Raw genomic sequence first — 51,810 nt, 5'->3', positions numbered from 1 at the left:
TATTTTTATATAGTACCAACCTTCAAATGATTCGTGTCAAAATTTGACGTCTGTAAGTAAATTAGTTTGTGAGATAGAGCGTCTTTTGTGAAGCAACTTTTGTTATTGTGAAAAAAAATGGAAAAAAGGAATTTCGTGCTTTGATAAAATACTGCTTTCTGAAGGGAAAAAATACGGTGGAAGCAAAAACTTGGCTTGATAATGAGTTTCCGGACTCTGTCGCAGGGAAATCAACAATAATTGATTGGTATGCAAAATTCACATATGGTGAAATGAGCACGGAACGCAGTGGACGCCCGAAAGAGGTGGTTACCGAAGAAAACATCAAAAAAATCCACAAAATGATTTTGAATGACCGTAAAATGAAGTTGATCGAGATAGCAGAGGCCTTAATATAATACTATAATATACACTGCACCACTTTGTAGATCTACATTTTCGATACTATATCAAATCCGTCCAATGTGTTGGGTGCTATATATAAAGGTTTATGTTCCCATATATATATAAAACTGACCCGATCTGGACAAACTTTTTTAGAGTTCTACAAAATTTAAGTCGGCTAATGCCCTACAATGTTGGTAGAACATATATGGGAAACATTTATATCTCAACCAATTTGGAGCTAACTTCGATTTATCGGTCGATATATATGTATTAGAAGACGTAGTAGTGGAGATTTTACAAGGAAAATGTGGGTATTTTGGTCATTTTTGCCCAAATCGGAAAAAAACATATGTATGGAAGCTATATCTAAATCTGAACCGATTTCAACAAAAATTGGCACGTATATCCAGAACGTTAATTCTACTCCCTGTGGAATGTTTCAAGTTAATCGGAGTAAAACTTTGGCCTCTGTGGTCATATTAGTGCAAATCGGGCGAAAGATACTTATGGGAGCTACGAGCTATGGAAACTTCTTAGCCTAGCACAAAAAGCGCGGTATAAACAGAAAAATGTTAAGTGTTTTGGAAACTTCCATCTCTGTTATGAACACATGTTAAATTTTGTTTCGATCTGGCAACTCCTTTGTCAAAATGATATTTCTATAGAAAATTTTCTTAAAATTTTATTTCTATAGAAAATTTTGTCAAAATTTTAATTCTATGGAAAAACTTTGTCAAAATTGGAGTAGTCGACGTAGGTCACTAGTAAAAACCGATTTCACAACTTGTCTCTAACATCATCTGTCACTATCTCCTGCGACTCTGTAATTGATATTCATAGTTGCACTTCACATCCGTAGCGAAATGTTGAAGGATTGGAAAGTACCATGTACTTGACAATGTTTTACTGCAGTAATTTTTCTAATTTTGATTTTTGTTTTACTTCTCCATCTGTTATGTATTTGTTCAACACTAATATGAGATTTATTGAACACTTTTTTGTTTGGGGGGGTTTTTAATTAATTCTGTGATTGATACTATCATTTTCGTGATTGAAGAAGTTTCAATTAAACAAGTATATACTGCCGTAAGTTCGGCCAGGCCGAATCTTATGTACCCTCCACCATGGATTGCGCAGAAACTTCTACGAAAGACTGTCATCCACAATCGAATTACTTGGGTTGTGGTATCTTAAATCTTCTTAACATCGTTTTCTAAATTGTGAGTTAGTCCATACGTGGTATATATATGAGACAAAAAAGTTATGTATAGGTAAGTCTACAAATAATTACGAATCGATATGGAATTTTTGCACGGTACGTAGAGAGCCAGAATTGAAATATAGGGGTCGCTTATATCGGGGCTATATAAAATTATGAACTTGATATGGACCAATTTTTGTGTGATTGGGGATCGATTTATCTGAGGGCCATATATAACTATAGACCGATATGGACCTAGTTAGGCATGCTTGCTAACGACCATATGTACCAAATTTCAACTGACTCGGATGAAATTTGCTCCTCCAAGGGGCTCCAAAACCAAATCTCGGGATCGGTTTATATGGGGGCTATATATGATTATGGACTGATATGGACCAGTTTTGGCATGGTTATTAAATATCATATACTACCACCACGTACCAAATTTCAACTAGATCGGATGAATTTTTGCTTCTCCAAAAGGCACCAGAGGTCAAATCTGGAGATCGGTTTATATAGGGGCTATATATAATTATGGACTGCTATGAACCAATTCCTGCATGGTTGTTGGATACCATATACTAACACCACGTACCAAATTTCAACTGAATCAGATGAATTTTGGTCTTCCAAGAGGCTCCGGAGTTCAAATCTGGTGATCGGTTTATATGGGGGCTATATATATATATATATATATATATATATATATATATATATATATATATATATATATATATATATATATATATATATATATATATATATATATATATATATATATATATATATATATATATATATATATATATATATATATATATATATATATATATATATATATATATATATATATATATATATATATATATATATGGTGTTAGTATATGGTCTCTAATTACCATGCAAAAATTTATCCACATTAGTTCCTAATAATTATATATACACAGTCTCACATAAGTTTACATACCCTTGAGGTTTTTACCTTATAACTAAACATGTTTCTTGTTGTTGTTTATAATCCAGACTAAAAACATCTTCTTGAAAATGGACAAATACTTTGTGTTTTTCAAATTAATTTACAAAATCTAAAGCGTATATATGCATATTTTATTAGATTTTAATAATTAAAGAAAATACAATTTCTTAAACCGTATGTAAACTTGTGTAAGACTGTGTATATATATATATATATATATATATATATATATATATATATATATATATATATATATATATATATATATATATATATATATATATATATATATATATATATATATATATATATATATATATATATATATATATATATATATAAATATATATATATATATATATATATAAAGGGTGATTTGTTAAGAGCTTGATAACTTTTTTAAAAAAAAAAACGCATAAAATTTGCAAAATCTCATCGGTTCTTTATTTGAAACGTTAGATTGGTCCATGACATTTACTTTTTGAAGATAATTTCATTTAAATGTTGACCGCGGCTGCGTCTTAGGTGGTCCATTCGGAAAGTCCAATTTTGGGCAACTTTTTCGAGCATTTCGGCCGGAATAGCCCGAATTTCTTCGGAAATGTTGTCTTCCAAAGCTGGAATAGTTGCTGGCTTATTTTTGTAGACTTTAGACTTGACGTAGCCCCACAAAAAATAGTCTAAAGGCGTCAAATCGCATGATCTTGGTGGCCAACTTACCGGTCCATTTCTTGAGATGAATTGTTCTCCGAAGTTTTCCCTCAAAATGGCCATAGAATCGCGAGCTGTGTGGCATGTAGCGCCATCTTGTTGAAACCACATGTCAACCAAGTTCAGTTCTTCCATTTTTGGCAACAAAAAGTTTGTTAGCATCGAACGATAGCGATCGCCATTCACCGTAACGTTGCGTCCAACAGCATCTTTGAAAAAATACGGTCCAATGATTCCACCAGCGTACAAACCACACCAAACAGTGCATTTTTCGGGATGCATGGGCAGTTCTTGAACGGCTTCTGGTTGCTCTTCACTCCAAATGCGGCAATTTTGCTTATTTACGTAGCCATTCAACCAGAAATGAGCCTCATCGCTGAACAAAATTTGTCGATAAAAAAGCGGATTTTCTGCCAACTTTTCTAGGGCCCATTCACTGAAAATTCGACGTTGTGGCTCGTTAGTAAGTCTATTCATGATGAAATGTCAAAGCATACTGAGCATCTTTCTCTTTGACACCATGTCTGAAATCCCACGTGATCTGTCAAATACTAATGCATGAAAATCCTAACCTCAAAAGAATCACCCTATATATATATATATATATATATATATATATATATATATATATATATATATATATATATATATATATATATATATAATTAGGAACTAATGTGGATAAATTTTTGCATGGTAATTAGAGACCATATACTAACACCATGTACCAAACTTCAGCCGGAACGGATGACATTTGCTTCTCTTAAAGGCTCCGCAAGCCAAATCGGGGGATCGGTTTATATGGGGGCTATATATAATTATGGACCGATGTGGACCAATTTTTGCATGGTTGTTAGAGACCATATACTAACACCATTTACCAAATTTCCTTCTCTTAGAGCAATCGCAAGCCAAATTTGGGGGTCCGTTTATATGGGGGCTATACGTAAAAGTGGACCGATATGGCCCATTTGAAATACCATCCGACCTACATCAATAACAACTACTTGTGCCAAGTTTCAAGTCGATAGCTTGTTTCGTTCGGAAGTTAGCGTGATTTCAACAGACGGACGGCCGGACGGACATGCTCAGATCGACACAGAATTTCACCACGAACCAGAATATATAATAATTATGGGGTCTCAGAGCAATATTTCGATGTGTTACAAACGGAATGACAAAGTTAATATACCCTCATCCTAGGTGGAGGGTATAAAAAACTGATTAAGTCCACTAAAGTCATGATTGAATCAGAAAAAAATTATAATTTAAAAAAAAAAATCCAAATCAATAAAAGCAAACAGCATTGATTCAAATCCACGCTAGATTATACATTTTAAATTTTCATTATTTTTCCATTATTTTATTGACTTTCAAATGCTTTACCCATGCAAATAACACCAAAAATTTTCAATTAAAATTCTAATTGAGTCCTAAAAATATTCAATTAAAATCTTTAATTGATTTAATTAATTTTGTAGCTTAAACAAAAACCAATTACAAAAATTAATTTTTGTCAAATAAATAATTTTTAAGTTTTTTTTTTGTGCAATTTTTCTAAAATGTTTTGCAAGTTTTCCGACAAAATTTGAATAACTAGTACAATTTGATTATTTATCACTCTGTTTTTAACCTATTTGAAACAAAAAAAGTTGAAATCGCCCATTAAAAATATGAAAAAGCGAATTATAAAAAAATTAATTAAAAGACCTTCCTGTGCAGTTAAAATAAAGAACATCTTTGGAAGGAGATTTTTAGAAGTTCTTGTGCGTTAGGACGAACTTCCAATTTTTTGCTGGGTCTCAAAAAGAACACTTTATAAGAACGGGGAATTTCGTTTGTCTAAACTTTCGTTCCGGAAGAAAGTATTTTTTCTTTGCGTGTAGATGATCGCAAAAGTTGAAAGTCGACTTTACTACAATTTAAAAAAGACGAAAAATCGAATTACCCAAATCTACTTTTTTCAAACTTGGAAAGCGTCGAAAAATCGATTCCGCAAAATTTTTAAAAAGTCAGAAAGTCGAAATGTCCATTTTATACACGCCATGTGCATTGATATGCTTCAATATCACCATCAATATTCATCAGTTCAGGTTTTTGCTACGGCAAATTTTGGCTTGCCGTTAGCTCGGAAGCCACGACTGCGATGAATAAAAAATTGTGTGCATCACATTACAAAATTCTCAATATTTGTTTCTCTGTGCCATATATTTTAAAATCTATACTAAATAGGATACATATACGATGGATATGAAAGTGTAAAATTATTCGGTTTTATCCGCAGATAAAACACTTTAAAAAGTCGACTTTTCAAAATTTTGAAAAATCGAAAAGTTGACTTTTTGATTCTGATTACAATCCTAAGAAGAGAAACTTTATATAGTTGAAGCGATGTTAGGCCGAAACTGTGACGTAAATACGCCCACTTCTTTTACACTTCGCCGAAACTGAAGAATGGTGTATTGAGATCCAGTGGACAGAACAAAACCATGGTCCTGGACGCTCATTCATGGTCCCCATATAACTAGAAGTAACATTATGCTCTTGAACTATATTTCATGTGATCATATTTCCTCTCTTGACATTCAATAGGTTAGTTCCTTTCAAATCAGTGTGCAGGTGCCTACTTCTTTTAAGCAGCCATTGAAAGGGAGAGAAGCTATCAAGTTGAGTATGTTAAATCAGAAAAAAATCCCATTTTATAAATAAGATAAGTGTTAATTAACATCTTCAATTTCAGAGAGACACAAAGAGATAGAGAGAAATGTGAAACTCAAATCTCAAATTAAAGTCAATCAGTTCAAAAACAAAGGCTGTTGCGATCGGTAATAATCGGAAGTTTATTAAATTCATTCATTTATTGTCATCATTATAACCAAAGCAGTGAATCCCCTTTGTTTACTTTATTGGCAAGATTACCTTCGAGATTAACTATGATTTTCCTTAAAATGTGCTAATGTGTTAATTAATAAGTCACGATCATCAAGTCAACTAGAGAATAATTAATCGGATAATTAAATACAACAAAATAAAAAAAAACCGACCCTAAACAACGTTAATTAGTGCTACGTGGAAAATAAAGGAAAGCCAAACGTTGACAAAAAAAATATGACAAAATATTTGATATCTGTGTTACTTACGCTTGTGACGTATATAAATGAAGCTACAGCACAATTTCACACTGTACCCCCGACTATCTGTCCTCAATATTTTAAATATTTTCACGATGGATCTGGATACTATGCTATACTCACCATGCCTTACGTTTCAAGTAGAATGGAATTGGGAGTAAATCTAAGTCAACGGGAACCATTGCATCAGGTAACTGAAACGAACTATAAGACCGAATACAAAAGTCCTAAGGTTCAAATACTAGATAAATTATAAAAAAAAATCCGTGTTAAAAATATATCTCATTCAAATATTGTGTATACAAGTATGAATAACATTACCGTTATCGTCTAAATACTTGTTTTTGAAAACTGGTATAGAGGCAAAAATTTTGCTTAAGTAATCAAAAAAAAAAAAAATTTACTTTAAAAATGTTAGATTATTGACCCGGTACAATTTCCTTCAAATCTTGGTATATTAGAAAATAAAGTATTTTATATAAGTAATAAAATATTTGACACTTGCATCTACACAAATAAAATTTATACCCACCGAATAAAATAAATCATAAATAAAACATATGTGATTTTTGATATAAATGATTGCACACACGAATATGTTTAGCATTATCTGAAAGCCTAACAAAGAAAGAGAAATATGACTATATTGTCGTATTAAAATCAATTTGTTTAGTGATTGAGGAAAGTCTATATTGAGAAAAATTTTCGAAAAATACATTAATTTTGAGAAAATTACATTGCGCACATGGATATTATTTTCATGGCAGTAAATTCAAAAGATGTTTATGTTTTTGTAACGATATCCCATTATTAATTCCTCTATTCCTTCAGGAATGCTTAGTTAATGGTAAAGTAATATTATTTGACAAATTATAATACAATAATTCCTAAATATAACATATAAAATTTTGTTTAAGTTTTTAAAAAATTTAACTTAAATTGTACTCTATTAACCCAGTAAAATTTCCTACAAATAGTGTTATATTAGGGAATAATGTATTCCTTATATAAGCAATATACACAGAAAAAATTTATATACAAAAAATAAAACAAATGATAAATTAAACATACGAGAAATATAATTGCACACACGAATATGTTTAGCATTGTCGGAAAGCCTAATGAATGGAGAACTATATGCCTTTATTATGTTATGAAAATCAATTCGTTTTTTGATTCAGGAAAGGCTGTCGTGAAACACGAGCAAATTGGAGAAATTTTTTTGAAAAGGACAGAAATTTAGAGAAAATTACATTGCACACATATGCTAGATATTATGTTCATGGCATAACAGTAAATTCGAAAGATGTTTGTGTCTCTGTAATGATATCCCAGCAAAAACAAGTATATACGGCCGCAAGTTCGGCCAGGCCGAATCTTATGTACCCTCCACCATGGATTGCGTAGAAACTTCTACGAAAGACTGTCATCCACAATCGAATTTCTTGGATTGTGGTATCTTAAAACTCCTTAACATCGTTTTCTAAATTGTGAGTTAGTCCATACGTGGTATATATTAGACAAACAAGTTATGTATAGGTAAGTCTACAAATAATTGAAATATGGGGGTCGCTTATATAGGGGCTATATAGAATTATGAACTTGATATGGACCAATTTTTGTGTGATTGGTGATCGATTTATCTGAGGACTATATATAACTATAGACAGATATGGAATTTGTTAGGCATGATTGTTAACGGGCATATGCTAGCACAATGTACCAAATTTCAACTGACTCGGATGAAATTTGCTCCTCCAAGAGGCTCCAAAACCAAATCTCGTGATCGGTTTATATGGTTGCTATATATGATTGGACCACTTTTGGCATGGTTGTTAAATATCATATACTACCACCACGTACCAATTTTCAACCAGATCGGATGAATTTTGCTTCTCCAAAAGGCACCGGAGGTAAATCTGGGGATCGGTTTATATGGGGGTTATATATAATCATGGACTGATATGAACTAATTCCTGCATGGTTGGGGGATACCATATACTAACATCACGTACCATTTTAGTTCAACCGAATCGGATGAATTTTGCTCTTCCAAGGGGCTTCGGAGGTCAAATCTGGCGATCGGTTTATATGGGGCCTATATATAATTATTGACCGATTTCGACCAATTTTTGCGTGGGTGTTTGAGGCCATATATTATTATCACGTACCAAATTCCAACTGAATCAGATGAATTTTGGTCTTCCAAGATGCTCCGGAGGTCAACTCTGGTGATCGGTTTATATGGGGGCTATATATAATTATGGACCGATGTAGACCAATTTTGGCATGGTCATTAGAGACCACATACTAACACCATGTACCAAATTTCAGCCGGATCGGAAATTTGCTTCTCTTATAGGCTCCGCAAACCAAATCGGGGGATCGGTTTATATGGGGGCTATCTGTAATTATGGACCGATGTAGACCACTTTTTGCATGGTTCTTAGAGACCATATACTAACACCATGTACCAAATTTCAGCCGGATCGGATGAAATTTGCTTCTCTTAGAGCAATCGCAAGCCAAATTTGGGGGTCCGTTTATATGGGGGCTATACCTAAAAGTGGACCGATATGGCCCATTTGCAAAACCATCCGACCTACATCAATAACAACTACTTATGCCAAGTTTCAAGTCGAAAGCTTCTTTCGTTCGGAAGTTAGCGTGATTTCAACAGACGGACGGACATGCTCAGATCGATTCAGAATTTCACCACGACCCAGAATATATATACTTTATGGGGTCTCAGAGTAATATTTTGATGTGTTACAAGCGGAATGACAAAGTTAATATACCCCCATCCTATGGTGGAGGGTATAAAAAATCGTAAGTTCTTCCAAAAGCACAACTTTAAGAGCACTTCCAGAAGATGTACTCCCAATGATTTTCTTTATTTTAACTACACAGGAAGTCCTTTTCATTCAATTTTTATACCCTTCACCACTACTGTGGTACAGGGTATAATAAGTTTGTGCATTTGTATGTAACGCCAAGAAGGAGTAATCATAGACCAACCTTTTAGTATACGGATCGGCTTAGAATTAAATTCTGAGTCGATTTAGCGATGTCCGTCTGTCTGTCTGTCCGTCTGTCCGTCTGTCTGTCCGTCTGTCTGTCCGTCTGTCTGTCTGTCTGTCTGTCTGTTGATGTATTTTTGTGTGCAAAGTACAGCTCGCAGTTTTAGTCCGATTGTCCTAAAATTTGGTATAGGGTCCTGTTTCAGCTCAAAGACGATCCCTATTGATTTTGGAAAAAATCGGTTCAGATTTAGATATAGCTGCCATATATATTTTTCACCGATCTGGTCATAATTGGCGTGTATATCAACCGATCTTCCTCAAATTCCGTACATCCGAATATTTTATGAGTCTCGATAAACTTGCAAAATATCAGCAAATCGGTTCAGATTTAGATATAGCTCCCATATATAGCTTTCGCCAGATTTACTCATTTGCCCACAGAGGCCAATTTTTTGCTCCGATTTAGTAACTATGCGTGCCAAATTTGGTTGAAATCGGTTCAGATTTGGATATATCTCCCATATATAGCTTTCGCCCGATTTACACTCATATGACCACAGAGGCCAATTTTTAACTCCGATTTAGTTGAAATTTTGCACAGGGAGTAGAATTAGCATTGTAACTATACGCGCCAAATTTGTTTGAAATCGGTTCAGATTTGGATATATCTCCCATATATAGCTTTTGCCCGATTTACACTCATATGACCATAGAGGCCAATGTTTTTTTACTAACATTGTGTTCCACCCTAGCGCATTAGCCGACTTAAATTTTGAGTCTATAGATTTTGTTGAAGTCTATCAAATTCTTCCAGATCGAATGATATTTAAATGTATGTATTTGGGACAAACCTTTATGTATATATATATATATATATATATATATATATATATATATATATATATATATATATATATATATATATATATATATATATATATATATATATATATATATATATATATATATATATATATATATATATATATATATATATATATATATATATATATATATATATATATATATATATATATATATATATATATATATATATATATATATATATATATATATATATATATATATATATAGCCCCCAACACATTTGACGGATGTGATATGGTATCGAAAATTTAGATCTACAAAGTGGTGCAGGGTATAATATAGTCGGCCCCGCCCGACTTTAGACTTTCCTTACTGGTTTATAACAAGCTTTTTTCATATTTTTTTTTGGTATACATTTCGATGGCATTGTTGCTATTACGAGGGTTGCCTTTTATATTTCGATTAGAGTACAAAAACAAATATTAATTATCGAAAAATGCGTTATTGTTTTTCAAAATTTCCTCCTATTAAGATCTATACATTTTTACATGCATTATGAACGCATCTACCGGATCTTTACGTACCAAAAACGGGTCAACGTTTTTATTTTTTTACAGTTTATTTTTTATGTATGGGAATAAAAATAAGTCATTCATTGCCAAGTCAGGACTATAGGGCTCATGCTATTTAATTTGGGACTAATACGCGTAAATACACGATTCAAGTCGTCACAGACGTGTTTCGAAAAACCGCGATCGCAGTTTAGGAGCAATTGAGCACTTTGACAAATTGTGTGGGATGCAACCACGGTTGTCACAGTTAGTAAAATTCTACCAAGAATGGTAGATTTTTTACTGTTTTGTAGATTAGTAGAATTCTTGATGTTTTGGTAGATTTTACCAAATACACCTCTACAACTAAGAGGTACTTCTTCTTTAAAAATAAAATTTTGAAAAAATTTCCTATAAAAAATAAAATTTTGACAAAAGTTTCTGTTGAAATAAAATTTTGACGAAATTTTCTATAGAAATAAAATTTTTGACAAACTTTTCTATAGAAATACAATTTTGAGAAAACTTTCTATAGAAATAAAATTTTGACAAAATTTATCTATATAAATACAATTTTGTCAAAATTTTCTATAGAAATAAAATCTTGTCAAAATTTTCCATAGAAATAAAATTTTGACAAATGTTTCTATAGAAATAAAATTTTGACAAAACTTTCTATAAATATAAATATTGTTTAAAGTAATAAATCTGTGAGAACATTTTCTACAGAAGTAACATTTTGAGAAAATTTTGTAAAGAAATAAAATGTTGACAAAATTTTTTAAAGAAATAAAATTTTGACAAAATGTTCTATAGAAATAAAATTTTGACAAAATGTTCTATAGAAATAAAATTTTGACAAAATGTTCTATAGAAATAAAACTTTGACAAAATTTTCTACAGAAATAAAATTTTGTATAGAAATAAAATTTTCACAAAATGTTCTATAGAAATAAAATTGTGAGAAAATTGTCTTTATAACTAAAGTGTTGATAAAATTTTCTATAGAAATAACATTTTGACAAAATTTTCCATAGAAATAACATTTTGACAAAATTTTCTATTGAAATAAAATGTTGTTAAAATTTTTTCCAATAGAAAAACCATTCTAACAAAATTTTCTATAGAAATAAAACTTTGACAAAATTTTCTATAGAAATAAAATTTTGAGAATATTTTCTATAGAAATAAAATGTTGACAAAATTTTCTATAGAAATACAATTTTGAGAAAATTTTCTATATAAATACAATTTTGACAAAATTTTCTATAGAAATAAAATTTTAACAAAATTTTCTATAGAAATAAAATTTTGACAACATTTACTATATAAAATAAAATTTGGCAACATTTTCTATAGAAATACAATTCTGATAAAATTTTCTAAAGAAATACAATTTTGAGAAAATTTTCTATAGAAATAAAATGCTGATAAAATTTTCTATAGATATAAAATTTTGACACAATTTTCTATGGAAATAAAATGTTGACAAAATTTTCTATAGAAATAAAATTTTGACAAAATTTTCTATAGCAATAAAATGTTGATAAAATTTTCTATAGAAAACAATTTTAAGAAATTTTTCTATAGAAATACAATTTTGACAAAATTTACTATAGAAATTCAATTTTAAGAAAATTTTATAGATATTTATAGATATAGATATAAAATTTTGAGAAAATTTTCTATAGAAAAACAATTTTGATAAAATTTTCTATAGAAATAAAATGTTGATAAAAGTTTCAATAGAAATAAAACTAACAAATTTTCTGCAGTAATAAAATTTTAACAAAATTTTCTGCAGAAATAAATTGTTGACCATATTTTTTACAGAAATAAAATTTTGCCAAAATTTATGCAGAAATAAAATTTTGAAAAAATTTTCTGCAGAAATAAAATTTTGATAAAATTTTCTATATAAATAACATTTTTAAAAAAATATCTGTAGAAATAAAATGTTGACAAAATTTTCTATAAAAATAAAATTTTTAAAAAATTTTCGATAGAAATAAAATTTTCTGAAGAAATACAATTTTGGCAAAATTTCCTATAGAAATAAAAATTTGATAAAATTTTTTATAGATATAACATTTTGAGAAAATTTTATATAGGAAAACGATTTTGAGAAAATTTCTATACACGCAAAGAAAAAAAACGTTTGGAAAACGTGTACCGAAAACGTTTTTCTTTTGTTAGAGTTTTTTGAATTGCTTCGAAAATTTTAAACTTTTATCACCAAAAAAAAAATCGTATGTTACAAAATTTTTATTTTTTCAATAAAAAAAGCTATTTTTGAAACCACAACGCAGTCCATTTCGTTTATATCAAACAGTGTTCTTTTCTGACTTTAGGTCTTTAATAAGACACATTTTACAGTTCAACATTTAAACATTTAAATTTTCTAAAATTTTCCTTCCTGTGTGATCACTGTCATAGTCACATTTTATTGTTTGATATGCTAGTGGCTGGTTGATATTTAATTAATTAATATTTGAACGAGGATGTCCTATAGTACAGTTTCCGTCTGGCCGAACTTACTTTTTACTTTTTCTTTATTAATTTCCCACCATTCTTCTTAAAATTTAAAATCAAGCCTTTGATTTCTCTAATAGTTGTATTCTTGGAAATTTGTTTTCGTTTAATATTTTTGTTGTTAATATTTTTCGTTAGTATTTTTCGTTGATATGAGTTGTTTTAAATTTGCATATGAGTAATATTTAATGATTTTCTAAATATTTGCTTTTTTATTAACAACTATGAGTGTAATTTATGGCGGGTAGTATTATTTAATCGGACTTTTCCCTCATATTTTACGATCTACACTTCTTATCGACTATTTGTTTTTCATATGACTTTAAAATAACCGGTTTTAGAGACGCATCTGCCTATTGCGGTAATTCTGTAGTGATTCATGAATAATGCTGGCATTTCTTTGCTGTGGTAATAACATGACAAAACGTGCTGTAGTATGCTTCCCAGTCTAAGAGGGATTTTTATAAGCCAGTGGATTTTTGTCTTTCGAGGTAATGGGTTACTGTTCACTTTATTATGAATAACGAAAGACATCTTTATTGGCAATTATAAAATGGTTAAACAATGTGATCGTAACCTAAGAAGTTTTAAGAACTGATCAATAATTTAAGAATTTTTTTTTATCAATAAAGTAAAATTTTTAATACAAAAACACTAAAAATTGTGATATCTATACTACAACAACTGTTTCTTGAATATTAGAAAAAAAAAAAAAAAAAACAAAAAATAAAATTTTGTATACCGTAAAATTTGAATAAAATTCGCAAAAATATGTCAAGGAGTGGCAAATTAACCATTCTGTTATATACAACAGCTGAATTTTCGTATAACAAAAAAAAAAAAAAAAAAGACAAAAGGCAACCGGGGATTTTTGTAAACATTACTCTTACTTATATACAAATAATGAACAACAAAAAATCCCCTTTACCATTACTTTGTTCCCATAGAAATGCTTATTAATTCTTCAAAAGTTTCAAGAGCCCATAAAGAAAGGTAAAGTGCTTTGGTGTGAATGCGATCCGATGTTTAAACATGAATTTCAATACATATATCACACAAACAAAAAAAAGTTAAAATAAATGTTAACACTTTTTATGGTTGGGAGTTGTTGTGGTTAAATTTAAATGAGATAATCTTTATAAACGATGACAGGAATTTTATGCGGTTTGCAATATTTTAATAGACACTGTCTATAACAATAAATAAATTATAAAGAAATATAAAATATATACAATTTTTTGTTTAAGAATTAATTACCAAATCATGAATATTAAATGTGAGCATATGCTATTGTTCTAGAATATGTGTCAATCAATCAACAAAAATGTACCCAAATAAAGTAAAGACAAAAAGTACAATATTTGGGTATATCCCCACAATATTAAAAAAAAAAAACAAGGAAGGAAAGTCTAAAGTCGGGCGGGGCCGACTATATTATACCCTGCACCACTTTGTAGATCTAAATTTTCGATACCATATCACATCCGTCAAATGTGTTGGGGGCTACAAAATCTTTAGACTCAAAATTTAAGTCGGCTAATGCACTAGGGTGGAACACAATGTTAGTACACAAATATGGGAAACATTTAAATCTGAAGCAATTTTAAGGAAACTTCGCAAAAGTTTATTTATGATTTATCGCTCGATATATATGTATTAGAAGTTTAGGAAAATTAGAGTCATTTTTACAACTTTTCGACTAAGCACTGGCGATTTTACAACGAAAATGTTGATATTTTGACCATTTTTGTCGAACTCAGAAAAACATATATATGGGAGCTATATCTAAATACGCACCGATTTCAACCAAATTTGGCACGCATAGCTACAATGCTAATTCTACTCCCTGTGCAAAATTTCAACTAAAAATTGGCTTCTGTGGTCATATGAGTGTAAATCGGGCGAAAGCTATATATGGGAGCTATATATAAATCTGAACCGATTTCAATCAAATTTGGCACGCATAGGAACAATGCTAAATCTGTGCAAAATTTCAACCAAATTGGGACAAAACTCTGGCTATTAGAACCATATTAGTCCATATCGGGCGAAAGATATATATGGGAGCTATATCTAACTCTGAATCGATTTCAACCAAATTTGGCACGCATGGCTATAATGCTAATTCTACTCCCTGTGCAAAATTTCAATTAAATCGGAGTAAAACTCTGGCTTTTAGGACCATATCAGTCCATATCGGGCGAAAGATATATATGGGAGCTATATCTAACTCTGAATCGATTTCAACCAAATTTGCTACAATGCTAAATCTACTCCCTGTGCAAAATTTCAACTAAATTGGGCCAAAACTCTAGCTTTTAGGACCATATCAGTCCATATCGGGCGAAAGATATATATGGGAGCTATATCTAAATCTGAACCGATTTCAATCAAATTTTGCACGCTTGACTATACTACTAATTGTACTCCTAGTGCAAAATTTCAACCAAATTCGGCCAAAAATATGGCTTCTGGGGCCATATAAGTCCATATCGGGCGATATATATATATATATATATATATATATATATATATATATATATATATATATATATATATATGGGAGCTATATCTAAATCTGAACCGATTTCAATCAAATTTTGCACACTTGACTATATGTTATGTTTTTGTTATGTTTGTACAAAATTTCAAGCAAATCGGTATAAAACTCTGGCTGCTGGGTCCATATTAGTGCATATCGGGCGAAAGATATATATGGGAGCTATATCTAACTCTGAATCGATTTCAACCAAATTTGGCACGCATAGCTACAATGCTAAATCTACTCCCTGTGCAAAATTTCAAATAAATTGGGCCAAAACTCTAGCTTTTAGGACCATATCAGTCCAAATCGGGCGAAAGATATATATGGGAGCTATATCTAAATCTGAACCGATTTCAATCAAATTTTGCACGCTTGACTATACTACTAATTGTACTCCTAGTGCAAAATTTCAACCAAATTCGGCCAAAAATATGGCTTCTGGGGCCATATAAGTCCATATCGGGCGAAAGATATATATATATATGGGAGCTATATCTAAATCTGAACCGATTTCAATCAAATTTTGCACACTTGACTATATGTTATGTTTTTGTTATGTTTGTACAAAATTTCAAACAAATCGGTATAAAACTCTGGCTGCTGGGTCCATATTAGTGCATATCGGGCGAAAGATATATATGGAAGCTATATCTAAATCTGAACCGTTTTCTTCCAAATTCAATAGGGTTCTATTCTGATCTAAATTAGGAACATGTGCCAAATTTGAAGGCGATTGGACTTAAATTGCGACCTAGACTTTGATCACAAAAATGTGTTCACAGACAGACGGACGGACGGACATGGTTATATCGACTCAGGGACCCACCCTGAGCATTATAGCCAAAGACACCATGTGTCTATCTCGTCTCCTTCTGGGTGTTACAAACATATGCACTAACTTATAATACCCTGTTCCACAGTGTGGCGCAGGGTATAAAAATAGATGCTTAACTTTAAGATGTCTTTCACTTAAATTCGTGACACCATACAAGGCCAACTAAATTCTCAATTTGTTGGTAGCTTCAATTTACATGAAGAAACGATCCAATACGAATTTAAGCTGAATTGTAGTCATAAAAATTGTAATGATAATAGTTTTGAAATTTATGTTTATTTATTTTAGTAAAACTTAATTTAAATTAAATCGAATAGAAATATGTTGAAAAGTGTAAATAAACTGAATTCAATTAAAATAATAATAATAATGCATACGCATTATAATTATAAATCAAGTCGTCTGAAACTAGAATTCAAATTTCCCAAATGTACTTCTCTTTTTCGTTCGAGTAATGTGGCTAAAAATCTTCAGAATTTTTATCTCAAATCGCTTTGAGGAGAAAGTAATATTCCTAGGGAACTCTATCCAAAATAAATCTAGTACATCCAGAATTTGATGTAGACTCAATACTAAAAAACTTTTAACTACGGGAATCATAATTCAACTATGGAAACTATACTTGACCCCCCCAAAAAGAAGATTTTCGATAGTTGACTTTCGGCGATCACCTCTTCATTGCAGCCAAATTTTTTCCCTGGGAGCATCCTTTTGAGGCCTGAGAACAAGAAAAAGTCGCTGGGGGCCAGATTTGGAGAATACGGTGGGTGGGGAAGCAATTCGAAGCCCAATTCATGAATTTTTGCCATCGTTCTCAATGACTTGTGGCACGGTGCGTTGTCTTGGTGGTACAACACTTTTTATACCCTCCACCATAGGATGGGGGTATATTAATTTTGTCATTCCGTTTGTAACACATCGAAATATTGCTCTAAGACCCCATGAAGTATATATATTCTGGGTCATCCGATCCGGCTGAAATTTGGTACATGCAAAAATTGGTCCCCATCGGCCCATAATTATATATAGCCCCCATATAAACCGATCCCCAGATTTGACCTCCGGAGCCTCTTAGAGGAGCAAAAGTCATCCGATCCGACTGAAATTTGGTACGTGGTGTTAGTATATTGTCTCTAACAACCATGCGAAAAGTGGTCCATATCGGTTCATAATTATATATAGCCCCCATATAAGCCGATCCCCAGATTTGACCTCCGGAGCTTCTTAGAGGAGCAAAAGTCATCCGATTCGACTGAAATTTGGTACGTGGTGTTAGTATATTGTCTCTAATAACCATGCGAAAAGTGGTTCATATCGATCCATAATTATATATAGCCCCCATATAAACCGATCCCCAGATTTGACCTCCGGAGCCTCTTAGAGGAGCAAAAGTCATCCGATCCGGCTGAAATTTGGTACATAGTTTTAGTATATGGTCTCTAACAACCATGCAAAAATTGGTCCACATCGGCCCATAATTATATAGAGCCCCATATAAACCGATCCCCAGATTTGACCTCCGGAGCCTCTTACACTGAAAAAAATATTGTCGTGAGGTCAAAGATTTCATGTCTTTAAAATACGAATACAAATTTTGCTTAGCATCGAAGACGCATTTCTCTAAAATAAAGTTATTTTCCTTGTCCAAAAGTCGATAAACTTTTCAATGAAGTCGTATTGTCCTTATAATTAAGTGATTTGACTTAAAAATGGGTATCTTAACATGAAAGAAAAAATTTATAGGCTAAGGTCAACTTGACTTTAATAATTCAGAAAAATTCTTTAAATTTAATGAAATTGTCTTTAAATTTGTTGTCTTTTTGCATCTTGACTACAAAGCAAAAAATCGTTCAAAAATAGGACATGTTTTTCAAAATTTATTTTAAAGAAGATTTTTACTTCAAATACAGCATAATTTCTACTGGAAGTCGAGTCCTAATTTGGAAAATAAAGTTGCCGTTAACTCGTTTTTAAAGGACTTTGATAGCATATGAAGAAAAAAAGCTGAGAAAGCGAAAAATTAAAATTTGCAAGTACACAAAACCTAAATTTAAAAGAGAATTGTGTCTTAAAAGTATCCTTACTTGTATTCTCCGCTTCTTTGGCTCGGAATCAATACCAAATTTTTTAAAGTAAAGACAAAATCTTTGGAACCGAGTGTGCTTTTTTTCAGTGTAGGGGAGCAAAAGTCATCCGATTCGACTGAAATTTGGTACGTGGTGTTAGTATATTGTCTCTAACATCCAGGCGAAAAGTGGTCCATATCGATCCATAATTATATATAGCCCCCATATAAACCGATCCCCAGATTTCACCTCCGGAGCCTCTTAAGGGGGCAAAAGTCATCCGATCCAGCTGAAATTTGGTACATAGTTTTAGTATATGGTCTCTAACAACCATGCAAAAATTGGTCCACATCGGTCCATAATTACATATAGCCCCCCATATAAACCGTTCCCCAGATTGATCTCCGGAGCCTCTTGGAGGAGCAAAATTCATCCGATCCGGTTGAAATTTGTAACGTGGTGTTAGTATAAGGCCGATTATAACCATCCATAATTGGTCCATATCGGTCCATAATCATGGTTGCCACTCGAGCCAAAAATAATCTACCAAAATTTTATTTTTATAGAAAACATTGTCAAAATGTTATTTCTATAGAAAAATTTCTCAAAATTTTTTTTCTATAGAAAAATTTCTCAAAATTTTATTTCTATAGAAAATTTTGTCAAAATTTTATTTTTATAGAAATTTTTTTTCAAATTTTATTTCTATAGAATATTTTTTCCAAATTTTACTTCTATAGGAAAAGTAGTAAAAATTTTATTTTGCCAAAATTTTATTTCTATAGAAACTTTAAACTTAATTATATACGTATTTAATCGGCCTTTTTTAGTTTAATATATACCACGTATGGACTATGTGGTATATATTACGGTGTTAGGAAGTTTTAAGATACCTTGCCGTCGGCAAGTGTTACCGCAACCCAAGTAATTCGATTGTGGATGACAGTCTTCAGTAGAAGTTTCTACGCAATCCATGGTGGAGGGTACATAAGCTTCGGCCTGGCCGAACTTACGGCTGTATATACTTGTTTTTGTTCAATTTGTTTTAATCATAAAAAAATAAAATAAAGGAACTGACTAAACAGACAACGAAAAAACTTCAAAAGTTTAGATTTAATTTCGATTTTTTAAATTACATTTTTTGCACATGAATACCTTGTTTAATATATCGTAAAAAACAAGAATAAAACTTTATGTATTCGATATTTATTCAAAAGGTTGAATAGCACGGAGGTTATTCTAATGATTAGATTTACCTATTTTTTGTATAAGACAGTTTTAAACATAATTCAATTTCAATTTTCAGAATTATTATGGCAAAATAAGTTTGGCAGAAGATCGAATAACTACAGAAAATAAAATACAAAATGGACAACCTGTCTTGTATCGTATTGACTTCCCATCTAACGAGGCGCCAAAGTTGACAAGGATAACCATTAATGGTCAGGACGTTTGCATTGACAATGAATGTGAGTTTATTACAAAAGTGGAATAAATAACAATGACTCAGGCAATTTGTGATATTAATTTGCCTTCAAAAATTGTATGAATCACACCTGAAGTTAAAATCAATTTATTCAATTTATTTATTTATTGTTTGCATTTCTTAAATTTTTTTTTATAATATAAATAAAAATTCTCCACACATTTCAGATCCCCGGCCCAGTACAAGTTTATTTTTGCAACATAGCCTTCTCAGCACCAGACAAACATATACTGTACCCTACAATATCCGGAGACCAGAAGATAATACCATATCATTTCGCCAGGATAATAATCAAATATTTGCAACAGTACAACCAACCAGAACTAATCAAATTTCCACACAGTCAACAAGACAACCGAGTAGACCAACAACTGTGGTAACTACTGGACCAAGACTGAATGCTGGACAAAGTTTCCAATGTGGTCAAGAATCTGGAGTTAGCGCTTTTATCTATGGCGGATCACAGATAACACGAGGCCAATATCCTTGGTTAACAGCTATTTATGTAAAATCAGCCGGTTTACGTTTCCTATGCGGTGGATCTCTTTTGTCCACTAGAACTGTTCTTTCAGCAGCCCATTGTTTTAAAACGACCAGTTTGACGGCAGATCGTTTGGTAGTAAATGTGGGTCGTTACAATTTAGAAGATTATCGTGAGACAAATTTCCAAACACGAGAAGTTCAAAATATTGTCATACATCCGGATTTCAGTACGAATGTATTTCCCGATGCAGATTTGGCTGTATTGCATTTGGATCAACCGGTGCAGTAAGTTATTTGATATAAATAAGTTATGAAGATAATTTTTCGTTAATTGGAATTTCATTTGTATAGGCCGTATATTCAGCCGAACCTAAGTTTCTTTTGAAAACCCCTTGTCGTAGCACGTTACTTGAAAACACAAAGAATTTAATGAAACGTTCTAACTCAAGAAGATCGTACGCTTCCCGAAGTAAATTTAAATTTTCTACAAATGAAGACAACATCCGATTCTAGGTTCATAGGAAGCATTTTTGTTTGAGTTTAAGCATAGTTTTAGGTTAGGTCTAAGTGACAGCTCGCGTTGTGATTATGGAGTATGTTATGATATTCGGAATCGCAAATCGCAAAATTTTCATTTGGCGATATTTTCTTAACCCTAAAACATACAAATTTAAATTGAATTTAAGTCCGATAGTAACTCAATTTTTTTCATTATAAGAAAAATAAATTCTTGCGTTTTGTTATTCCGAATATCGGAACTGCGGATATTTTTATACCCTAAACCACATAGTGGTCAGTATAATAATAAGTGTGATCGGCCAAAAAATGTGTCTACCAGAAATATTGATTTTAGACCCCATATTGATTATATACCGATCGACTCAGAATCACCTCCTGAGTCGATCTAGCGCTTGGTGTCCGTCCGTCTGTCCATGTATTTGTTGTTCACAGGATTCCGGTCGCAATTATTAACCGATTTGGATGATATTTGGTACAAGGTGTTTTTTGGGCACAAGGACGAACGCTATTAAATTTGGAAGAAATCGGATCAAATTTAGATATAGCTCCCATATATATATATATATATATATATGCATCGCCCGATTTCGACAAATGGAGTCACGTTGCGCTTTTTTACAAACCGATCGTCATCAAATTTTGTCTGCAAAATTTCATCGAAATCGGTTCAGATTTAGATATAGCTCCCTTATATATGTATCGCCCGATTTTCCAAAATTTGGCCATAAAAACCATATTTATTAAGCCATCTTACTCAAACTTGGCTTACTCTAATCTTTTATGGTACTGACAATATGTGTCAAAAATAATCGAAGTCGGTTCAGATTTAGATATAGCTCCCATATATATGTATCGCCCGATTTGATCAAATTTGGCCGTAAAACCCTTATTTATGAACCGATCTTACTCAAAGTTGGATAAATGTAATCTTCTATAGCTCTAACTGTATAGCTCCCATATATATGTATCGCCCGATTTTGAAAAATGTGCCCCTAATAACCTTATTTTTGACCATATGGGCCTCATTTATTAACTGATCGTACTCAAATTGTACACAAAGTGACCTTCTGTGGTATCAATCATACCTACAAAATATTATACAAATTGGTTCAGATTTAGATATAGGTACCATATATATGCATCGCTCGATTTTGTCATATTTGGTCATAATACTCTTATTTATTAACCTATGTTATTCAAATTTCAAATTTTGATGTACTAGCTAATCGTATTTAGACTTACATGTACCTCTTACATAAATCTATTGCCCTATTTGCAGAAATTTGGATTTATTACCCACAACTAATTGACCGATTTCCTCTTTTTATACCCTGCTCCACACTGTGGAAAAGGGTATTATAAGTTAGTGCATATGTTTGCAACACCCAGAAGGAGACGAGATAGACACATGGTGTCTTTGGCAAAAATGCTCAGGGTGGGCTCCTGAGTCGATATAGCGACGTCCGTCTGTCCGTCTGTCCGTGAACACATTTTTGTAATCAAAGTCTAGGTCGCAGTTTTAGTCCAATCGACTTCAAATTTGGCACAAGTATGTGTTTTGGCTCAGAATAGATCCCTATTGATTTTGGAAGAAATCGGTTCAGATTTAGATATAGCTCCCATATATATATTTCGCCCGATATGGACTTATATGGCCCCAGAAGCCAGAGTCTTATCCTAATTTGCTTAAAATTTTGCACAAGAAGAACAATTAGTACTATAGTCAAGTGTGCCAAATTTTATTGAAATCGGTTCAGATTTAGATATAGCTCTCATATATATCTTTCGACCGATTTGGACTAATACTGTCCCAGAAGCCAGAGTTTTACCCCAATTTGGTTGAAATTTTGCACAGGGAGTAGAATTAGCATTGTAGCTATGCGTGCCAAATTTGGTTGAAATCGGTTCAGATTTAGATATAGCTCCCATATATTTGTTTTTCAACATTTTCCTTGTAAAATCGCCACTGCTTAGTCGAAAAGTTGTAAAAATTACTCTAATTTTCCTAAACTTCTAATACATATATATCGAGCGATAAATCATAAATAAACTTTTTCGAAGTTTCCTTAAAATTGCTTCAGATTTAAACGTTTCCCATATTTATACCCTTCACCACTACTGTGGTACAGGGTATAATAAGTTTGTGCATTTGTATATAACGCCAAGAAGGAAAAGTCTGAGACCCATCGTTTAGTATACCGATCGTCTTAGAATTAAATTCTGAGTCGATTTAGCCGATTTTTGTGCGCAAAGTACAGGTCGCAGTTTAAGTCCGATCGTCCTCAACTTTGGCATAGGGTCGTTTTTTGGAACAAAGACAATCGCTGTTGATTTTAGAAAAAATCGGTTCAGATTTAGATATAGCTGCCATATATATTTATCCCCGATCTGGTCATAATTGGCGTGTTTATCAACCGATGTTCTTCAAATTCAGCACATCCGAATACTTTATGAGTCTCTAAAAACTTGCAAAATATCAGCTAAATCGGTTCAAATTTAGATATAGCTCCCATATATATCTTTCGTCCGATTTAGACTCATATGACCAAAGTTTACTACCGATTTTCGTGAAATTTTGCACAAAGAGTAGAATTGACATTCTACCAATGTTTGGTAAATTTGATTGAAATCGGTTCAGATTTAGATATAGCTCCCATATATATCTTTCGCCCGATATGGACTAATACGGTCCCAGAAGCCAAAGTATTACCCCAATTTGGTTGAAATTTTTCACTAAGAGTACAATTAGTAGTGTAGTCAAGTGAACCAAATTTCATTGAAATCGGTTCAGATTTAGATATAGCTCCCATATATATCGTTCGCCCGATTTACACTCATATGACCACAGAGGCCAATCTTTTACTCCGATTTAATTGAAATTTTGCACAGGGAGTAGAATTAGCATTGTAGCTATGTTTGCCAAATTTGGTTGAAATCGGTTCAGATTTAGATATAGCTCCCATATAGAGCTTTCGCCCGATTTACACTCATATGACCACAGAGGCGAATTTTTTGCTCCGAATTAGTTGAAATTTTGCACAGGGAGTAGCATTAGCATTGTAGCTATACGTGCCAAATTTGGTTGAAATCGGTTCAGATTTAGATATATCTCCCATATATAGCTTTCGCCCGATTTACACGCATATGACCACAGAGGCCAATTTTTAACTCCTATTTAGTTGAAATTTTGCACAGGGAGTAGAAATAGCATTGTAGCTACATGCAGAGAAGAAACATGATTGTCACAATCATATTCGAAGAGCAAAATAATATGATAGGAGCTATTTTTGCGGCGACCATGTAACATTTTAACCTGCAACCATGTTGGATCAGTGAACATGGTTCTAAGAAAAATATAATTGTCCTCATCTAAAATGTTATTATATTGATAAAAAGAATTTTGTTTGGATGAAAAGACAATGGTCACGATTTAAAACGTTATTGTATTCATTCAAAATGTTTTTCTTCTAGTTAAAAGAACATGGTCACAACCTAAAATGTTTTGATCTTTATGAAAAAACTTTTTTCATCGTCGAAAAAAGGACGCCACTTGAGAAAAGAAAACACAAAATTAACTTTATTTATTTGTTTTTATTTATTTATAAACTAATTCATTGTTTGTTTGTATTTATAATGTCAAACATCACATACTTTTACACACACTATTTTATTTCAATTTCGACAATAAGTAATCATTCCATATTTACATCGTGTGTCCATCAAATGTACAAACGCAGACATCATGTAACTGCAAATAAAAATAAATGATTCATATAGCAAAATGCAGAACAAAAAACAGGTATATTTTCCAATTACACTTTCCTTTTTTGTGTTCACATAAAACCACGTTCCACTTATAAATAAATAAATTAACACAGTAAATCCGTATTCTCCGTCCATTCCAAGAAACAATCAACACACGACTGACGCGCAAAATAAAAATTGTATACATGCTCAATGTTTTTATAAAATTCTTTTCGCTGCAAAAAAGTTAAAAAATTAAATGGTCACGAAAAAAATGTAAATGGTCTTTATGGCCATGTAATGGTTCTAGACATATCTATACGTAACCTATAAAAATACTTTTTTCCCTGTAAAAAAGTAAAAAAAAAAATTGAATGGTCAGGTACATGATTTTCCCGACCATTTAATAGTCTCAAATTCTATCATTTAAATGATAGAACATGTTTGCGGTATTTGATAACCATTCAAATGCTCATTGCCACCATACATTTTTCTCCGCTCGAAAACTATTTTTACAAAGACAAAATACATGGTTTTCGCGGCAATTACATGTTCTAGATAAGCATTAAATGGATGCGGCAACCATGGTTTTTCTGTGCGTGTATGCGTGCCAAATTTGGTTGAAATCGGTTCAGATTTAGATATAGCTCCCATATATATGTTTTTCTGATTTCGACACAAATGGTCAAAATACCAACATTTTCCTTGTAAAATCGCCACTGCTTAGTCGAAAAGTTGTAAAAATGACTCTAATTTTCCTAAGCTTCTAATACATATATATCGAGCGATAAATCATAAATAAACTTTTGCGAAGTCTCCTTAAAATTGCTTCAGATTTAAATGTTTCCCATATTTTTTTTTACTTAAATTGTGTTCCACCCTAGTGCATTAGCCAACTTAAATTTTGAGTCTATAGATTTTATAGAAGTCTATCAAATTCTGTCCAGATCGAGTGATATTTAAATGTATGTATTTGGGACAAACCTTTATATATTTATAGCCCCCAACACATTTAACGGATGTGATATGGTATCGAAAATTTAGATGTACAAAGTGGTGCAGGGTATAATATAGTCGGCCCCGCCCGATTTTAGACTTTCCTTACTTGTTTAATAATGGACTCAATATTAGTGGCATACTAACTCTTTTGGTACAAAATAAACTATAGCTCCTAATATTGGACATTTCTGCTCAGATTGTGACAAGACATCCATAAACATGTACCCCTCTTTATGTTCTCCAAAACCTATACCAATGATACCCCACATATGCTTATGGTTACTAACTCAGTAGTGGTGGTTTGGGGTATGATATAGTCGGCCCCGCCCGACTTTCTACTTTACTCACTTGTTTTTTATGTCGTTGCAAATCGTGCAATGCTCAAAATCCTCTGGAACATGTAAGGGTGTTTTTAGTCTAGCTATTTCGCTATATCAGCTATCTCGTTGTGAGCTTTGCGGCAATCTATGACCATTTTTGAGTTAAGGAACAGAGAGATGAAGAACTTTATTGTAGGTATACCAAAACATGCACATCTATTTGTATACCTAAAATATCTCCTGATTTTATATTTCAAGCAAATCGGGTAAAAATTGCGGTGCCAAGAAATCAAATCAAGTGGTCAGGTAACTAAAATTGGACCGATACAATTCATATTCGGCGCATATATTTTTTGTTTCTAAGTCCTTGATTTTTATACCTCTACCCCACGCCACACAATGGAACAGGGTATTATAACAGGTTGGCTCATAAGTCCCGGTCTGACACATAGATGGCGTCGCTAGTATTAAATGCATATTATTTTATATAGTAGCAACCTTCAAATGATTCGTCTGTTAGTCAATTTGTTTGTGAGATAAATAGAGCGTCTTTTGTGAAGCAACTTTTGTTATTGTGAAAAAAATGGAAAAAAAGGAATTTCGTGTTTTGATAAAATACTGTTTTCTGAAGGGAAAGAAAACGATGGAAGCAAAAACTTGGCTTGATAATGAGTTTCCGGACTCTGCCCCAGGGAAATCAACAATAATTGATTGGTATGCAAAATTCAAGCGTGGTGAAATGAGCACGGAGGACGGTGAACGCAGTGGACGCCCGAAAGAGGTGGTTACCGACGAAAACATCAAAAAAATCCACAAAATGATTTTGAATGACCGTAAAATGAAGTTGATCGAAATAGCAGAGGCCTTAAAGATATCAAAGGAACGTGTTGGTCATATCATTCATAAATATTTGGATATGCGGAAGCTCTGTGCAAAATGGGTGCCGCGCGAGCTCACATTTGACCAAAAACAACAACGTGTTGATGATTCTGAGCGGTGTTTGCAGCTGTTAATGGATGGAAATGGATGAATGGAGGGCTCCATCCCTACACTCCTGAGTCCAATCGACACTCGGCTGAGTGGACAACGACCGGTGAACCCTCTCCGAAGCGTGGAAAGACTCAAAAGTCCGCTGGCAAAGTAATGGCCTCTGTTTTTTGGGATGCGCATGGAATATTTTTTATCGATTATCTTGAGAAGGGAACAACCATCAACAGTGACTATTATATGGCGTTATTGGAGCGTTGAAGGTCAAAATCGCGGCAAAACGGCCCCATATGAAGAAGAAAAAAGTGTTGTTCCACCAAGACAACGCACCGTGCCACAAGTCATTGAGAACGATGGCAAAAATTCATGAATTGGGCTTCGAATTGCTTTCCCACCCTCCGTATTCTCCAGATCTGGCCCCCAGCGACTTTTTTTTTTGTTCTCAGACCTCAAAAGGATGCTCGCAGGGAAAAAATTTGGCTGCAATGAAGAGGTGATCGTCGAAACTGAGGCCTATTTTGAGGAAAAACCGAAGGAATACTACCAAAATGGTATCAAAAAATTGGAAGGTCGTTATAATCGTTGTATCGCTCTTGAAGGGAACTTTGAATAATAAAAACTAATTTTGTGTGTTTTTCTTTGTTAGACCGGGGACTTATCAGCCAACCTGTTAAGTTAGTGCATGTGTTGCAAACACTCAGAAGGAGACGAGATAGACACATAGTGTCTTTGGCAATTATACTCAGGGCCGGCCCCTGGGCCGATAAAGCCATGTCCGTCTGTCTATGTGCTCCGCCCAAAGGCATTATCTGATTTAAATTTTAAGCCTATTTATTTATTTGGCGATATGGACCAATTTTTGTTTGATTGACGATCGGCTATATATAACCATACACCGATAAGCATCAATTGTTGCATGGCTGTTAGCGGCAATATACTAGCGCTATATACCAAATTTCAACCGAATGGGATGAATTTTGCTCCCCCAAGAGGTTCCAGAGGTCAAAACTGGGGATCGGTTTATATGGGGGCTATATATAATTATGAACCGATATGGACCAATTTTTGCATGGTTGTTAGAGACCATACACAACACCACGTATCAAATTTCAACCGGATCGGATGAAGTTTGCTCCTCTCAGTCGCTCCGGAGGTAAAATCTGGGGATCGGTTTATATGAGGACTATATATAATTATGAACCGATATGGACCAATTTTTGCATGGTTGTTAGAGACCATATAATAACACCACGTACCAAATTTATCGGATCGGATGAATTTTGCTCCTCCACCAGGCTCCGGAGGTCAAACCTGGGGATCGTTTTATATGGGGGCTATATATAATTATGAACCGATATGGACCAATTTTTGCATGGTTGTTAGAGACCATATACTAACATGTACATGTACAAAATTTCAGCAAGATCGGATGAAATATGCTTCTCTTAGAGGCTGCGCAAGCCAAATGTTTGGGTCCCTTGTTAATGGGGGCTATACGTAAAAGTGGTCCGATATGGCCCATTTGCAATACCATCCAACCTACATCAATAACAACTACTTATGCCAAGTTTCAAGTCGATAGCTTGTTTCGTTCGGAAGTTAGCGTGATTTCAACAGACGGACGGACGGACGGACGGACATGCTTAGATCGACTCAGAATTTCACCACGACCCAGAATATATATACTTTATGGGGTCTTATACCCTCCACCCTATGGTGGAGGGTATAAAAAGTCTCTGCGGTATTTTGGCCCATTCTCGGCTATGTGCCGTCTTGAGATGATGGACACTTTTGTAGTTTTTAGTGTCAACTTTAGTCTGCAAAATGCCTCATGTGCAAAAGTCCAAACTATTGAGATCCTGGAGATGTTGGTGTCCATTGTGCTGTAACATATAAATGAAGCGAGGAACCTCATCTTTAAGCCCTTCTTGGTTGACGTGGCTTGGTGCGATGTTGCTGTCCTTTTGGAATGTCCATGGTTTGCGGCCGAAATGTTTGTCTGCCCAGGGCTTCGATACTGTCTTTAGAACATTTGCCCGATAATATTCGACATTTATTTTGACCCCATGGTAGTTGAATACGTGCGGGCGCCGACCATCGGCCGTTATGGTGGGTCACACCATTAGCATCAGAGAAGGCGGAGCTTTAGTTCTGGTAGCCTGTCGAAGTTGCACAAAAAAAGTTTTATAAAAAAGGTCAGCTGAAACCGTTTTGGGTAAATAAACCCCATCACTTTTTTGTTTGTTCACTTCTTAATGACTTCTCATTGGAGATAACCAAATTTGCTAACTGACAACTTTCGTGCAAGGGAAGTATCTCCATGGATCTTTCTAGTCTCACTTTTTATGCATCGGCGAGCTCTTACACTTTTTGGAACTTCAATGACTTTAGTCCAAGATCATTTTCCATCTCACGATACGTTCTAGTTACGAGCAAGTTTTATGCCACTGCGGCATGGACTTCGATTAATTTTGGCCTTCACTTTTTGGATCGTTTCTGGTGTTGTAGTTCTGGTAGCCTGTCGAAGTTGTACAAAAAAAGTTTTATAAAAAATGCCAGCTGAAACCTTTTTGGGCAAGTAAACCCGATCACTTTTTAGTTTGTTCACTTTTTAATGACTTCTCATTGGAGATAACCAAATTTGCTAACTGACAATTTTTAGTGCAAGCGAAGTATCTCCATGGATCTTTCTAATCTAACTTTTTGTGCATCGGCGAGCTCTTGCACTTTTTGGAACTTCAATGACTTTAGTCCAAGATCATTTTTCATCTCACGATACGTTCTAGTTACGAGCAAGTTTTATGCCGCTGCGCTTTGCCCTTTTTGGGCGAGATGCAATACTGTCAGCATCACGGTAACGAGCAATGGTACGATGCTGGAGGACTCTAACGATATCCATTTACGATTTTCCAGCCTAATATAGACCGATAGCCTCTAGTTGCTAGTGCGCGTTAGGTTAAAGTTAAAGTGGCAGTCCGATTAAGATTCAGGCTCACTTAGACTATTCAGTCCATTGTGATAAGTGCCCGTATAAATAAGTTTATTGTAATTTGTAATTATAACAAATTACATAATAAATAAATAATAGAGCAACCATGCTTGAAATCCATCACGAATAATTTTATTTCTGAACGCAATAGATCAGCATGCATTTGAAAATTGTAAACAATAAAATAAACTATCACAATTATAAATCTTTTAGCTCTGAGACGAGCGGTATAGAATTGATAGCAGCTTGAATATTACAATACATATCAGCCACACTGGCTGCAACGCTACATCAACATATTATTTTTGGATGGTGACCATGTAACATGTTTGAGGCAATCATGTTATTTTCTCGGAAATTATGCATCTGATGTCGACAAGCATATTATTTTTGGCGAGAAAACAAAATTTTTTGACAAACATGTTACATGGTCACCATCTGAAACTAACATTCATATTCCTTCTCTGCGTGTAATCTCTTCCATTGTATACTAAGTTTGGAATCTAAAATATGCATCCCGTAGTGGTTCATACTAAGACATTATACATATTTTATTTATTTATTTATTTATTTATTTTTTTTTTTTTTCAGTGTGCAAGTTTAGCCCTTTCCATATTAAAATTCACTTTTCCTCATTTTCCAATTCAATTTCAGATACACAATATTTGTGCGTCCCATATGTTTATGGAGCGAACCGGTTGATGCCAGCCTCATAGTGGGTACCACCGGTGTGGTTGCTGGTTGGGGTGGAGATGAGAATGGTCGAGAATTTACACCAATTCCCAAGAAAGTTGACACCAATATTGTCAGTGAAGGTGATTGTTTGCGATCATCCCAGGCCTACAGTGCTTTGACGTCACAACGAACATTATGCGCCGGCAATCGAGATGGTACTGGGCCATGTATGGGTGATTCGGGGAGTGGCCTAATGATTAATCGCAATGATCGTTGGTATTTACGTGGTGTTGTCTCAGCCGGACAAACGAAACAACAACGATGTAATCTACTCGAGTATGTGGTCTTTTGTGATGTTGCCAAGCATCGTGATTGGGTTGAACAAAATCTGTTGTGATTTAAGCTATTTTATGTTAGATTGTAAATTTTATTTAAAATTTTAAATTTAAGAAATAAATTGTTTAAGACAAAATATAAATGAATTTAAAATTCAAAGTAAAGTAGGCATACACAGCAAAACATTTACTATCACAGCACAAACGATTTTGGGAAGTTTTTCCAAAGACATCTTGGATAATACATATGTATATGAATATTCGTTTCAGCGCCATCTATAAGCCGTATTCCAATATTTTCTATAGAAATAAAATTTTGGTAGATTATTTTTGGCTCGAGTGGCAACCATGATTATGAACCGTCATGGACCAATTTTTTGTGTGATTGGGGATCGGCTATATACAACTATGGTTAGGTGACAACCCGATGTATCAGGCTCACTTAGACTATTCAGTCCATTGTAATACCACATTGGTGAACTTCTCTCTTATCACTGAGTGCTGCCCGATTCCATGTTAAGCTCAATGACAAGCGACCTCCTCTGAACGGCGTTCCACATTGCTGTGAAACCACTTAGAGAAGCTTTGAAACCCTCAGAAATGTCACCAGCATTACTGAGGTGGGATAATCCACCGCTGAAAAACTTTTTGGTGTTCGGTCGAAGCAGGAATCGAACCCAAGACCTTGTGTGTGCAAGGCGGGCATGCTAACCATTACACCACGGTGACTCCAATTTGGAATTCACTCTTCAGTTGTCAAAATGCCGTCCAAGCAAGAAGAGCAGCGTATCAAAATTTTACTCGCGCATCGCGAAAATCCGAGCTACTCGCACGCAAAGCTGGCAAAATCGCTAAAAGTTGCCAAATCAACCGTTATAAATGTAATTAAAGTGTTTGGGAAACGTTTGTCGACAGCCAGGAAGTCTGGATCGGGGGGAAATCGAAAACCGGAAGCCGCTGAGACGACAAAGAGAGTTGCCGGTAGTTTCAAGCGAAACCCTAACCTCTCTCTCCGAGATGCCGCAAATAAGCTGGGTGTATCGTCTACAACCGTGCATCGAGCCAAAAAACGAGCCGGACTATCGACTTACAAGAAGGTAGTGACTCCAAATCGCGATGATAAACAAAATACGACGGCCAAAGCGCGATCCCGGAGGCTGTACACGACGATGCTGACGAAGTTTGACTGCGTGGTAATGGACGACGAAACCTACGCCAAAGCCGACTACAAGCAACCGTGTTGTTTTGGCCGGATTTGGCATCTTGCCACTACGGTAAAAATTCCATGGAGTGGTACGCCGCCAACAACGTGCAGGTGGTTCCCAAGGACAAGAACCCTCCCAACACGCCAGAGCTCCGCCCAATTGAGAAATACTGGGCTATTGTCAAGCGGAACCTAAAGAAGACCAAAAAACTGCTAAGGACGAGCAGCAGTTCAAGGCAAACTGGCTTTCTGCGGCGAAGAAGGTAGACAAGGTGGCTGTACAAAATCTGATGGCAGGTGTCAAGCGTGAGGCCCGGCAATTCGGATTTGGAAAAGCGAAAGCCTAACTGAATATTTTTCCTGAATTTTATACTAATTGAACTTGAAAAAGAAATTTAATTTAATTTTTTAAATAAACGATTTCGCCGATTTACACGCGTTTTCCCTTGACCAAATTTTGACCGTATCACCCTTTAACACCACGTTCCAAATTTCAACCGGATCGGATGAATTTTGCTTCTCCAAGAGGCTCCGGAGATCAAATATGGGGAATGGTTTATATAGGGGCTATATATAATTATGGACCGATGTAGACCAATTTTGACATGGTTATTAGCGGCCATATACTAACACCACGTTCCACATTTCAACCGGATCGGATGAATTTTGTTTCTCCAAGAGGCTCCGGAGATCAAATCTGGGAAACGGTTTATATGGGGGCCATACATAATTATGGACCGATATGAACCAATTTTTGCATAGTTGTTAGAGACCATATAATAACACCACGTACCAAATTTCAACCGGATCGGATGAATTTTGCTCCTTTAAAAGGCTCAGGAGGTCAAATCTGGAGAACGGTTTATATGGGGGTTATATATAATTATGGACCGATGTGGACCAATTTTTTCGCAGTTGTTAGAGTACATATCTAGCACTATGTACCAAATTTCGGCCCAATCTGGGGATCGGTTTATATGGGGGCTATATATAATTATGGACCGATGTGGACCAATTTTTGCACAGTTGTTAGAGACCATATACTAGCACTATGTACCAAATTTCAGCCGGATCGGATAAAATTTGCTTCTCTTAGAGGCTCCGCAAAGCCAAATCTGGGGATCGGTTTATATGGGGGCTATACGTAAAAGTGGTCCGATATGGCCCATTCAATACCGACCTACATCAATAACAACTACATGTGCCAAGTTTCAAGTCGATAGCTTGTTTCGTTCGGAAGTTAGCGTGATTTCAACAGACGGACGGACATGGTTAGATCTACTCAGAATTTCACCAAGACCCAGAATATATATACTTTATGGGGTCTTAGAGCAATATTTCAATGTGTTACAAACGGAATGACAAAGTAAATATACCGCCCATCCTATGGTGGAGGGTATAAAAAAACCTGCAACTTTCTTAAAAGGTTGTCCATGATTGTTTCATGGGGTCCTGACAATGGATTTGTCCTACTAATCTGTCACAAGACTTGGCCTTTATAATGAGTCGAAAACATGTCCTACATACGGTTGCCACAAATGCTAAAAAATTTTGTCAACATTTTATATCTATACAAAATGTCGTCAAATTTTATATCTATAAAAAAATGTTCAAATTTGTTTTGTCAAAATTCTACTTCTATAGAAAATTTTGCCAACATTTTATTTCTAGAGAAAATTTTGTGGAGAATTTTATTGTTATAGAAAATTTTGTGAACATTTATTTTTATAGAAAATTTTGTCAAATTTTATTTTTCTAAATAATTTTGTTAAAAAAAAATGTCCATAGAAATTCGTTATTAAAATTGTATTTCCATGGAAAATTTTGTCAAAATTTTATTTCTAAAGAAAATGTTGTCAAAATTTTATTTCTAAAGAAAATTTTGTCAAACAGAATTTCTTTTCAAATTTTGCAAAAAAATTAAATTAAATACTTTTTTTGGAAAATTTTGTCAAAAATTTATTTTATGTTAAAAATTTTGTTAAAATTTTACTTCAATAAAATTTCATTATTCTAAATAATTTGGTCTAAATTTTTTTCATAGAATTTCTTTTCAAATTTAATTTCTATAGAAAATTTTCTCAAAATTTTACTTCTGCTGAAAATTTTCTTAAAATTTTATTTCGTTATTGTTTTGATTTCAGCTTTAAACCAGCGTAAAACTAGAAACCAACAATAACACAACAAATTAAAATTATTTTCCTCAGAAAATGTTGTCCAAATTTTATTTCCATAGACAATTACGTCAAAAGAATTAAACTCTTGCCAATCTTTTTGTTTCTAAAGGATATTTTGTATTCTAAAGATAATTTGTTCAAAATTGTATTTCTATAGAACATTTTTGTCAAAATTTTATTTCTATAGAAAATTTTGTCAAAATTTTATTTGGATAGAAAATTTTATTTCTATAGAACATTTTTGTCAAAATTTTATTTCTATAGAAAATTTTGTCAAAATTTTATTTCTATGGAAAATTTTGTCAAAATTTTATTTCTATAGAACATTTTTGTCAAAATTTTATTTCTATAGAAAATTTTGTCAAAATTTTATTTGGATAGAAAGCCGTATTTCAACAGAAAAAAATGAATGTTGAGAAAATGACTTCGACGGTGCATCTTCGAATTTTTCTAACATATTCTCTTATGTAAAAACTTAAAATCATAATAAATAAAACCTAGTATGTTATTAAATTGAATGTGGTTAACTTTATACCAAAAATATATTTCCTTATAGTTAAAGCATAATTTATTGGATTGACTCAAAAAATTAACGTTAAGTTTAATTAGATTACACTCTATTCTTATCATTTGTATGTTTGGAAACTAATTTATAAGTTTCACTTTTCCATATTTTTCAATTTCATTTCAGATACACAATATTTGTGCGCCCCATATGTTTATGGAGCCAACCGGTTGATGCCAAAATTACAGAAAATTTTGCCAAAACTTTTTTTCCATAGAAAATTTTTTCAAAATTTTATTTGAATAGATAGCCGTATTTCAACATATTCCAAAAGTCTTTCAGTTGCGATTCGAATACTGTAAATAAACCAGATTCTTAACAAGTTGTCCAAGACTGGTTCATGGGGTCCTGACAATGGGTTTCTCCTACTAAACTGACCCAAAACTTGTCCTTTGGAATGTTGTCAAAATTTTATATATATAGAAAATGTCAATTTTTATGTCTATAAAAAATTGTTTCAATTTTTTTAAAACAAATTCTCTTAAAATTCTATTTCTATTGAAAATTTTATTTCTAGAGAAAATTTTGTGATTTTTTTTTATTTATGTAGAGAATTTTGGCAAATTATATTTTTATAAAAAATTTTGACAAATTTTATTTTTTTAGGAAATTTTGTCAAAAATTTATTTTTATAGAAAAGTTTGTTTAAATTTTACTTCTATTGAAATTTATCAACAAAATTTTATTCTTATAGATAATTTTGCCAAAATTTTATTTCCAACGAAAATTTTGTCAAAATTTTATGTCTTTAGAAAATTTTGTCAACATTTTATTTCTATTGGAAACTTGGTTAAAATTCATTTCTATTGAAAATTTTGTTAAAATTTTATTTCTGTAGAAAATTTTGCCTAAATTTAATTTCTATAGAAAATTTTGTCCAAATTATATTTCTATAAAAAATTTTCTCAACATTTTATTTCTATCAAAAATTATGTCACAATTTTATTTCTATTGAAAATTTTATTAAAATTTTATTTCTATAGAAAATTTTGTCATAATTTGATTTCTGTAGAAAATTTTGTCAAAATTTATTTTTATAGAAAATTTTGACAAATTTTATTTTTTTAGGAAATTTTGTCAAAAATTTATTTTTATACAAAAGTTGGTTTAAATTTTACTTCTATTGAAATTGATCAACAAAATTTTATTTTTCTAGATAATTTTGCCAAAATTTTATTTCCAAAGAAAATTTTGCCAAACTTTTATATCTATAGAAAATTTTGTCAAAATTTTATTGATATAGAAAATTTTGTCAAAATTTTATTTTTATGGAAAACTTTGTCAAAATTGTATTTCTATGGAAAATTTTGTCAAAATTGTCAAAATTTATTTTTATAGAAAATTTTGACAAATTTTATTTTTTTAGAAAATTTTGACAAATTTTATTTTTTAGGGAATTTATCAAAAGTTTATTGTTATACAAAAGCTTGTTTAAATTTTACTTCTATTGAAATTGATCAACAAAATTTTATTTTTCTAGATAATTTTGCCAAAATTTTATTTCCAAAGAAAATTTTGCCAAACTTTTATATCTATAGAAATTTTGTCATAATTTTATTTCGATAGAAAATTTTCTCAAAATTTTATTATTTTATAGACAATTTTGTCAAAATTTAATTTTTATGGAAAACTTTGTCAAAATTGTATTTCTATGGAAAATTTTGTCAAAATTGTCAAAATTTATTGTTATAGAAAATTTTGACATATTTTATTTTTTTAGGAAATTTTATCAAAAGTTTATTGTTATACAAAAGTTTGTTTAAATTTTACTTCTATTGAAATTGATCAACAAAATTTTATTATTCTAGATAATTTTGCCAAAATTTTATTTCCAAAGAAAAATTTGCCAAACTTTTAATCTATAGAAAATTTTGTCAAAATTTTATTGATATAGAAAATTTTGTCGAAATTTTATTGATATAGAAAATTTTGTCAAAATTTTATTATTATGGAAAATTTTGTCAAAATTTTATTTTTATGGAAAATTTTGTCAAAATTGTCAAAATTTATTTGTATAGAAAATTTTGACAAATTTTATTTTTTAGGAAATTTTGTCAAAAATTTATTTTTATACAAAAGTTTGTTTTTTTTTCAGTTTTTTCGTATTCCTCTTTATTTATTTTATTTTTTAATTACAATTCTTTAATGAGATTTTATCACAGCAGATATTACAACAAATAATACTCTTATTGGACATATACATTATATTAGTTATAAACATATATACAAGATTTGAAGGCAAAAATAGGTAAAAACATTCATATGAATTTAAGAAAAGCAAAATTTCAAATATTGTTGAAAAGTTATATGAATGCAGAAGATTATTTAGCTAAATAACCTAACACATACATAGATTTTCTATTTGATGATTGTGATATATACTAGAAGTAAGTTAGTTTGTTCGTTCCACACAGGACCTTATTAGGTCGTAGGGGGAAGTTTCCATTTTACATAAATAACCTGCGTTGAGCCTTTTTATGAACTCTCCAATTTCTTCGTAGCCAGTTTCATTGTGAAGCAACGAAGTAGGATACCTCCAGTGCTTTTTATTGATTATTTTTAAACATTTGTTCTGGATAATTTGCAGCTTCTTCAAGTGGGTTTTGGCAGCTTTAAACCAAACCGGGCAAGCATACGTTAAGATAGGTCTAATAATGCTTTTGAATAGCAGATTCTTGTTTCTGTGATCAAGAAGAGATTTTTTACAAAGTAGTGGCCAAAGAGCCTTAAGCGTTTTCAAGGACTTATTTCGAATATTTTCGATGTGTTTTCCATATGTTAGTTTTTTGTCAAATGTAACCCCTAGGTACTTGACATCATCCGTAATTTCTATAGTTTCATCTCCCAGTTTGAGTCGACGATGTGGTTTTCTTTTAGGAGATTTGTTGTAGGGAAAAATGATCGCCTGTGTTTTGCTTGGATTCATTTTAATCCTCCATTTTGCAAAATACTTATTACAAATTGTTAAACCTTTCTCCATTTTCTTCATCAGTGCCTTAGTTACTTTGCTAGATGTTATGAGAGCTGTGTCATCTGCATAATATGCTACCTTCATAAATGACGGCGGGCGGAAATCAGATGTATATATTGCATAGAGCAAGGGAGAGAGAACTGATCCTTGAGGTAAGCCAGTGGAAAGGAATTTTTCCCCAGAGATAAAATTATTGACAGCAACAATAAATGATCTTTTATCAAGGAAATCTAATATAGTTTTGCTAAGGTATTTAGGCACATTTCCTTGTATTAATTTGTAAATAAGTCCTTTGTGCCACACTGTATCGAAAGCTTTCTCCACATCAAGTAGTACTAGCCCTGTAGAACGTTTATTGCGCCTGTTTTTGTTGATAATATTTTCGATTCTGTAAATTTGGTGCACACTACTGTGGCCGCTTCTAAAACCAAACTGCTCATTACATATAATTGAGTTTTCTTCGGCAAACGAGGAAAGCCTAAAATGAATCGCTTTTTCATATAGTTTTGATAAGTTACTGAGCAAGCTTATAGGCCTGTAACTGATTGGGTCTGCCTTCGGTTTGTTTGGCTTATGAATCGGAATAACCTTGGCTGTTTTAAAGCATTTTGGGAAATAGTTAAGACTTAAGCAGCTGTTAAAAATTATCACCAAAAGTTTAAGGGCCTTTTCCGGTAGCTGCTTTATTAACAATCCATCGAAACCAGGAGATTTAGATGATTTTAGTCTAGAGACCATACATACAATTTCACTAAGCGAAATTCGATCAATTGAATCAGGATCAATCTCTTCTGCCACCAATTTATTAACATGCGAGTTCACCTTATACTCGATAGAGTGCTTATAACTTGATGTTAAGGAATTTGCACTTACAAAAGTATCTGCAAGCAATTCAGCCTTCTCCTGATCGGAAATTATTTTATCATTGTTTCGCACCAGCGTATGAACCGTATTTTTCCCCTTACCCCGCAAGCTTCTACTCAACCTCCAGAAAGCCTTATCTCCAGGTTTTAAATTTGATAGCAAGCTAGCCCAATCTTTATTGCGCTTAATTCGAATTTTTTCATCAATAATCTTACTCAAAAGTTTTGCACATTTGCAATACAAATTAGCTTCCGCTACATTAGTCGCACGTTGACACTTCCTTTTAAAAGACCTTCTTACTTTAATGCATTTAACAATATCAGCGGGTAAGTGAAAATTTGCAGATTGATTTACTCTAGGAGTGGACGCATCTCTTGCTTCAATTAAAAGTTGAGTAAATTTTGAGATTTCGATGTCAATGGATTCTTTCAAGAGGAATGGGTTACTTGGAAGAACAATATTTCTATCAATGTACCTTTTGTAGAGCGGCCAGTTTGCAAGTTTATAGTTTACATGGGCAGTATCAACTGACTTAATACTGGCAAGTTTTATGGTGCATACAATCGGTCGATGATCAGATGGGATTGAGTAATCAAGAACGTCAACCATAATATCAAGGGAGGTATTGCTTATTGCCAAATCAATAGTAGAGGAGTTACGGTTAAGTTGGTAGGGAAAGAAAGTAGGTGAGTTTGGATGGTAAATGAAAAAGTTCGAATTTTGTTCAGTGTTGAAAAGGATCTTGCCAGCTGCGTTATTAGAGCTACAATTCCAAGAAGTATGTTTTGCATTAAAATCACCAAGTAATATGAACTCGCGCGTACATGAAGTAAGCTGACGAATGTCACTCTCAAAGCTGGGACTGTATCTGGGAGAATATGCAGAAGTTATACTGAATGTGCGGTTATTGATTATTATTTCGGCTGAAATACATTCTATATGTTGTGTAGGAGTCGACGGCAAAATCTTATGCTTAATACCTTTACGAATAATCAAGGCGACACCACCACCTCTACCATCCAACCGATCATTTCGGTAAATGAAATAATTTTTAAAATAAATTTTGTGACTCTCGTTTAAATATGTTTCATTTAATGAAGCAATAGCTATATTTTCGCTTTCAAGGACAAACTCTAATTGCTTTTGACAAGAAAAGTTGGATATACCGTTTGCATTCCAATGAAAAAATTTAATCTCATTTAGAAGATTATACACCATATGCATATTTCACCATAGACATAATAACTTGTATTTGTTGGATCTTAGACGTACACCTTTTCAAATCCTCTAGTGTTGACATAAATATCTCGAACAGATCATCGATGCTAAAAAGATCATTATTATTCGTTCGGATGCAATCTGCATAAGTACTGTTGTTGGTGAGTCCAATACTGTTATTGTGTGTGCTGCGCACATGTTGGATATTGGGCTGTTGAGAGTGAACAACATTCACACGTTTGCTCAAACCCCCACGAACAAAAGTTTGTTTATATTTTACTTCTATTGAAATTTATCAACAAAATTTTATTTTTCTAGATAATTTTGCCAAAATTTTATTTCCAAAGAAAATGTTGCCAAACTTTTATATCTATAGAAATTTTTGTCAAAATTTTATTTCTATAAAACATTTTGTCAAAATTTTATTTTTATGGAAAATTTTGTCAAAATTTATTTTTATAGAAAATTTTGACAAATTTTATTTTTTAGAAAATTTTGTCAAAAATTTATTTTTATACAAAAGTTTGTTTAAATTTTACTTCTATTGAAATTTATCAACAAAATTTTATTTTTCTGGATAATTTTGCCAAAATTTTATTTCCAAAGAAAATTTTGCCAAACTTTTATTTCCGAAGAAAATTTTGCCAAACTTTTATATCTATAGAAATATTTGTCAAAATTTTATTTCTATAGAACATTTTGTCAAAAATTTATCTCTATATATAACGTTTTGTCAACATTTTTTCTATAGAAATTTTTCTCCCTATTTAAAGGAGTAATAATTTTCCGCTGTCGGTGCAAGCTAAATCGGTAAAACATTTGAAATTCGACATATTTATAATTTAAGGGATATATATCCAACCAAAAAATTGCAGCTAATAAGAGAGATCATAATATATAATCTCTCTTATTAATATTTCAATATTACATTTGTTTTTTTGAAGAAAAAACATTTTGTGTTTCATAATATCAATGAAAATTTTATCAAAAACTTCAAAATAAGATTTTGGTATTTTTTTTTTCAAATTTTATTATTATTTATGATTTTTTGGCACGAGTCGTAACCGTGCTTGTCACACTACCTTCTATGAATTAGATGACCCTCTCAATCGGTAAATTCAACATTCGTGACTTTGAAACAAACCGAATTCAATAATTGCAATATCATAGACCATAAGTATGGATCATGGAATACCGTCTAAACTCACATCTTCTCCAATCGACCACAAATTGATTGGTAAACCATTGCGAGATGTTACCATCGTTTTCCTTAAATTTGTTTTTGGCCAGCATTCAACTCTCCATAATGGTTGGAACAAAAAATTCTTTGCCTTATACCATCTGCCGCATAAACATCTTTGGTCATATTGCATATGCTGGGGTTTTTGTTCAATTATTTCGTAATCGAATCATGTCATGAGTTTTTGTGGCTGAATGATTTCATTTTATTCTTTCACAAAATTCACTCAGTGTATAATGGTGGCGGTTGAAATGAAATTTCGACATTCCAAAAATGGCAAATCTCTTTTTCGGGTTATGAAACGGAAGAAGAGGGAAAAAATACCAACGTATAAAGAGGAAATATTGAAATCGTTGAGAGATGTTTTCAGTGCTTTGAAGGAAACGGAAATTGGTTGTTATTAAAAATCAATTGAGTGATAAAAATGATAATTTGGCCATATATAGAATGGTAGTTTGGATAAATATCCAGAAAAAAGATTAAATAGAGAGTTTTTATAGATGCATACGTACATCTCTATATGGAGAATGTTGAAACAATGCAGCACGGTTCTGTAAGACATGGACAAAGCAATAAAAAACAAGTAAGTAAAGTCTAAAGTCAGGCGGGGACGACTTTATTATACCCTTCACCACTATGTAGACCAAAATTTGTGTGACCATCTCAACTCCTTCCAATTTGTTGGGAGTTATTATGAATGTTTATATATCCATGTATAAATATTTATATGTTAAGGTATATATTCCCATATACAAATATTTATATCTGAAACGATTTGGAGACAATTTTTTTTTACTTCTACGAAATCTCTAGAATTAAATCGGCTAACACCCTGGGATGAAACACAATGTTAGAAAAAAACAAGTAAGTAGAGTCTAAAGTCGGGCGGAGCAGACTATATTATATCCTTCACCACTATGTCGACAAACATTTGTGTTACCATCTCAACTACTTCAAATTTGCTGGGAGCTATATAAAGGTTTGAATCTCCAGATACAAATACTTTTAATGGAGACAATTTTTTTGTATTTCTACATAATCTCTAGAATTAAAATTTAAATCGGATATCGCCCTGGGATGAAACACAATGTTAGTAAAAAAAAAAATATGGGACATATGAAGCGAGAGAAATTTTAATGCAATTGTACAAAAGAGCATTTATGATTTATCAGGCGATACATATGTATTCGAGATATTGGAGAATTTTAGTAATATTTACAATTTTTGCTACCCATCAGTGGCGATTTTACAAGGATATTGGTTAAATCTCGCCAAGATATGTGGTCAAGTGTGGGTTGTGATATATTATTTGGTCAAGACGGGCGACTTGGAGCCCTATTTAAAACTCAACCGTTCTGTGGAAATTCTGGCATTACAGTGTATGGGATATGATTAATATATGGGGAAATCATCACAGAATTTTGTATAAAGTCAGGGAATTTTGGCCATATTTGTATAAACCGGAAAAACGTATATATGGAGGCTTTATCTAAATCTGAACCAAATTAGATCAAACTTGACACACTTAAATATCATATTAACTATATTCTCTGTAGAAACTATCCAGTCAATTGTAGGAAAATCCCATTGAAAATGGGTCTAAAATGTGAAAAAGTCTAGCATATTTACCCAACTCAGGTGTACGTATATATGGCATGCATAGTTAGAATAATAATTCTGCAATCTCTGCAAAATTTCACGTAAATGGGAGTATAACTTTGGCCCCCGTGGTCATATGAGTGTAAATCGGGCGAATGATATATATGGGAGCTATATCTAAATCTGAACCGATTTCAACCAAATTTGGCTCATTTACCGATACTATTAAACGTAGTCCTTGTGCAAAATTTGAAGCAAGTCAGGGAAAAACTCTGGCTTTTGAGGCCATATAAGTCCAAATCGGACGAAAGATATATATGGGAGCTATATCTAAATCTGAACCGATTTTAACCAAATTTGGCACGCATAACGACACCGTTAAACCTACCTCTCGTGTAAAATTTGAAGCAAGTCAGGGCAAAACTCTGGCTTTTGAGGTCATATAAGTGCAAATCGGTAGCTATAACTAAATATGAACCGATTTCAATCAAATTTACCAAGCATTGGTAAAATGCCAACTCTACTCTCTGTGCAAAATTTCACGAAAATCGGTGGCCTCTGTTGTCATATGAGTCTAAATCGGATGAAAGATATATATGGGAGCTATATCTATATCTAAATCTGAATCGGTTTGGATAATATTTTGCAAGTCTTTCGAGACTCATAAAATATTCGGATGTACGGAATTTGAAGAACATCGGTTGATAAACAAGCCAATTATAACCAGATCGAGGATAAATATATATGACAGCTATATCTAAATCTGAACCGATATTTTCCAAAATCAATAGCGATCGTCTTTGTTCCCCAAAACGACCCTGTGCCAAATTTGAGGACAATCGGACTTAAACTGCGACCTGTACTTTGCGCACAAAAATACATGAACAGACAGACGGACAGACAGACAGAGAGACGGACATCGCTAAATCGACTCAGCATTTAATTCTAAGGCGATCGGTATACTAAACGATGGGTCCCAGACTTTTCCTTCTTGGCGTTACATACAAAAGCACAAATTTATTATACCCTGTACCACAGTAGTGGTGAAGGGTATAACAGGTTGGCTGATAAGTCCCCAGTCTAACAAAGAAAAACACATTTTTTTTTGTCAAAATTCGTTGTTATTATTCAACATAGTTCCATTCAAGAGCGATACAACGATTATAACGACCTTCCAATTTTTGATACCATTTTGGTAGTACTCCTTCGGTTTTGCCTCAAAATAGGCCTCAGTTTCGGCGATCACCTCTTTATTGCAGCCAAATTTTTTCCTTGCGAGCATCCTTTTGAGGTCAGAGAACAAGAAAAAGTCGCTGGGGGCCAGATCTGGAGAATACGGTGGGTGGAGAAGCAATTCGAAGCCCAATTCATGAATTTTTTCCATCGTTCTCAATGACTTGTGGCACGGTGCGTTGTCTTGGTGGAACAACACTTTTTTCTTCTTCATATGGGGCCGTTTTGCCGCGATTTCGACCTTCAAACGCTCCAATAACGCCATATAATAGTCACTGTTGATGGTTTTTCCCTTCTCAAGATAATCGATAAAAATTATTCCATGCGCATCCCAAAAAACAGAGGCCATTACTTTGCCAGCGGACTTTTGAGTCTTTCCTCGCTACGGAGACGGTTCACCGGACGCTGTCCACTCAGCCGACTGTCGATTGGACTCAGGAGTGTAGTGATGGAGCCATGTTTCCTCCATTGTCACATATCGACAGAAAAACTCGGGTGTAGTACGAGTTAACAACTGCAAACTTCGCTCAGAATCATCAACACGTTGTTGTTTTTGGTCAAATATAAGCTCGCGCGGCACCAATTTCGCACAGAGCTTCCGCATATCGAAATATTGATAAATGATATGACCAACACGTTCCTTTGATATCTTTAAGGCCTCTGCTATCTCCATCACCTTCATTTTACGGACATTCAAAATCATTTTGTGGATTTTTTGATGTTTTCGTCGGTAACCACCTCTTTCGGGCGTCCACTGCGTTCACCGTCCTCCGTGCTCATTTCACCACGCTTGAAGTTTGCATACCAATCAATTATTGTTGATTTCCCTGGGGCAGAGTCCGGGAACTCATTATCAAGCCAAATTTTTGCTTCCACCGTATTTTTCCCCTTCAGAAAACAGTATTTTATCAAAACACGAATTTCCTTTTTTTCCATTTTTTTCACAATAACAAAAGTTGCTTCACAGAAGACGTACTATCTCACAAAATAATTGACTTACAGACGTCAAATTTTGACACGAATCATTTGAAGGTTGGTACTATATAAAAATAATATGCATTTAATACTAGCGACGCCATCTATGTGTCAGACCGGGGACTTATCAGCCAACCTGTTAAATAATGATAAAAATAAAAATTGAAAGCGGAAAAAAATTTTGCTCTTTTAAATTTCTTCATCCAAATGAATTTCCAAGGCACAACTTCTAAAGCAATGCAAACCATCCAAAAATGGAGTACTTTCGTCCTATGACAAGTCCATGTAAAATTCATTGGAGATGATCCAAGTTTGCTCTACTTCCGGATCACAAATTGGGGATCCAAACTACTTTTTTGGAAGCTCTTTTTTTCTGGAAAGTGATATAAAATCCAATAAACATTACTCTCGACTCATTTTCTCTGGTATTTCCCATCCCTGCTTAATAGCAAGCTTTGTTATTACCCTACTTGCTTGACCACATATACCAAATTAAAACATAAAAATTAAATCTCTCCATTATCAATGAATTGCCGACATTCCAGAAAATCTAGCTATACTCACTCAAAAAAAAAAAAGAATTCTTTTGAGGACTTACTTTCATTGTGAGGTTGTTTTTGTTACCACTATTCTCTGAATGACCACAATTTAATTTAAATTCGTTCACAAAAACAATCCAATTTCATTAAAAAGTAGTGAAATGCCAATCAATGTGTGTTCATTGATTAACGATTTATATTATTGAATGACAACTAAAAAAAATCAGGCAAATTATTTCTTTTGCTCTTGAAGTTTTAGTCATCGAGTCGAGTCAGAGCTAGTCCTGTCTCTTCACACCCATTCCAATGGACCAGCAAAAGAACTGTTCAGGCGTGTGTGTGTGTGTGTTTTTCTCATCGTTTATTTCAATGGATACAAATTGATATTTGATTCGATTTGGTGAACATGAAAACATTGTTTGCAACGTGCTTCACATTACCATTGGAGCAAGGGATTGCACAAAAACCCAACACATTGCAAGTTTAAATGAACAAAAAATACTCTCAATGGGGTATACCATGGATTTTGTGTGGTTGCCACAAAAATTACAACATATTTGCAGAACAAACCACAATTTCGTTCAATTGGTTTGGTAGCAATGTAGAGTTCTTCAAATTGGTATTAAAGGTACACATCTTGTTATACCCTGCGCCACACTGTGGAGCAGGGTATAATAAGTTTGTGCATTTGTATGTAACGCCAAGAAATAGTGGTCATAGACCCATCTTTTAGTATACCGATCGGCTTAGAATTAACTTCTGAGTCGATTTAGCGATGTCCGTCTGTCTGTCTGTCCGTCTGTCTGTCTGTATATGTAATTTTGTGCACAAAGTACAGCTCGCAATTTAAGTCCGATCGTCCTCAAATTTGGCATAGGGCCGTTTCTTGGGACAGAGACAATTGCTATTGGTTTTGGAAAAAATCGGTTCAGATTTAGATATAGCTGCCATATATACTTATCCCCGATTTGGTCATAGTTAGCGTGTTTTTCAACCGATTTTCTTGAAATACCGTACATCCAGCTATTTTATGAATCTCGAAAATCTTGAAAAATATCAGCCAAATCGGTTCAGATTTAGATATAGCTCCCATATATATCTTTCGTCCGATTTAGACTCATATGACCACAGAGGCCAAAGTTTATTACCGATCTTCGTGAAATTTTGAGGGTAGAATTGACATTCTACCAATGCTTGGTAAATTTGATTGAAATCGGTTCAAATTTAGATATAGCTCCCATATATATCTTTCGTCCGATTTGAACTTATATGGCGACAAAAGCCAGAGTTTTGCCGTGATTTGCTTCAAATTTTGCACAAGTGGTACGTTTAATAGTATCGTTAATTGTGTCAAATTTTGTTAAAATCGGTTCAGATTTAGATATAGCTCACATATATATCTTTCGCCCGATTTGGACTTATATGGTCGCAAAAGCCAGAGTTTTGCCCTGACTTACTTCAAATTTTGCACAAGCGGTACTTTTAACGATACTATTGTATGTGCCAAATATTTTCAAAATCGATTCAGATTTAAATATAGCTCCCATATATATCTTTCGATATAGCTCCCATATATATCTTTCAAAATCCAGGGTTTTGCCGTGATTTGCTTCAAATTTCACGCAAGGAGTGCGTTTAGTAGTATCGGTAATTGTGCCAAATTTGGTTGAAATCGGTTCAGATTTAGATATGGCTCCCATATATATATATATATATATATATATATATATATATATATATATATATATATATATATATATATATATATATATATATATATATATATATATATATTTATATATATATATATATATATATATATATATATATATATATATATATATTTCATCCGATCCAACCGGATCGGATGAAATTTGCTTCTCTTAGAGGCTCCAAAAGCCAAATCGTGGGTTCGGTTTATATGGGGGCTATATATAATTATTGACCGATGTGGACCAATTTGTGCAGCAATAAAGAAACTCAAAATAACTTTAATTTTCCTTTATTCCTTCTTCAATTCTAAATAAAACAACAAAAAACTCAAAACAAAAAGTAAATAATTCGGAGAGATAAATAAACATAACAAGAAAAAACTCGCATGTACACAATTTTGCACTTTTTTATGTACTCAGCATAAAACCAAAATATACCGTTAGTTTTGTATTTTTTGTCGTTCGTTATGATCAGTAATGCTACTTTGTATTTAGAAACGTGTTTTCTAGTAAGAGTTAAAGCTTTATACGAAGTGTATTGCAATAATATCAAATAAAAATTAAAATGAAAAAGTTATCGCACGATGTGGATGACAATATAGTTTCCCTAACTAATAATGGGTCTTCATCGCGGAAAGTAGCCAAAGAACTAAATATAAGTCAGTCTGTGGTCATTCGCGTTCAAAAAAGACGAAATACTACTCCCAAGGAGCAAACCAGAGGTTGCCGAAACTGTTGACCGAAGCGGACGCTAGCCCTAGAACAAGTCCGTAACGCCGAAAAATTCTGCTGTTGCCAAAAATAAGCAAGTTAGTGAATGGACAGCAAGACGTGCGCTCCACAACATTGGTTCTGTTTCTGCTGTACAAAAATAAACCTGCATTGTCCGACAAGAATCAAAAGGCGCGAATGAAGTTTGCAAGAGAGCATAAAAATTGTACGACAGATGACGGGACATGTTATTTATTTGGTCAGATGAATCAAAATTTAACCGTTTCCTATCGGACGGTAAACACTATTGCTGGCGTCATCCTGGTGATACCATTCAACGCCACCATGTTAGGCAAACTGTGAAGCATGGTGGTGGAAGCATCATGGTTTGGGGCTGCTTCACTTGGTACACACAAAAAAATAATGCTAACTAAATTGAGTTTTAATTTTGATTTTAGCCCAGATTTGTACTTGAAATTTTAAGTATGTCTGTACTACTTTGTACTTTAATCAAGTTGAAAAGAGATCATCTAACGAAATCAAGCTAAGAGATGCTAAAAATGAGAAAATAGTGCTCACTGAAGTGCAAACACTCTTGTTTTTAGTTCAGAAAAATAGAGAAAATGGAGAGAGAAAAAATAAAAAGTTTACTCTCATTTGTACGCTCACAGAATACTAAGTCAGTGTTGCCGCTTGTTGAAATTATGTAAAACTAAAAAGCTTCCACAAATCAAATAAGTATCCGTAAATTTCAAATGTTTATTTTCATATCAATCATAAGTTAAATAATTGTTTACATATTCTATAAACACTATTTGGATGAAAAAAATACAATATTCCCAATTAATCACCATATCGTTTTCAGACAATGAAAAATATAGTGTCAAGTACATATTGAAAGAATCTTTAAAAACGATGATGCAAACTGTTCCTATAAAAATGTTCATATATATAGCATATTGGACCATTGAAGAAAATTGATGGTATACTGAAGAAGGAAGACTACCTCGTCATTTTGCAGACTGATCTGCCCGAGTTTGTTGACAAGAGTGCCTATCTTGAAGATGAAGTCGTATTTCAACAGGATGGTGATCCGAAGCATGTAAAAATAGTAAAAAAATGGCTTAGTGAGCAAAAATTTCAATTGGCCAGCGCAAAGCCCCGACCTCAACCCGATTGAGAATTTATGGTCAATCGTGGAAAGGCGGCTGGAATTGTACAACTCAGCTCCATCAAAATGAGAAGACCTGTGGGAACGAGTACCGCTTGAATGGCAGAATATACCAGATGAAATTATACAGGAATTGGTTGAAAGTATGCCAAAACGTATAAATATGGTATTAAACAAGTTAGGAAAGTCTAAAGTCGGGCGGGGACGACTATATTATACCCTGTACCACTTTGTAGATCTAAATTTTCGATACCATATCACATCCGTCAAATGTGTTGGGTGCTATATATAAAGGTTTATCCCAAATACATACATTTAAATATCACTCGATCTGGACAGAATTTGATAGACTTCTACAAAATCTATAGACTCAAAATTTAAGTCGGCTAATGCACTAGGGTGGAACAAAATGTTAGTAAAAAAAAAATATGGGAAACATTTAAATCTGAAGTAATTTTAATGAAACTTCGCAAAAGTTTATTTATGATTTATCGCTAGATATATATGTATTAGAAGTTTAGGAAAATTAGAGTCATTTTTACAACTTTTCGACTAAGCAATGGCGATTTTACAAGGAAAATGTTGGTATGTTGACCATATTTTTCGAGATCAGAAAAACATATATATGGGAGCCATATCTAAATCTGAACCGATTTCAACCAAATTTGACACGCATAGCAACAATGCTAATTCTACTCCCTGTGCAAAATTTTAACTAAATCGGAGTTAAAAATTGGCCTCTGTGGTCATATGAGTGTAAATCGGGCGAAAGCTATATATGGGAGCTATATCTAAATCTGAACCGATTTCAACCAAATTTGGCACGCATAGCTACAATGTTAATTCTACTCCCTGTGCAATATTTCAACTAAATCGGAGCAAAAAATTCGCCTCTGTGGTCATATGAGTGTAAATCGGGCGAAAGCTATATATGGGAGCTATATCTAAATCTGAACCGATTTCAATCAAATTTTGCACACTTAACTGCACTATTAATTGTACTCCTAGTGCAAAATTTCAACCAAATTGGGGAAAAGCTGTCTTCTGGGACCGTATTAGTCCATATCGGGCGAAAGCTATATATGGGAGCTGTATCTAAATCTTAACCGATTTCAATAAAATTTGGCGCACTTGACTATAGTATATAATTGTTCTTCTTGTGCAAAATTTTAAGCATTAGTGTAAAACTCAGGCTTCTGGGGCCAAATAAGTCCATATCGGGCGAAATATATATATATATATATATATATATATATATATATATATATATATATATATATATATATATATATATATATATATATATATATATATATATATATATATATATATATATATATATATATATATATATATATATATATATATATATATATATATATATATATATATATATATATATATATATATATATATGGCACATACTTGTGCCACATTTGAAGTCGATTGGACTAAAACTGCGATCTAGACTTTGATTACAAAAATGTGTTCACGGTGGCTTCTGGGGCCAAATAAGTCCATATCGGGCGAAATATATATATATATATATATATATATATATATATATATATATATATATATATATATATATATATATATATATATATATATATATATATATATATATATATATATATATATATATATATATATATATATATATATATATATATATATATATATATATATATATATATATATATATATATATATATATATATATATATATATATATATATATATATATATATATATATATAACTGGATAGCGTTAGCCGATTTAAATTTTAATTCTAAAGATTTTGTAGAAGTAAAAAAATTGTCTCCTTTATATAGCTTCCAGCAAATGTGAAGTAGTTGAGCTGTAACACAAATTTTGGCCTACAATAGGGGTGAAGGGTATAATATAGTCGGCCCCGCCCGACTTTAGACTTTACTTACTTGTTTATAGAGTAAAGTGAACATTTACATTATACGCTTTGAATGGAAATTCAGAAAAAACCATAGATTAATAAAAGTAAACTTTAGGTAATGGAGATAACAATAAATCGAGGATCAATAGGGGAAGCTGGCTTTCTTGTCTCAAATAAGTTTAAAAGGAAAGTTAGTTTTGTAATAAATAAATAAAAAGGATAAAGGCTGCGAATAATTTATTTCTTTTAAAGTACGTCCCAAAATGGATAACTTAACAAAACAGCTGGACATAACTTTTCCCCTAAGCTTCTTCAGAGGACAACGATAGAAAGAATCACTAGAAATAATGAATACTACATTGAAACAAGATATAAATTGCGGTGTCTAGAAGCCAA

General features: G+C 32.9%; 1 protein-coding gene across 1 annotated transcript; it reads left to right on the top strand.

The window, feature by feature from the left end:
* Positions 1–6,438: 6,438 nt before the first annotated feature.
* On the top strand, positions 6,439–31,455 carry LOC142242572 (serine protease gd-like). The gene is made up of 4 exons (XM_075314138.1): positions 6,439–6,596; positions 20,092–20,254; positions 20,439–21,039; positions 30,967–31,455. Exons 1-4 carry the CDS (start codon positions 6,531–6,533, stop codon positions 31,382–31,384), a joined length of 1,248 nt encoding a protein of 415 aa, XP_075170253.1. The 5' UTR covers positions 6,439–6,530; the 3' UTR covers positions 31,385–31,455.
* Positions 31,456–51,810: the final 20,355 nt, after the last annotated feature.

Source organism: Haematobia irritans, unplaced genomic scaffold, assembly GCF_050003625.1.
Source record: "Haematobia irritans isolate KBUSLIRL unplaced genomic scaffold, ASM5000362v1 scaffold_50, whole genome shotgun sequence".
Taxonomy (NCBI): Eukaryota; Metazoa; Arthropoda; class Insecta; order Diptera; family Muscidae; genus Haematobia; species Haematobia irritans.
The sequence above is the reverse complement of the archived record's forward strand: the minus strand, read 5'-3'. Positions and strand labels throughout refer to the sequence as shown.

What these genes read in the sequence shown, in the direction of transcription:
- LOC142242572 (XM_075314138.1), top strand. Translation starts at nt 6,531, where the DNA reads ATGCCTTACGTTTCAAGTAGAATGGAATTGGGAGTAAATCTAAGTCAA. An exon ending in CGTTTGCATTGACAATGAAT is followed by an intron (nt 20,255 to 20,438) that starts GTGAGTTTATTA and finishes CACACATTTCAG; the next exon opens with ATCCCCGGCCCAGTACAAGT. An exon ending in CATTTGGATCAACCGGTGCA is followed by an intron (nt 21,040 to 30,966) that starts GTAAGTTATTTG and finishes ATTCAATTTCAG; the next exon opens with ATACACAATATTTGTGCGTC.